Source organism: Vigna unguiculata, chromosome 3 (assembly GCF_004118075.2).
Source record: "Vigna unguiculata cultivar IT97K-499-35 chromosome 3, ASM411807v1, whole genome shotgun sequence".
Taxonomy (NCBI): Eukaryota; Viridiplantae; Streptophyta; class Magnoliopsida; order Fabales; family Fabaceae; genus Vigna; species Vigna unguiculata.
The window spans coordinates 5,477,442-5,548,479 of record NC_040281.1 but is presented as its reverse complement, the minus strand read 5'-3'; the positions used below and the strand labels follow the sequence as shown (position 1 = coordinate 5,548,479).

The window sequence follows — 71,038 nt, the reverse complement described above, 5'->3', positions numbered from 1 at the left end:
CACCAGTTGACAATATGAACACACAACACAATTTGACAATGCAGAAGTAGACCATTGTACAGCACTTACATGGAATAGAAGGATCGCTATAAGGCATTGGATGGACTCTATTTCCATGATTCATATATGGCGGAACGATTAGTGCATGTCTATCCGAAGATATCTCAGGATCCTATAAATGTAAAACACGGTAATTCATTAGTCAGTTCCCTGTGTGAAGAAATGATCCCCACAAGAAAGACAATCAGACCCGCCAAATCGAAAATTCGAAGATGAACTACCTCCTCCCCATAAGTTAGGAGCGGTATTTCAGAATTGAGAGGGGCTGAGCCATGGTCCAAGTTTGTTGCAATGCCAGATACATTATTAGAACCTCGCCCAGTGTTAGGACGACCAGAATACAAGGATTCCGACATTGGCTGTGTGCCCAAAGCATCAAAATCCCCATAATCAAACTCATTATCCAAATCATCAGCACCATCTTCATCTTCATCACCTTCAACCCTGGGACTACCTGCAGTTCATTCATTGATAGTGATGTGAGAAAAATTCAACAGCAGAAACAAGATGCCGAAGGGAACACAACACCAATCTCACCTTTGATACGTTTGTATCTGGTCTTGCACTGAGGACAAGCCTGATTTCCCTCACGCCTTTCGTACTCATAACAAGGCCGGCAAACTGGGAAAGCACACTCATTGCAAGCAACAAAGGGCTCCCCATCCACAGTGACTTCTATCTCATCCCCACAAATCTGACATATCTGTCCACTCAGCTCTCGAACAGACTTAATCTGAGCAGAAACAAACAACGAAAACAATAGTTCAGTGTCATTAGCACTCGATTTACAATCCTTTGAGAAACTAAACAACCCAATTACATTTCACATTGACAACATCCTACCCAACTAAAAGGTTGTACAAATCCAAGTCACAGTCGGGGAAAGAGACAAGTTTATTAGACAAGTTTATTCACATACACGCCATTGATCTTTTCAAAGCCAACCACATCAACATCAAATCTCTAAGTTCAAATAACCGATAAGACAATTTGCAATCGTTCCACCCTCACTAATCAACTGGTCTTCAACTAATATCAGGAGAGAAACTACACACAATCAGCACAAAAATGTTCACACATTGTAGACACACTCCAGAAGGGTCAACCCTCAAACCGCACCACGATCAATTAAATCTGAGGTTCATCTCCCAAAACTCCAATTTTCAACTCACAATTTCTTGATAAAAAGAATCCCCTCCCTCTTCGTAAACTAATAGCTTGAAACAAGAAAAGATAACCTCAGACGCGGTATTAAACTGTTCCAAGAGACCACCGACAGTGAGAGATATACGAAAGATGGACACTTTTAGAAGAGAAAATGAGATCGGGAGAGAGAGAAAAAACACACAAAAAATACAAGGACCAAAAAGTCCTAAAAACCCTATACAGTCCATATGAGATGAATGAAAACAGAGATAGATAGAGATTACCCTTCCATTCTCATCGGCATTGATGAGCACAAACTCGTTCCTGTTGTGGGAACCAGCAACGAGTCTACCTCCGGTGTGCATAACTGTCTCTTGAACTCACGAGTGTTGTCGTCCTTCTTCAAATCCACACAACCCCTCTTGCCTTCAGAAGAAAAAGATTCACTCTTGCATTGCTCAACACCCCCACATCACACGCACTTCCCCCGCACAAAACCAAAACCCAAAACCGGATCCAAAATCCCTCCTTTTCCCCCACACGTAATTCCCAATTGCGGGCAAAAATACAAAAGAAAAGAACACCAAAATACAATTCCTTTTTCTTTTAAATAGAGCGAGAGAGAGAAAGAGAACTGCGTTGGGGTTGTGCGTGCAGTGTGCACTTTGATTCCTTTAGAAGATAGCCACCGTCGGCTGGTCCTAATCTGTGCCAATGCTTTAGAGAGAGAAATTGCTGAGAAGAGGATATAGAGAGAGAGTGTATGTGTCTGTGTGTGAGTGGGAATGAAGACGCGTAAGAGAGAAGGAGATACAACACAAGAGCTAAGAGAGATGGAGGGGGACAGAGAGACAGAGAGATCGAGAGAAAAAGTAATCAAAGCTCGGATTATTAAAAAGAGGAAAAAAACACACATACACCGAAATTATAATAAAAAACAAAAAATAAATAATAAATAAATGAAGGAAAAAAAAATGAATGAGTTAGGAGTAGGAGTTAGTAAAGAGTGAGGTGGTAGGTGGGGCCAGGTTGGGGGGTGGTGGTGGCGATGGCTGTGACCCACCGGAGTTTGGTGAATAATGCTAAAGCCAACAAATTTATTTATTTATTTATTTGGGTTTATTACATTAAAGTGTAATTTACATTAAAAATGAAAAAAATTTAAAAAAGTTAAACTTTCGTCGGCGAGTTGTTTTTCTGTGTTAAAATTGGAAAACCTTGACTCTTTATTTTTTAAAAATGAATATTGATATTAATAATATTATTTAATTTTGTAATTGGGGTGAGATCAGAATTCACTGGCATTTGTTAGATTGGAATAGAAAGAGAGAGAAAAGTGTTGGCAAGGAACTGGCAAGTAGGATCATCTCACGCGGTTCTTTCTTTACAACTATACACAACAAAACAAAACACACTCTCTCTCTACACATGATGAAATTGGGTTTGTGTATATGTTTGTGGAATGAAGAGTCAAAGCATGTGGTTACTACAATTATTCACTTCAAAAATTAACAAACTGTATTTTACATTCTATATTATAACATGCACAATACATTATATTGTGTCTTTAAATTTAATTGTCGAATGTATGTTATAAGTTAAAAAAAAAAATCAAAAATTTAAACATTATTTTCCTTATGTTTGTCCTAGAAAATAGTGTTTTGTCTGTGTTGTGAATGTAAGGACCTTCCTTCTCTGAGCTGAGTCTTTTCACTTCTGATCTTCAGTTTTTTCATTCATGGTTACAACCTTTTCCTAATTATGAACTATACCTGTACAAATTAATACAGTTTCTCTTATTAATTTATTATTTACTTTGATGACGTTTATTACATTGAAAGTTTTCTGCGCATGTAAGTGTAGAATGTAAATAATTTTTTTAATTTCTTGAGTATTGTGATTTATGGTAGTAATTTTAATTCTTTTAAGTTTGATGATCTAATAAAATTAACGAAAAAAAAATATAGGAACATGTTCCATTGATTAAATTCAAATATTGAACTATTTGGGTGCAACATTTGTGAAAGAGCAATGAAGAACAAAAAGTTCAAAGTACTTCCTGAATTACATCATTGAACTAAATCTACAAGAATCACAACCTTCCAATTAAATAATAATATTATAAGTATTATGTTTTCCCCATTACCAATAAATAAAATAGAATCAATTCATCAACTATGAACCAGAAAAAAAATGTTGTTTTTTTTTTCATCCAAACACCTTCAACAAAAACCATGTTTCAAATATATAATAATCTGAACTCCTTAACCATAGGAATCATTTTAACTTTAATTATTGGTTAATTCTACATGACTACTATACTATTTCATTTTTCTTGCACAAGCTATGGATCATGCTTCATATACTCATTAATATTATTTATTTTATCAGTTTGGCAAAGTTACATTTACTATACAGTGTGATGTTTGAGATCAAAGAAACTATAAAGTATAAAATATATTACATTAAATCAAATCATAGAATGGCAGAGATTAATAAAATGAAGCATGGCAATAGTTTATTGAACCCTAACATACCATTTGGACAAGAAGAACATGTCAACCTTTTTATTCCATTCAACATGGTGCAATAGAGAAATGGGCATGTGCAGTGAGAAGAAAATTAACCTAATTGCTGTCAAAAGAAAAAAAATTAATTAAATTAAATTACTTCAACTTGACACAGAAACAATAAGCCTTTAAGTGTGATTAACACAAACCAGAAATGTAACACTTTGTAGTTGACATTTTCGTTTTACTGAAATCAAATACCAACTGCTGCACATTTTAAATTACAACAGTGAATTTATTTAATAAAAAAAAACAATGTTAAGCAAGTTATTATTTAATAAAAGCATATACTATGTGATTTCATTTGATTGTTTTTTTTTTTTTCTTAAAAAATAATTTCACACTTATTGTCAAGGCTGACTCATAAAGCAAGTAAACACTTGCTTTGGGATCTCAAATATAAGGTTAAAAATGTATTTATTCTTTACATTATTTTTCCCCTCTTACCATTTAATGTGCAATCAGCAAATGTTCTATTTATGTCTTCAATGTTATTGATTAAATATACAATATAAAAAATTCAATAAATCTTACTTGTGACTAATATGATAGTTTGTTTGTAAATAAATCATGAGTAAATAAATGTTATCATCAATCGGTAATGATTTATTAAATAAAAATAATTATGATAATTTATCAATTCATTTTACGATTTGAGAAAGACTAGTTCAAACAAGACTCATAATTAAGTAAATTGCTCCATGGAAAATGTTGGTTCAAGTCTGCATTTCATTGAAACAAAAAAGAAATGAAAGAAATAAAATTTGATAATCAAAATGAGTATTCCACAAGGTAATTATGCTATATATTGTTGGTATTTAGATTTTTTAACATAATACATACATTTGTATTATTATTATTATATAATAATTTGAGTGTATATTGTGTGTAGTAGAAGGGTTGGAGTTGTTGGGTTAGATCTATGTATTTGATTGACTTTGAGTCCATTGGCTAAACTTAATTCTTAACTTTTAGTTATAATTTTGTGTGTTTAATTCTTAACGAGTAACGTGGGTTAGCCAACCCATTCATAATTGTCCTTCACAATATTCTCTTTTCAACTTTTCTTATATGACTTCAAGTCACACATAATAATTTCCAGCTGTTCTTCTTCACCAAAAAAAATAAACCATTTATTATTGCTTTCTAAACCCTTAAAGTCTTGGTCACTGTGTTTTTTTCTTTTCTTCTTTCTATCATTGTTCTATATTATAATATTATTCTAATCATAATTAGTACATATTTTGTAGTGTGAAATATCTTAGGAAGTTAACTAGTAAGAATTTAACATCATTTTGTTTAAGATAATAATAATAATATCAGATATGTTTTTTCTTGGAATTATAAAATATGACTTAAAAAATACAAGTTAAGAAAATTAAATTAAAACATGATATAAAATTATAATTTCTTTTATAAAGATTAAACTTATTTTTTTACTATGGATAGTGTTCAAGTCGAGCAAATATTTAATATCATTATATATTTATTACATGAATTAATAGATACAGTTGTAAATTTAATTTAATTTAATATGTTGTAATAATTGTGTGTGTATTGATTTACATGTTGGGTTGTGAATTATGAGTATAAAATATTTTAAACAATTAAAAATAGTAGTGTTTTAAATTAGTTACTCAATATAATAAATATTACTTAAGTCTGTAATTACATGATCCCACTCGCTGTTCTGATTAACTTTATTATGAAAACCATATTATCCTAAACTAGTAATGTAATTAATTGTATTATGGAATAAGGTAATTTAGTAAAACGGTGATTGAACATGATTGTAATGTAAAACATGTCTTTTTTATGGAACAACTTAATTACTTTCTTTATTTTAATTAATTAAGAAAGCACAACAAATTAAATTAATAATTAGCATAACGTCACGTTAATTTCCTCTTATTTTATTTTTCTTTTCTTTTTTTAGTTTTCGGTCTTTTTATTAGAATATTTGTTACGACTTTTATGCCACATGGGTAGCTTCCGCTGTCGGTGGTGATATTTTAATAGAATAAAAAATAAAAAATAAATTAAAAAATGTCGTTTTCTTGATTCATAAAAGGTAGTCCACGTCACAAAAAACAAGTGTGATAGTGATTTTGGTATGATTACTCTCATAATAGTGCCATGGATTAGTATTATCTGCTTTTATTTTATTAAACATTAATTATCAATTCAAAACATGAGATTAGAATATGCACTGTATTTAACCACTTTATGTTTATTTTTTTCAACAAATTAACAATATTTTTTAATTAATAAATCAAGGTTTTCTTAGCCAATATTGTAAAGTCAAGTCCTAAAGTCATACCCACTTTAAAGTGAGCGTCACACTCTGCACGAAACTTACATCTATTTAATTTTCCTTTCACCTATCACAATATTATTATTAAATATATAAATAAATAAATAAAGATTTGATAAAATTTGTACAGAGACAAGCTTTGTTTAATATTTATGCATTTTAAGGTAAAACAAATTCTGTTGTCAAGTAGTTAAAATTATTTTAAATATATATATATATATATATATATGGAAGTAAAAATTGCTAGTTTATTACGTTATTAAATTATTATAATTTTTTCAGTCTTTCAATTTTTAATAATACACATGAATCACTCATTATAAATAAAATTCTGTTAGGTTGTTACATAAAAGTGACGTGGTTTATTGTTCCATTACAATGTTAAATGAGCTAGAGTGGTGACATAGACATACATGTAATATTAAGTGAAAGCGTTTTTATATAATTTAATGTGATTATACATATGTTAGGGTATTTATAGTTAGTCAACATAAAAAGTAATTGCAATTTGATATAAATTTAGTATAAATTTTATATTAAACTAAATTATTATTTTTCGATTTAGCTTGAATACTTTTTGCATAACAAAATTCACATTTTTTAATTAAAATATATATTTTAAAATATATATAATTGTGAAAAAAGTTGATTGGGTTAATTTTGCTTTCATTTAGTGTTGTTAATAAAATTTATTGAATTTTGAAAAAATAATGAATAAATCATTAATTATCCATATAATTACATAAATGAGTTTGATATTATCTATTTTTTACATTTTATAATGCATAAATATGCTTATTATCTTGATTGAATGATGGATAAATAAATTGTTTTGTGATTATGCAATTATTTTTTTCGATATAAAATGAAATGTTTTTTTAGATGAAATACCAATAATAAAGTCATCATGTGACATAAAAAAAATGTAAGATAATTAAGTGAGAATTTTATGTTTAAAAAACACTTAAATTTATATTATAACAATTTTAATCTCAAATGCACATTTATCGTACTAAAAAATATGCTTCCAATTTTTAAACTTACTCTTTTTCTTAAATCTACATTGTGTATGTTCTTTATTCAAATAATTACATTATTCTAAACATTTTATTTTGTTTTAAAAAATTTCAATTCAAGTAAGTGTTCGTTACAATATATATTTTTTACAATCTTAATTTAAAGTTGACGACTAATAAAATAATTGAAGTAAATGCTATTATGAAGCGCCAAACAGAGTATAAAATAATACTAAATTAACCCCTAAAATAGGAGAACACGTGACATTAGTTAGTGTAAATTCATGTCTTCGATAAATTAATGATTAATGTAACTTCATTACATGTTTCAATGACTAGAATAAGGGTTGCTCTTTTTAACATGTTTCATGAAGGTATTCTACAGCATTTAAAAAAAAAAGGAGCTAACCCTCTTTATTTATCTTAGCTTATCACAGTATGATTAGAGTGAATCACTTTTTTTCTATAAAAATATACATAAATTAGTTTAATCTAACATTGGTTGATAAGTGGATTGTAACGCTGTTCTTCTAAGCTATACTTTTTAATAAATAAAGAATAAAAGTATATAAATAATTTTTAATAGCTTTTTTTTTTAATTTCGCATCTATTTTAATTTTGCAGACATAATTTATGTATATTTTTAAGAGTGTAAATATGATAAAAACATTTATTTTGCTAACATAGTACACCATTCGGTATGTGATAAAGAATGCATGTGAATAGGTTTATCATAACGATAAAGGTAGGTAAATTAACATTTATTTAATGTGGTTCCAAACTTTAATTTTCTTCTCTTGAGTTTTGAATTAGAAATGTGATAGTATATCCTATTAAGGTAACGCGTTTATTATATAGGATTAATATTTTCAAAAATATAATTTATTTTAATATAATTAATAGTTTCACATCGTTTAAAAGTTCACGTTAATAATATTTTTAATTTGTTTTGTTTCCTTCATCTTAATCGTATTTTAAAGATAAAATCATGATGAAAGTCAGAGTTCTAAAAAATACAATACCTCAAATAAATGATTATTCCTAACAATATTATTTCTTATTCACTTCTCTAAAAATTTCTTTAAACTCTTACTAACTTGAGTGTTGAAATATATTTTGCAAGTAGATCTTTCTATGATCCTTATCCACCATTCAAAGACCAACCCTTAGAGATATTAACCTAACTTCCCAATATTATCATTTTGATGTGTGTCTGTTTGTGTTTATCTATGTCTATCTGTATTTGTGTTTGTTTATGTTTATGTATGCGTCAATGTTTGTGTTTGTATATGTTTGTGTGTGTTTGTGTTGTGTGTATTATGTGCTTGTATGTGTTTATGTCTACGTGTGTTTGTATGTTCATGTGCATGTATGTAATTGAATGTTTACTAAACAAAACATATGTTAGAAGGCTCGATTTTAATTTAAAGACCAATTCAAAATTCTTATTTGTATTTTTTACCATCAAAACATTTCATTAAGTGACAATCTAGTGTATTTAAATGGGCTTTAGATCATTTTGGTCTTGACATTGCATTATGGAAACATATGTTTTCACTTAAGCAACAATGTGGTCACTTAAACATTGACAAATGAGTTTGCTCGATGTTTATGCAACTTGTTAAATTATACAAGAAGTTTACTTCTTTAAGCATTAATGTGATGCTTGAGCGATAAGAGAGGATGATGGTTGCGTAGGTAACAAGTGAATGTTTGAGTGAGAGAGATGACTGAACCAATTATCTCTCTTTAGGAGTTGATGTCACTTAAGCAATGTGAAGTCGCTTAAGTGATTTATATCTAATGATTTTATGATGAATTGGTGAAATTCATGTGTGACCCACACACATATACTTATATATAACTTCATATGTGATATTTACTATATGCATGTTAATATACCTTATTTGGTATTATAGTCCTTTTTGTAGACTTGTGGTGATGACTATCTTAATTTCATTGATGAATTATATCACACATATTAAGATGTCACATTGTGAAAAATGTAAAAAGATTTATGCATCAAAGTATTACAAAGTATGTGTAACAAATCACCCTAATATAAAAAGTTGAGGATATATTCCTATATGCTTCTAATGTGTCATGTATTAGTCTTTGACAAGATTTATTTAGTATGAGTATTTCAAAATATGTCAAATTCATCATATCATTAACTTATAGTTTAAGGATTTTGTAATCTTTGATGAAAAATGATTTGCCTCAAAACTATTGTGATGTTATATAAAGCGAGAATATAATGTTATCTAAAGTGATTTCGTCCTTAAACTAAATAATAAAGTATTTTGTTTTTGCACTTTACGAAAAACATGTAAAACATTATTTTTATCAAACAATATGTGAATGTTATATTATAATTTACTATAAAACTCAGTTTATGAGATGTTAATACATTGTTTAACTAGAATGATGTTTTACAGGACCTTCATAAAATGCAAAGACTAAATATTTAATAATTTAATTTGATGACAACACAATTTCTTACAATAGCATGAGAACAAAAGTCATATTTAACACACGTATACATATATATTTTGTTGGGTTGCTAAATAATTTACCTATTATTTAAATCACTTAAAGATAAAAACTTTACAAGAATAACACTAAGAATTTTGTTATTTTCGATGGAATATTACTCACAACCTATAATCTATCGGTGAACTCCAATCTACCGATGGATGTTAACCAATTTTTACATTTGAATATATGGACAAATACTTTAGTCATAAAAAAATGAATTTGTAAAATTCGTTGAAAAGTTTCATCGGTACCTTATCATCATAATTACTGACAATTTTAGTTCATTGATAACTTATCATCACTGTCATCGATTGATACTTTCTTGATAAATTCGTTGATACTTTACGTGAAAATTTTTCGTCAAACCTATTGGAGTTTTTTGTTATATTAAGAAGAGATGAATGAGAGAAAGGATGAGAAGAAAAGATCCTATTACATATTTTACCGATAAATTTGAGATTGTTAATAATTATTGACAAATAATGACTGTCGATAATATGTACTTTTTTTATAATTAAATTTATGTGATATTATAAAAGTCAAAATATTATTAACACGTGACATTTATTTACAGTGACAATTTTAAAGATTGAATTTAAGGCTTGATAAACACAACATAAATATACATTTTTTTTTAGAAATTAAACATAAAATCCAATTTAACTAACTTTTTTTTTTATCTCATCTGCAACATAAAGCAAAGTCTCTATGTATATTGTACATTTAAAAAAATAAAAAATAAACACAAGAATAAATGAAATAAAGTGATAGTATATATATATATATATATATTTTTTTTTTAAGATCTTCCAATATTAATTTTCCATATAGTTAAAAGTCATTAATTTTTATAATAAATTACTCAAAGTGACAGTGACACAAGCCATAAAACTGTTTAAACAAAAGCACGGCACCGGAAACAACAGAGATTTTGGTTCATAAAACTTGCTCCATCGATACCTTCATCCCACTCTTAATTAACCTGCCATTCGTTTTTTGTTGCAAAATTTTAATTAATGAAACGTTAATTTGAACGTTTAGCGGGGGAAACGCAAGAAGGGCATAAAGGTCACAAAACGGTGTCGTTTTCGTTCGTAGTAGATAAAGGAGAAGAAAATCTCAAAGTTAGAAGAAGTACGGTTCCGTTTTTCAATAAAACAAGGAAAAGAAAGAGTTAACAGAAAGAAGGCGAAGAGGCATTGGTTAATAATAATTGAATTTCAATTTCATTTGTGATTCAAGCATCATACATGATGATATATTTTTTTTACTTCAATCAAACTTTTATGAAACTTTTAATCATTCGTGATGGCTTGGGGATATAATATTAAAATAGGTGAATCCTTAAAGCAAGTTAGGGAAAAAGTTATGAAACAATTCCATTTTTTCTACAACACAATTATGAATAGTTATAGTCCACCATATTTGACATAAGCTGAAAAACAAGGAATGTGTGCGGAATGGAAAAAAAGTGATTAATTAGAATTAGATTGGGATTAGGGTTTTAGTGACGGTGTAGTTTTGCAGTAACATAAGAAGAAGGCACGTTAAAAAGCATGTGAGGGAGGTGGGGACAAGACAACCTAGCAAGTTCCAATATCATAATTTAATGTGGGCCCATGAAGAACAAGAGGTTACAGCTGGCAATGTGTTGTGTTGTGTTGGGTGGAAAGTGAAGTGTGAACCACACGATGCCCTAAACACTGTTCCTTAGACACTACCACACCAAATCTATAACGCTTTACACAAAAACTGGGGCATTATGTCGGGGCCAACATATTTCACATCTTCAATCTCATCAATCACTCCACCACCGTAGTAACTTAGCATTCTACATAAATGTTTTTTTTTTAACTTCATTTTTGGTACGAACTTTGGCTTCAATGCCATGGTACGATGCTTTCTTTCCTTTAACTGCAGCCCCTGCTAGAGGTAGCTACTACTGAAATAAGAGTTAAGGCACACAAAAAAACTGGGTATTTTTTATTTATTTATTTATGAAGGAAATTGATTCATTGTTATTATGGAATGGACCAGGGATTGGATTTTAGCTATATAAATATATAAATATATAGATAATTGGTTGGAACGCTGGCTACCTATCAAAACAAAAGTGTCGGTGCCACCTTCTTCTACTTCTTCTTCTCTCTCTTTTGTTTTATAAAAATAAAATATCTTTTGCTTTTTTTTTGTTGAGTTGCTTTAAATAAAAATACAAAGGTTCTACACCACAACAAGTAAAGGCTCTTCATTATTATAATTGGACAACTCCATATACAAGTCTACCTGGTTCGTTGAAATGTAAAATTGGACACACCACCTACTTTTTAGAGTATATAAATACTCGATTTAAAATACACAAGATCTATTGGTATAACATGTCTATCAAACTCTATTTTATCTCTGTTGACCACCACCAATATAACATGCATCCAAATCAACCCTCCAATGCCTTTCAACATTTCGCATACGTCATTGCCATTTTTTTCTAAAATTTATCAGGAGCTTGTCATTTTTCACCATATAACAAATCTCCAACTATTGGTTTCGCCACTCCAATTCAAGTATTTGATATTGTTTTCTTAAGAAAATTATGCGTAGATATACTCGTACAACACAGTGTTGTTGTTGTTGGTTGTTATTTCAATTTGTATTAAAAAATAAGTAGTATATTACATTTGATTCTAAAGCATCGAATACCCATCAGAAATATCTTTGCGAGATACGGAAATTATACGCACTACATAATTCTATCACCAGCTGCATCGAAACTGTACGGTGGCTCCAGGCATCAGAATAAAACCAGCAGCATAACATAATTAGTTAAAGTTGTCAAATGTACCAAAACGACATTTGCGACTAACTCCTTTTTCTTAACTATTTACGTTCGTGAGAAAGATAAACTTTACCTAGACAAATTGATGTCTAAACCGTGTTCCTTTGACATCTCCATTCTGAAATATTATTATATTCAATATAAAATTTGGTAAATATTTATTTACAAGATGCAATCATGACCGTGATAATGACCATAACTGCCACTATTATCATTAATGTTATAATTGCAGGCCACATGAATAAGAGAATCCTTCTAGCAGGGAAAGTGTGACAGCCAGACTAAAAAAATTAATCAAAACAAGAACAGTACAAGTTTATATCTTGTTTGGCTGGACAAAATTTGGATCACGTTCAGCCAGATGCAAGAGCAACTGTTTTAGTCCTAGCGATTACTGATTTTTAAGTCCAAAGGTCTAGTATTCTAAGAAAAATTGCATTAGGGACTTCAGCTTTTTTTTTTTTTTTTTTTTTCATTTCTGTAGTAAGACTTGAATCCAAACATGGGGCACGAGTCGCAGAATTGCTTTGCTTCCAAATACGAACACAAAGCACACGTGTTGACTAATACCCACCGTGCCGCTTGATTTATACATGAATTATTAAGCCAGAAGAAAAAATAATGATAATGTTTTCGTGCTTAGATCCATTGTATAGTAAAATGATTGCGAAAGTCTAATCATGTATCATTTATATTGTCAAAAACATTGATATTACGAACAATGTTATTGACTGGAAGAAACATGACAACCGTAAGAGACAGCTAAGGTTTAACATTGAGTTTAACCAACAGAGTCTTTATAATCATTATTAAGAAATATGAAAAATGTTAAATAATCGTAAATGAAATAAGCAGTCCAAAACGTCTACATCAATAACTTGGACGAGTGTCTTTTTCCCTAATTCAAACGAAAAGCCCACAAATAAGAATAACTGGGTGCAAGTCTCATCTATCCGCTTTCACCTTATGAGCTTTGTGAGATCACTGGAAAAATAGAAGCCACCGATTGGCTTGATTCAGAAAATAGATTTGTTGCTACGTAACAGCATCGCAGGCACTTGTTCACTAACTACACCACTAAAAGCCCTAGATCAACATCCCCGGCCATAACGGATAGAATACAAACTCATTTTCACAACATAACGGATATAATACAAATCGTTTTACTTTTATGGACACAAGTGAATTATACGGATACCCTGTCCCCTTTCAAGGCAAAAAAGTCAAAAACTTTGTGCGATATGACCGTGTATCAGAGAAGCTGCAATCAACAGACTCACCTTGCTTTTACCATCTTCAACATCAAAAGCACATGTAAGACACATCTGCTGATATATATATATATATATATATATATATATATATATATATATATATATATATATATATATATATATATATATATAAATTAAAATTGTACATGCAGTCTTCATTGTGCTAATTGGCCTTGGTATGGACCACGTGGACACAACAGGTAAGCTTCGTGATTGCGTTTAGTTATTATGTTTTCCATACTCGAATGGTGCCATCCACTGAAGAAGTTACCATGCAGTTTTCCTTTGGGTGATAACTAACACTCGTTACCTGACAGGAAATACATATGCATATATCATTCTCACATCCTTAAATAAGTAGTTAAATGGAAAAAAAAAATTATACACAAGGCTTTACACCTCTACAAGTAAAACGACAATTATATTATGAAACCCAAAAAATGCTATCTGCCCCAGCAGTAACAAGCAGATATTTTTGAAACAAAAATGAATCTCATACCACAGCATAAGGCAATGATGGCATTATCATCAGACTTGAAACTGACGATGATAATAAAATATAGCATAAGGAGCATTATTCAAAGCAATAATAAAGTTCCTGTAAATATTATCAGCGGCAAACCTATGTATTATTAAGAAAAACTGCTAGAGAAGTTCTGAGATAGAGAAACTTTGTTTAAGAACAAATTTACTATACTATTTGAACTACTATCAAGTGTTTATTATAAAATTTATCATACATACGGGCTTTCGCCAAAGAAAAAGAAGTGAGGAATCAATTAAATCATACTTAAGTAGCGTGATAAGTCATATATGGTTTACACGAAAACTCATTTATTAAACAACATTTCTTTAAAAGGGTCTCAAGCCAACAGTTTTCCTTCGTTGAGGCTTAAGGAGAAATTGAAAATTTGAAGCATCCATAATCATGAATCCTTTCAAATTAGGAATGAAGGGTCTAGAATGTTCTTTTAGTATCATACTTTCACAGTTTTCTTCCAGAAATAGTAAACTAGTGAGAAGAAATTACCACTGAGGTATGGGCCCTGAATCTTGAAACTACAGATGCATCTACGAGATCCCAGAAATAAATGTAGCCATCCTCAGACCCACCAGTTACATGAGCATCGGTATTGGTAAGGCAGCAATCCAATTTGTACGACTGAGAGTAGGTCAATAGAAATTATAAAAATTTCGAAGAAATGAACGGTAAAACCATTAGAAATACACTTTGAGAGTGAACAATTACAGCAACCAATTAATAACAACAACAAAAAAATGCAGATATGTGGACCTGGTATCAACCTGTATTGTTAAAACATGCCATGCACAACATTAATAGGAAATGATAAAATCAGATTTAGGCATCTGCAGACTAACCTTATTAGTGTGTCCTTTATATTCTTGTAACAATTCACCAGTGGACCTGTCACAAAAAAAATACTATGAAGCTTGCAAGAATAGAGACCAATAGTGACTTTTCCCAAAATGTCACAAACATACCTGTCCAAAAGACGCAAAGTAGAGTCTAAACAACCTGCTAGAATGCAATTACCATCATTTGACATTGATACACAGTTGACGGGTTGCCCCAAGTTATCGGAAATTTCTCTGGTGAGTAGAAAAGAGAACATCAGTAGAATTTCGTAGTGCAAATAAAATTTACGGCAGCAACAAAAGTGTCCAACAGCAGTGTATTGCGTATCCCATATACTTTATTTAAATAAAAGAATAAATAATGGTCTAGAAGTTATGCTGCAAGAAACCTGCCAATTCGAATGTCAAATGTCCGAACAGTTCCATCAACACTTCCCCCAATAATTTCAGTTTTTGTTAAACAAATAGACATGACACTATCTGCAAATGTGTCAATAATCTGCATATCAATGGCAACTCTATAAATAAGCCAGTAGAAAGAAATAGAGCAAAATGCATATAAATTAATAAGTCGACGAAATCCACCTGAATCGGCTCGGTGCTGTGAGATCTGCAGTCCCAAGCACGCAACAACTGATCATAGCCTGCTGAGACCACAACAGATGAATACTCATTGAATTTGACGCCATTTACCTGCAGATGAAAATATGAATCAAAAAATAAGGTTGAGTCAACATATATCCAGACTATTTTAACTCTCAGTGATCTTAATTTTTTTATTTTCATATTAAATTTTATGACTATGAAAATTAAAAATGGATGGAGTTTTACGAGAAATAAACATTAATTACAGTGGTTATTTTGTTCAAGTGTTGGCATAGGTCTGAACCGGTGCATACATTTATACCATGTGTAGATAAACTTTTGCATGGACACTGAACAGAAGAAAAAAAAAAGGAAAATTGAAATAAATCACTCCCGAAAGTCGAAAGTAACTCAAAGTTGAACAACTTGTGGAGAACCTAACAAAACAAAGCTTCTAAAAATAAAATTATGGATAACTAATTCTAACTTATGCTAAAGGTTTATTTCACTCTCCAATAATACATATGAAGAAACTTATCCATCAGAACCTAGTGTTATGTGCTAGAGTAAAAGACAGAGGCAACATTCAGACAAGTAATAGCAAAGGAAAAAGATACAACGAACTAAAGATAAATTGGTTCATGAATACCACCCTCCTTGGCTCCTATTCAAAGAGAAAACAACTGAAACTGAAAAAACAAATGGAAAAATAAACATGTCATTACAGAAGGAACGGAATGATACATACCTCACCATCATGGCCACGAAATTTCCTAATAACACGACCAGTTGCAACATCCCAATAAAATATTTGTCGATCTCCACCACAGGAACATAACTTGGAATTGTCCCTACAGTAACAACATGCAAATAATGTATTGTGAACTGGCGTTGAATGCAGTCACATTTCATGCAATTCAAAGTTCAAATTACGAAACCCTACAAATTCAGTGAGAAATCAAATGACATTCTGAATATACAGATATGATAACTGAAGAAATGCAATTGAGATAGAGAGAGAGAGAGAGGGTACGGTGTGACGTGGACATCGCGGACTTCACGGCCGTGGGATTTATAGGTCTTGATATGGATTCCACGGTGAGGATTCCAGAGGCGTATGGTACGGTCTTTGCCGCAACTCAGACAATAATTGCCGTCACCGTTGAACCTCGCGGCCAACACGGCACCCTCGTGACCTTTCAGCACGTTAACCTCTTTCCGCGGAAGATCTTCAACGCTCATCTCTTCTTCTTCACTTCTCGGGAGTGAAACCCCTTCTTCACCACCACCACCCTGCGTTACTTTACTCTCACTGTTCTCTGAACCTCTGCCCAATCTGAAAGCCCGTCTCTGGTTAGAGAAGGTTACAACTGGGCCAGCTTTTAAACGGACTAGGCCCAATATAGGCTTTCACCTCCTGTTACCCCTACAATTTCTTCACGCACCCGCTCAAATGTTCAAAATAACAATTTTATGAAACTGCCTTCTGGAATATATGTTCTGAAAATCTTTTAAAACAAGTTTTTTGAAAATTTTTAAATAAGATTTTCGGAAATTGATATTTTATTCTGGACTACCATTCAGAAGGTCTTTTTTTTTTTCATGAAAAAAAATGTAAATTAATAATACTTTATTTGTTTTTTTAGAATTTGTAACAGCCAATAAAAGTGAATTTATGGGACTGTTTAAAACGAAGACAGAAAATGTAGTTTGTTTTCTTTCCATATTCCACTGCATTCAGGGTGCAGTGCAGTTACAATCGTAGAAAGACCCTTTGTTTTCTTGAATTAACCATTGGAGTGACTTAGGTTCTATAAATAAAGAAAATAGTTTGAGAAGAAGGGAAGTGAAAGTGACGGAAGGCTTAGGTAAAATGGCTCTGAAATATGGAATGCTCTTGTTGATGGTCCTTGCATGCTTTTGTGCACATGGAACAGCAACGAGGGACAAGAACATGGTGAAGTGCTGGAGCAACCTTGTTGAGCTAAAATCATGTTCCAATGAGATCATGCATTTCTTCATCAATGGTGAAGCTGATATTGGACCTAACTGTTGCTGTGCCATTACTGTCATAACCCACAATTGCTGGCCCTCGATGCTCACTTCGTTGGGCTACACTTACCAGCAAGCTCTTGATATGCTTGCGTACTGTGAAGATGTTGCTCCAACTCCAGCTTTGTCACCTTCGCAACCAATCTATTAAATAACTATGTCAATCTTCACTGCAACCCTTTTCTGTATCTATCAATAAATTCACCTTCTTCCTCCAATTTCACACTTAATAGTTATGTCAGCTTATATTCCATGGTTATTATTGGGATACATAAACAACGTCTTCTTCTATGATTTTTGTTATGTTTATCATGGTTTTTATTAAAAAAAATTCTCGTTGCTTTACTGGGTAGTTTATATAATGGTGGATGTTTCATTATGTAAGAAAGAAAGGGGAAAGAAAATGAGAGAAAAGTGAAGTAACAGTAGAAGTGTGCAAGGAAGAAAATTTTATCCGCTTAGTGTACCTTGAATAGGCATCTAAATATCGGCAAAATATAACTCTCTCAAACACACATATTTTAACTAAATGTAAAAAATATATCTAAATCCATACTCATTTCTTTCTATCTATCAATTCCATTCCATGTTAAAAAAATTCATAGTAAAGATAAATATTTCTTCAGTGACATTCCTGCATATGATTGTCTCAAATCAATTCACTTCGAATAGTCAACTCTTTCAATGACACCACACTCAATTTTTAGAATATTAAGTGATTTAGAAAATGTACAAGAATTATATAAGTCATTTTACGCATGATTTATATACTCGTGTATCAATCGAGAGGGTTTATATATATATATATATATATATATATATATATATATATATATATATATATATATATATATTTTGTTTGAAAAAAAAAAAAAAACTCTAACATCACCAAATGACATCAATATAATTTCAATCTAATATCACACTATAGTCATTCATACATATCTAACCTAGAATTCAAGAACCAAATACATCATTATCATTAGAGACCTAAATTCGAAAACAATCTTAATTCATGCAAGCAAAACAAAAATAAAAACCATAAAATTAAGAAGAAAAGAAAAATTTATTATAATAAAACAGTTATTAAATAACTAGAATATATTTAGAATAATTATTTTTTATTCAAACGTATGATTATTTGTTGATGTTGTTTTAGTAAACTAATATTATTTCTCATTCTAAGAGTTTCCTCAACTAATGTCAAGATGTTATTAGTTGACCGGAAAATTTTTCAGTCAACACTAGCTTAGATTTTTTTTTTTTCTATTTTAATTCCAATTGAGAGAATTTTTCAGCTAATATTGATCATGAAAAAAAAAATGCTCATCTAAGGGCATAAAAAAACTATCTCATCCTAAATATTAATGAACTTTGTCAAAAAAACATCAATAAGGATTAACTAAAAAATTATTTATATTGAAATATTTAAATTATTTGCAATGACATAATACTTAAATATATTTGAAGAGTTTCCGACAATTGAAATATTTTATTCCAACTAAAAGATTAAATATTAGTAAATTTGCATTGTTAAAGAATGGTATGTAGCTTGTAACTATTATGCTGATGAAATATGTAAATAATTTGTATTGTGTTTTTGAAAAATAAATGCAGCTAATTTTAGTATTTGAATAATTTAGTTCTATACTTTTAAATTTAAAGATACAAGATAAAATATGTACACCAGATATTGAATCACTTTGTATATTGTTACTAATTTTGTAAAAAGGAAAATATTGGTCACGAAACTGTGAGGCTAATATTATGAAATTATTATACATCGAATGGCCAATTTTGATTCTTTATTTTTCACAAAAGTGAAACTCTTAGTCTGCCATTGATGAAGATAACAAAGGAACATAATATAAATTGGAAACCCAAACAAAGTAATTTTATTGAAGAGAGGATGTTCTGGTACAAGGCCAATCTTAACTTTTCTTAAGATACCAAAGCCAATGTTAATTATTCTTAAGATACCGAAACAAATCTTCAGTGCCACACATTTAGGGTGACACACTTGCACATGTTCTTCTACAAACTTGAGAAAGAGTTGGCCACATCAATCACAAAGCGATATTTCACATCACCTTTGCCAAGCCTTTCCATGGCAGTGTTGATTTGGTCCATCTTAATCAGCTCAATATCTGCAGTTATGTTGTGCTTTCCGCAGAAATCAAGCATTTCCTGTGTTTCCTTGATCCCTCCAAAGTTGCTCCCCCCTACAAGCTTCCTTCCTACATGCACATGTTACGTAACAAAACATTTCTTGCATTAGTCAAATCCATGTACTATTCTTTACTACGAAGGTGACCCTGCTCAAATTTTGGAAAATGTTGAATCTACAGTGAAATAGAAAACTCCCTCGTCCATTCAGCTTCTTGAGAAAGCTTTATAACTTGTGCCCAAATCAGGTTCTTTTCTCCTGGGGCAATTACTTGCAAATAACATACAGAAACTACATAATACCAGTTTGGAGACTATTGATGGCTCACCTAAAGCTAATTGGAAGATAGGCACTTCAAGAGGCTTGTTAGGCAACCCTACAGTAACTAGCTTCCCATTCAGCTTCAGCAGACCAAGCAGTGGTGTCAGGGAATGAACAGCAGAAATTGTGTCTATGATATAGTCCATGGTTCCAATAGCAGCCTGCTTAGAGTCCCGGCAAGTTAACAAACACATCATGAGAAATTGCATGACCAGTCAATCCATTGTTCTACTAATGAATATTATCATGGAGCAGCAGACTAAAAGGTTCGTTTATATACTCTAAAGTGCTTGAATAGTGGATATCTAGTTCACTTGTTGTTGAGACACACTTCATGGTTAATATTGACAATAGCTGCAATGTCACTCAGAATATTTGTTGGACTCACATACTATATTTTCTATCCATAGGGTAATGATAGTCTCAAATCACTCAATTCCACACTTTTTTCACCTTTCTATTTGATAATAGCTTTTGAATATGGCAATTATTATAACCTAATTTTTAAACAAAACAAAAAAACTATCATTACAAATGAGAAAAATATATCAAAGAATTAAGCATAAATTAGTAGCTACCCGAGACGCCCAACAGTAGCATAAGAATATTGCTAAATTACTACGGAACTGTATTATGATTATGAAGATCCAGTAAATCCATCATAACCAGAACCCAGATGAAAAGTCTTCCTTTGAATGCTTTTTCAGTCCTGTATCTCAGTTACCTTCATTTTTGCAGGGTCTGAGGAAACAACGAAAGAATCAGCCCCAAGTTTGTCAACTGCCTCAGCTTCCTTGTGCGGAGATCCACTAATGACAGTAACTTTCAGCCCAAACGCCTTACCAATTTTGATTGCAACATGGCCTAACCCACCTAGCCCTGCCACTCCCAAATGTTTGCCAGGCTCTGTCATCCCATAATATATCATAGGGCTATACACAGTTATCCCCGCACACAGCAGTGGAGCACCAGCATCAAGGGGTAAGTTTTCAGGAAATCGGAGAACATAACGCTGGTTAACGACCACAATGTTAGAATAACCACCTTGGGTTCGTGTCCCATCATAATAAGGAGAGTTATAGGTAAAGACAGGGCGGGGACAGTAATTCTCTAAATCCTGTTGGCAGCATTCACATTCCTTGCAAGACTCCACTATCACACCAACTCCCACTTTATCACCAGCTTTAAAATATTTCACATTACTTCCAACTTTTGTCACAACACCAACAATTTCATGCCTGAAAATAAAAAAATACTAAAAAGTCAATGGAAGGTGATCTCAGACGTTCTGATTTTACCTATCGCTATCTGCAAGGTTGGCAATTGCACAAACACGTGCAAGCCTTAAATACTACATCCAACTCAGAAAGAAAAACCTAGAAAGGAATAAAGACAATTAATTTACTTAGATATATATGACAAAAGAACATTACATCATTAAAACCAAAAACTGCAGTAGGGTCAGTTTGATTCTCTTCTCACATTCTGATTTTAAAAACTGTTTTCTAAAGCAATTTCACAGAGCTCAGCAACCAATTTCTCATTCAAAATAAATTTGTTTTTAAAATTATTTACAAACGTCATAACCAAATAAACAATTAGAAGATATATTTCATCTTCTTCACTCTCCATCTTACATAACCTTCTTTCAATATCACAGGCTGTTCAAAAACCTTATTTAATCTTAATCCCATTTCAAAAACGTTAAAGATTTTGTAATTAGAAATAGAAATCAAACACACCCTTAAATTTTAGCAATCATTCATGTTATGTTAGGATTTAAGCATAATAGCTCTATAATTGGGAGAACTTCTAGATTCAAGTATAATATAAAATAATTCTAACCATTGCTGCTGGCATAGTTTCCTCACATGGTCAAGTTACTCTGTACACTGATCACACCAAAATTATGTAACACATGCCAGATGTAAAATGAGATGAATATAATATACAGTCCATAAAGCAAAACGCGCGTTTTGGATTAGGCGCTTATTTTACTAAAGGTTCAGTTTTTCCTATTATTAAGTCAACCAACAACAATTGAGATCGAAATTGGAAGCCCCAACTGTGCTCGATTGAAGAATGGACAAAAGCGTGGTTTTTCTTTTAAGTGTCCCATCGCATTCAAACTCAATTATGAGAGATGACATATTATATAGTTTATATTACGATAATCAATCAAATCTATGTTTGGGGATAAATAATTACACTGAGGAAAGGGGATTATTTAATTAAAAAGGGAAACGATTGCAGATGAAAGAAGGGTACCCTGGAACGACAGGGTAAGTGGTGAAACCCCAGTCGTTTTTGACAGTGTGAAGATCAGAATGGCAAACCCCACAAAACAGAATCTGGACGGTGACGTCGTCAACGCCGTTTTCCCTGCAATAATAAGGTCAAATGAGGATGGGATTGATCTGAACCAGCATTGATCTCCCTGAGAAATGGAGAAAAACGTTAAACAAAAAGTGAAAAAAAAAAAAAAAACCTTCTGGAAAAATGAAATGGCGAAAGGGTCCCAGAAGTGTCTGTAGCAGCCCAACCAAAAGCTTTGTGAGGAAGTTCAGTTTGTGGAGATTTTGCAGATTCTGCCATTTGTTCTTTTTTTGTTTTCTTCTCTTCTCAATCAAGCTCTTCTCGACCCTCTTCTTTACTTCTTTATTCTTGGACCCTCTTCGCAGTGATATGACACAGTGCAGTAACACAGTCTCTGTATATATATATATACAGGAAAACAAATTCATTCTTGAAAAAAGAAAATCTACTATTCAATTTATCGTGATATATTATTATCGAATTATTTTATTATATTTTTGTAATAGCAATTAATAATCTGATCAAAATAATAACTTCAACGTTTTTTCTAGTGTTAACAAGTTTTTTTATGGGCAAGTTGACGTACAAATACTTAAAGAGGATTAATTTTAACTTTTATACTAATATTTTTTTTAAAATTTATCAAAATTTCTAATTAGTTCAAAGATGCAAAAAATGATACGAATTAAAGTTTAAAAAATTGTTTTAATTTTATTTTTTAACCTAATATTTTTAAAAATAATATGTATTTATTGTTTAGACAATTCTTTTACACTAGGGTAAAAAATCATCATCTTTAAAAATACTTCACAAAAACAATATTAATTCGTTTGTTTTAAGAGATGAAAACGTGAGTGGAAAAATTTAAAAATAAAATTTGCTAATATTTGTGACGATGTAATAGATAAAAAAATAATATTTTAATGAATAAAATTATTAAATTAATATTTATTTTATAATTATAATTAATATAAAATTAATTGTAATTATTATAATAAAAGTAAGTATTAGTGTAATTATTATTATTTATAGTCCAAAAAGTTTAATAATAATAATAATTAATATTAATTTTTTCGATACTTTTAATTTCACAATTAATACTATTATTATTAAAATTTAAAACAAAAGGAATGAACATCTAGGTAAAAGTCTATGTACATAGCCATCATTCTTCTTTTTATCTCTTCATTTATACAAGGATTAAATTTTTTTTCTCCTTAAATTTATATGTGTAAATCACCTTAATCCCTACTAGCAAACGGTTTTGTCCATTCTCATTCGTCCTGTTCGATATTATGAAACGGTAAATATTTAATGATATTTTGATAATTTTGTAAAATGAGGTGACATTTTTATAAATGATTCTAGAATATTAAAAATGATAAAATGGAAAATCACTTAAAATATTATACCTAAAGTTAAAAAAAAAAATTATCAAAATTTAGTAGTCAAAAATCATTTTTTTATATTTAAAACATAAAAATTGAACAATTATAATATTATAAAGGACGAAAATGAAAGATAAAAGAGATTCTTTTATACCAAAATTAGATTAAGTCATTAATAAATAAATAAACAATAATAATAATAATAATTTCAAATGAAACATTATAAAAAGAGCACATAACACATTATAAAAAGAGGCACATAAGATGGTTTTCAAAACGGTAAAGACACCAAAGTTGGGAATTAGAGAAAGAGACTTGAGATCTTGTGTGTCCAATAAATATATATATATATATATATATATATATATATATATATATATATATATATATATATATATATATATGCAATTTTTTTTTAATTTAGTATAAGTTGTTATTTAACTGTTCATTCATGCTATAATTAGATCTTGTGTATCAAATTTAATAAAAACGAATGTAGGCTAATATAGCATTGTAGCAATATTTTTAGTTTAATGATCAAAGCTTTTATAAGTAAGTTTGTCCTATTGAATTAAAGACAAGACGTGTGAAATTACGATTCAATTAATAGACTATATTTTCCAAATAAGGAAACCATTGACTATTCTTTTATGATAAATGTGGAGTATGGTTTAATTTAGTTTTGACAATGCACCATTGCATTTTTTCACTTTAAGATAATTTGATTATCACTTTCAGTTACAAAATTATGTTGCCTCGTGATAAATTAGTGATTATAGTAGGAGAGTTAATTGTGTTTTGTCTTGATTTTTTTTTTCATTTATAATTAAGTATTGTTATCAGAATTTGGATTCTTTGCTGATATTTGTGTTTTGTGTCTCTACTATATCTTCATAATATACTGATTATCATTAATTTTGACATTTTACATTTTAAAACATATTAAAAAGATATTTAAAACATAAAGTATTTTTAATGTTCAGCAGAAGACAACATAAAAAAAAACAATAAAGAATCTTCACTCGTTATTATCAATCTTTTGTGTTGAGTTTATTCGCACGGATGTGTCTTAATATATAAGTATATAATATAATTTGTTTTAAATTGTTATAAATCAAAAAGTTGATAAGTCTTTTTATTTATATTTTGATCGATTATGATAATTTAAGTTGATGATAAATAAATAGATTAAATTGATGGTAGTATGGAATAGTGAGAATTGACCAAAGAAATAGTGGATTCATGGTTTTGACTAAGGATGGCAAAAATACATGTGTCCGTAGATATCCGCAAATAAAATTCGTGACGGATAGTTACTACTCGCGGATATTTATTACCCGCGGGTAGTGGGTATTTTAATACCCACTTATAAACGGGTCGGGTACGAGTATCATATTATCCGTACCCACAGGTACCCGTTATTTGCAAAAAATTAAAATTAAAATTTAATTTATATTTTATTAAGTTAAATTTAATTAAAATTAGAAGTAATAGTATATTTTATTATGTCAAATTTAATTATAATTATAATTATAATTTATTTTAATTTATATTTTATTTTTATAATTTTATATTAAAAAAATTATAAAATACATATTTTTTAAATATTTACGGGTATCGGGTATCCACGAGTACCCACGGAATTTAAAAATATTCGCGGATATTTTTTAAGCGGATACCCGGCGGGTAAACAGGTGGGTAACGGGCGGATTTTTTTTTTGCGGGTCGGGTTGCGGGTAGGCACTATCCGTATCCGACCCGACCCGTTATCATCCCTAATTTTGACCGGTTGTATATGTTGATTTGGTTAGGAATTTAAAATGTTGATGTAATGTAAATAGAATGCAATGTTAATTCTTAAAGATGTAAACGTAAATAAGATAATTCTTATCAAACTTTATGCAATGTTAATTTCAAAACTTTTAGGTCCCATTGTTTAAAAATGTTTAGTTTGTTGCATATTGAATAAGAGTTCTCCATTTGAATTCGTTTCGAAAGTAAAGCATATTAATTGATTTTATCTTGTGAGAAATAAATTGATTTTATCTTGTTGGACGTTGATTTGAGTTGAAAAGGGTGTAATTAAGAGTTTTAAGTTATACATGGCCTTAAATTTTTACCACTATAGAAGTAGTTTAATCATTGTTGGAATAGTGGTATGATAGAAATATTTATTTATTGAAGATAACGCTTGTTTGAAAAAATACTATTTATTGAAGAATACATAAATCGCATTTGAAAACATAAGTGTTGTCTATAAAAGCATTTATAGATAGCACTTTCTATAAAAAGTGTTGTTGTTTATAAGGTGTCATTAGATAGTGCTTTTTTACAAACGTTCTCTATTAATAGATATCGCTCCAATAGATAGCGCCTGAAAAGTGCTATCTATTATAAAAAAAAGCGTTGTTTATTGACAATTTTGGCGTAGTAAAAATTATGTATTACGTTAACGTCTTCAAAGAGAATTTTGAACACGAATTTCACAAGTTAATTTTTTCAAAAGTAAAATAATATTGACTTGAGAATCTAATATGATTAATGTTTTGTTGAACATTTTGTACGTATTTAATCATTTTGATTATCTAAAATGTATATGTTACAATGAAAATAGTAAATGTTCGGAATTATTTTTGTCTTTATTGCACAAGTGTATCATATGAATTTTTTGTCAAGCAAAATTATTGTTAGTAAAGTGAAATAAAGAGTGAGAGTTGAGTTATTTTCGACTCTAGTTTTGATTAAACGAGATAATAGTTACATGAGAAAAATTAAAATTGGTCTTAGGTTAATTTTTGCTCTAATAATGAATTATCAAACAACAATAAAGCAAAAAACCATCATGTTCTCAGTTTTATTTTCACTTAAACGGACAAAAGGAAAACTTCTTTGGTTTAAATATATTTTATTTAATTACATGAGTATGAGCATTGTAAAAATGGTTTAAATATTATTTATTAATCATCAACAATAATTACAAAAAAATTAAAAAGACCATCAAAAAAAATTATTTAAAAAATGAAATGTTGAATATAAAGTTAAAATAATAATCTATCAAATGAACCTCACGGCTATCTTCTCATTCCATTTTTTTTTTCATTAAAAATATTTTTCTATAAATCATCACAAATTACCTAAACCAAATAAGTTTAGCATGGAATAAATACAGAGATATTAAATGATATAAATGAATGGTGAGAAATGATAGATGTCAACGAACTATCCAGAATCATAAAGAGTTCAATAAATTGTGACCCATAAACATTGAATGCATTGAAATATCCAACAGAATTTGAAAAGAAAGATGCAAATGTAGTTGAAACTATAAGTGTCGGCTTGAACAATAATAGCCTTCACCGATCACCTCTCGATATTGAGTAACGATATTTTAATTTGATAATTAGTTTTTACAAGATGATGTATTATTTTTTAAGTAATTTTTAAATATTAAAAATGAAAAAAAAAAATTACTAAAAAAATAACGTTTAAAATTATAACAAAAAATTGTTAAAATTTAATAGTCAAAAAATTACTTTCAATCGATATTATCCCGTCCCATTCCTTCCGCCACTGTTTGGCAGACAAGTTCAGGTGTAGTTCAGGTGTGACATTAATTCCATCAACCTAACAATGTTTTGCGAAAATAGTTAACGATTAATACAAATTCGGCTAAAGGATTTGAGTGACTTAAAAAAGAAATTTAGGAATAAAGTTTTTTATTTAAAATTTATTTTCATGTAGAACTATTATTAAATTGTTATTTTTTATATAAAATTATTTATTAAATTGTTAAAATTAATTAATTTTAATAGATAATTTATTTATGTTTTTATATATTTTTAATCATTATCATTAGTTTGAAAATCTAACTTATTTTCACTATTTTTCATCTTTTATTGTTGTTTTTACCTGTATTTATATTGTCATTAGCTTGTTTATTCAAGGACCACTTGCTTATATTTATTAATTCATTTTTTATTTATTTATACAAATTTATTCGTAGCACTTTTTTGTGGTGTAATTAAAGTCTAAACTTTTTTTTTTCTGGAATCTTTTAATAGGCTCATTCAAATTCTTTAGATATCTATATATTTTATATGAAATAAAAGTTTATAATATACAAAATAGTGCTAAAAATAATAAGAATATAAAAAATGAGTTAAAATAATAAAATTTGATTCTGGTTGTCAATAAAATAAACTCAATCATAAACTTGGAGTATCTTTAAGTCTCAACTCTCTTTTGCTAAGTCTCAACTTTTTCATAAACATGCAGAGTTTATTTTGAGATTAATTATTAATGAAAAATTAAAAAAATATTGTTCTTCTCAGTTAAATCCATAAACCATAATCTCTAACAAAACCAGACAAAATAAATACATTTCTAATCTTAATACAAATTCATTAGATAGGATAAAAAACAACATTAACACAAATAGAAAGAAAAACACAACAACCACGAATGAGAATAAAAATATTGGTACACATGGATACCATGAGATTCAAAGAATGAAATATGTCAAACCCTCAAAAGAATAACTCTAAAATAGAAGAAAACAAGGAGAGACAATAAGTGGAATCAATGTATAAGAAGCCATAGAGAGATAAAAGAAAAAAATAAAATCATAATTGAAGTCTGTGAGAAATAAAGGAAGAAAATATAATAAAACTTGAGGTCACATAAAAATAAAAGAAGAAAATAAAATCAAAATTGAAATCACCTATAGATAAAAGAAAAAAAATATATAATAAAAATTGAAGTCGCATGTAGATAAAGTTACAAAATATAATAAAAAATAATTATAAGAGAATGATTAGCATACATTAATAATCATTTAATTAAATTTTATTCTCAAATATAAATTTATAATTAATTAATAGAGATATATTAGTATAAAAAAAATTGAAGCATTTTTTTAAACACAATTTTATAATTAATTTAATATTGAAATATTAGTACTAACAAAAAAATGAGGTCTTTATTTTTTGGAGGTCTAAAATGAATGTTTCACCTGCTTTACCTTTGAATTGGCTTTGGTTAATAGTATTTTTGTTCATAACGATTTAATGCTTTTATTTAATTATTATTTTGGTCCTATATTTTGAACTTTTATATGTTTTTGTTTAATAAAGTCTAATTATATGTTAAATTCATTCTATGCGGTTAATTCTATTAAATTAGAATTAACACCATTTAAAAGGGTGACCATAATTACTCTAATAAAATGTTTAATTATTTTTTACCTTTGTGAGTTCTAGTAATTTATTTGCTGAGTGAGCTATTCTAATTGCTGAGTGAGTGCAGCTTCAATCACTATACGTTGAGCGAATGCACTAGAATCTAGTAGTAAATTTTTATGCTCAATTTTTGTGTGTTATGGCAAATTTGAATTGTTGCTTGGGAAATTATTGGTATATGAGATTGAATGGGATTGGATATATGAGGATGAGTTGAGATTTGTTGATGCTAATTCAAGGAGGATTAGTATTGATTTATAATAGTGTATGCATTAGTATATGGATTGAGTTGAGAGTTATCTTGACGCTCATCAAATTTTCAAGTAGAGAAGGATGAAGTATGTGGTGAGAGGAGCAGGAGGTCCTAGTATAGGGGTTTTACCTTGGTCCAAGGCGTTTAACGAACAAATTGTGGTAGGGTGAAACTCATTGGCAATGGCTCTACAGAATAGTAGAAGCTACTACAAGTGCACAACTTGCTAGGATCTAATATCAATGCATGTATCCAGATAATTGAGTCTTGTTTGAGTCACTATATATGTGGTATGTTTGTCTTTACCAACGTTTTGTAGGATTGATTAAGTATATGAAGTCAATTTTATTTCTATCAGTGCATGTGATGAGAGGAGCACAAGGTCCTAATCTAAGGGCTTTACCTTGGCCAAAGGCGTTTAACAGATAAACCTTGTGTGGTAGGGTGAAATCCATTGACAATGACTTTACAGAGCAGTAGAGGCCTACTACAAGTGCACAACTTGCCATGATCTAATATTAATGCATAAAACCATATCATTGAGTCTTGTTTGAGTCATTATATGAGGTATGTCTGTCTTTACCAATGATTTGTATGATTGATTAAGTATGTGATGTAAATTTTATTTCTATCATATGAAGAACTATTTTTGCACATCAACTTACCTTTCTTATGTGTTTCAGTCTTGTATTGTTTGTCTTTCTTTTGGAACGATCACATGTGGGAGTGATGAGATAAAATTTAGTTGAGAATTTTAATCCATTGGGCTTGAGCTGCAAAAGCCAAAACATTTTTAGCACATTTGAGCTTGAACCACACAAGCCTAAACAACTTTTTGTTCATTAGGCTTGAGCCATAAAAGCCACAACATCTTTTAGTTCTTTGGGCTTAAGCCCTAAAAGCCCAACATCACACAATCAAGTTTTAAAAGAGTTATCCAACTGTGTGACTTATTGGCAAGTGCACCAAGTCAATTGTAGAATAGCCGAATGAAGGTTATCATATCCACATCGATTTAGCAAGTGTATTGATAGCTTAGTTTTTAGATTTTTGGATTTATTTTAATAAAGAATACATGTAAATATAGATAGTAGTAACTACATAGATTGAGTGGATTAGGAACTATGATTTGATTTGATTTCATTGTCTTCTACTACATCACTACCATCTTGTTTACTACTTAATATGTAAATCATTCAATGTTCTGGGAGTACTCTTTCTATGTAGAATTAGACTCATTCTTGCATCCTAGAATCTAAGGACTAAACCTAGTGCGATTCCTTCAATCCTAGTTGAATGAATCCTTACTTTAATGTGCAAGACTCTTTCATCCAGCACATCCTCTAGTATCCAATGAAGCATCTAGTACATATTTGGTGATTTGATTGGACTCCGGTTTAAGACCATTTTTTCAACTCAATCCGAACCACTTAAATAGATGATTTGTCAATTCATCGTTAAACATAAATCAAACTAATAACCATTGAATGAAAACATAGATAAATACTCAAAAGGTAAAAATATATAGAATCAGAATTAAATACATCAAAAATGAATACGAAAATTCAACTACTCATATAATATTATAATACACTCGAGCAACATCTAGACACATATTTTACATTAAAAATATCTCTATTGTGCCTTAAAGATCTTTTTATACCCTACTGCTACATTTTTAATTCTTCACTCAATACTATATTTTAATTAATTTTATCTTTTTAATTAATTATGAGAGTTTTTAAATATATGTTATTATAAGATTGGCAACTTTACCTGCATTTCTTAGAATATAACTACAGTAAGTTGAAGGTGTGATTTTTCTTGATTTTTGCAATTTTATGTATCGCTTTTTGAAAAATTTTGATATTTTTTTATTCTTTTTTTTCTGTCATTACATCCAAACGCAACATTAAAAAATTAAATTTAAGAAATAGTCCTTTACATATAAATATAAATTTGTTTTATTATTATTATTATTATTATTAATTTTTACATCACAATGACATCTCTCCCCCGTATCCTTTCGTTTTCCATCTCTTCACCACACCATAGTGACCTCTTATTCCACCATGCATACACCATCAAATCAAAGGAATAATCTCTGTCATCCCATGCATACACATACATATATAGGAGGGGACCATTTGAGTGAATTCCTCCTTTCTCGTCTTTTTAAAGAAGTACAGATTATAAAAACAAACAAGAATAATTTGTGCCTTTCCATCCTTAATAACAATATTTGAAACAAACACAAACTAAATTAAACATTTAATTCCTCTTCTTTTCTATTCACATCAATCAGGTCTTCTATATTTTTTTCCACTTTTTATTTTTATGAAAAATTGCTTTCCTTTTCATCATCCCACCCTATTCAAAGAACAATACATTAATGAAAAACTTGTCATAACGATTGACTATCAATAATAAAACAAAAAAAAATGTATTTAATAAAATTAAATATAATTATATTTTTATTTTACGAAATTCGAAGTGATTATGATTTCTGAAAATAAAACTATTAAATTTACGGGAATGAAATCTTCATTCCATAATATCTTTAACCATCTCATATTTGAGGATTTAACACATTATCAAATACTAAATACGAGGAACTCTTGTAATAAAATATAAATTCTTCAACGGATTATAAAAAATTAATATTATCTCATTTTTTAAATTTAGTCCCTCGTTACAAACAAGCACGCATCAAAATAATAATTAATTTTTCTTAAAATAAAAAAAGATTTGTTGTGGAATATACTTTAATTTAATTTTCTTTGTTTTGTTGAGTTTCCCCTGTTAATAAACGAGAGAGAATAGATGCATTAGTTTTGTCTGTTTCTGTGGTGGATCTGTGTAATTACATAAGAGGAATTGGTGAGGTTGATTTTGGTTTTTGATTGGAAGATGGATCCTAAGGATTTTCGATCCATATTGGAGAGCGCGGGCATCGACATTTGGATGTTGATGGATGTCGCCATCGCAGTGGCATCTGCTGACCACAGTGATGAATTGAAGCGTCGAAGAGACGGAATCGTGGAGCGCCTCTACGCGACGAGTTTGTTGTCATCATCGCGGTGTCCAAACTGTGACATCGACGACGTTAGAGAAATCGAGATGCAGAGCAATCCCTCCGCGGAGGAGGAAAAGGATACTTGCGAAGTCTTGTTGGACGATGAACAAAAGAAGATTCTAGAGATTAAAGAGCAACTTGAAGATCCTCACCAGGTCTTTGTACTTTCATTTCTCGATTTACCAGTTTTTTCTTAGCTTAATCGTGTCTCTGATTGAGAATCTTTATTTCTTTCGTAGTCCAAAGATTCGTTGTTGGAGCTGTTGCAGAATCTAGCAGACATGGATATTACATTCCGAGCCTTACAAGTAACTCATTTTATCACATTCAGTTTGTTAATTGTTTTTGTTCTTTTATAGTTTAATTTCATGTAAAGTTCATTCTGTAGGAGACTGACATTGGGAGGCATGTGAATCGGTTGCGGAAGCATTCGTCTAATGACGTTAAGAAATTGGTGAAGTTACTCGTCAGGTTTTGAATCTATCTACTTTATATTTGTTTTTTAAAATGTGAACTACAAGTGTTATTTGATATTTGTGTGCACTGCAACATTTTAATGGATGAATTTTGCTGAACATTTGTTTTGTTACTTTATGCGTTTGTGCAGGAAATGGAAGGAGATTATAGATGAATGGGTGAAGTTGAAGACGCCAGGAGAAGCGAGTACTACTGTCATGGGTAAAACTAGTCTTTATTTGGGAAAATTCATTAGTTTTTGAAATGAAAATGTGTAATGAAGGACTGTGTCTTTTATTAAGCTGAAAATGTCGAAATTCGTTTATTTATACATCTTATTGGCATGTCAGCTGACGAGGACTCGCCACAAGATAAAATGCCACAAAATGGACATCGTCAGGTTATAGAAATCCTTTTGACCATTCAGTGTTTTTCCATGAAAAAAAAGGTTTTTCTGTTTTTACAATTGTCTTTCTAACATTCTATTCCTTCCATAGATTCCCGATTTTGCAGACTCGCCAAATCCACACAGTGAGTACAGTATTAGATTTCGAGCTTCATTTGTATCTCGTTTGGATATGTTTGATATAGTAATACGTTTTTTACTCACACAGATGAGAGTTTTGGGTCAGAGCACAACAACATTGAACCACAACAACGAAAACCAAAAGCAATTCCTCACAAAGAATCTCCCCTAAAACCATCGGCATCAGTTACTACTCCTACTCTTGCACCTCAAAACGTATAGATATGAATTTATAACCTTTCTGGAGTATCTGATCTGATCCTAAATGTGGCTACTAAATGTTGGAGGTTGTTGCTCCAAAATGACGCAACAAGTTTAAAACCAGACTATAATAATAAAAGCTCCATTATGCAGTGCCTGTACAAGATCATAGTGAGTAGTCCTGACTTGTTGAATGATTGCAGAGACAAAAAGAGAGCAATGTTGAGTTGGATAAACTTGCTTCAGCGAGAAAGCGACTCCAAGAGAACTACAAAGAGGTTGCAAATGGTGAAAACTTTACTTCATTTAATTTTCATTTTCGTATTATCTACGTATTGTTTCTTCCGCCAGTTAGTTTCAAAGCCCACTAAAAAGTTATATACTTACTACCATCATGTCTGTGTGTCTAGCCAAAAAGAATAGAACGATCCAGGTGATGGATCTCCATGAGTTGCCAAAACCCAAGAATGCCTACTTCGGAAAAAGCAAAGGTGGCACCAGTCAGGGAAGACACTGGTGACTACGTGCCCAGTTGCGTGTGAAAAGGCTTTTTGTGGGTGAGTGATGTGGCATTGTCCGAAAATTGATCCCAGCACAAAAAGATAATAATCATTGATCAGCTATATCTTCATTTAATATACATCTATTAAATATATATATTTTTTATTTCTATTTGTCTTATTATATTATGTATATCTAATAAATCTATTTCTTATCCTCTATCACTAGGCGTATATATATCCTATAAGAAAGGAGTGTTGATAAATACTTTGACGTGCATAAAATATTTTTCATATAAACATTGTTTTTTTTTTACTTGTTTAACATTAACACTGGAAAAAAATATTCATAATCTTATAATATTTGTTGTCCCAAACAATTATTATATGTAATGCTGGTCCGGTGAGGAGCACCTGATGCTTTTAGCTTCTGATTTTTTTATTTTTTACTTTTTTGAGATTTAAACCATTAGGCTCTTGTGTTGGAGCTTGAAACGGTATGTAACTGTTTGCTTCGGTGTTTTTTATTTTTCCTATCTTAATTCAGCGTCCAACAATTCTAGCCAGCCGAATTCAAGAGTTACATTTTCTACCAACATTATCGTAGCTATAATTTACAACATTAATGGTTGACTATTGGATTTAATGGGTTATATAGTTTTAATTAGATTTAATTTGAATATGTAAATCTAGTGGTTGTTTTTCATGATATAGAGTAAAAGGGAAAAGGGAAAATTTTGAATAATTAAATTTTTTTATATAGTGAAAATTAGACTTCAAATATTCTTATGACTCCTGGTCTGTGGAACTGGGAAAGACAGTTATGCTGTACATGCATAACATGTTGATTAAGAGAAAATCTATGAAGATGACATTTATGTTCATTGATAGATACATTTAAATAAGGTTGCATGATTTTGTAAGATAATTTTGATAGATACATTCAAGTCCAATTGTATTCTTTCAAAATTGTACTGTTTTAAACTTATTTTTTAGATATTTTTTCTTAATATGTGTTGAAATAAAAATATTTTTTAGACTCATTAATTACAATTTTAACTTTGTGATGGTATTTTTTTATATTTTAATCTAAAATTTAAAAGAACACAATTAAAAAATGAGTTAGAAAATATAATTTCAAGGAAATAAAGTATAGTTTACAGTGTAAATTAAAAGAGAAATGAAATATTGAGTTGGGATTTAAGAAAAAACGATGTAAAATAGTCTTGCATATTTTTTAAAGGTTAAAATACTATATTGGTCATTATTTTTGTACCAAAATCTCAATTTGGTTATCATATTTTTATTAATTTCAATTAGGTTCACATTTTTATAAATCAGTAACAATTATATCATTTCGTTAGTATAGAAACTAACACCATTAAGTAACAATTATGGTTTACAATTTTTTTTAATGTAATTAATTTATGAAGTTATAAGATTTAAAATAAGTTCATGGATTTTCAGAAAGATATTAAAAACTACAATTAACAACTAAACGCATGTTAAAATTTTGATTAAGAAAAAATAAAATCAATACATTTTTTAAATATTTAAATAGCCAATTAATTTTAATTTCGTATAATTTTTAGTCGTCCTTTCACTTTCGAGTTTGAATAATAAGTTTAAAAATATGGTTTTTATTATCTATAAATACAAAAATAAAATATTGGTTCAACATAGAATTCATAATGATAACATCATAAAAAAAGGCTACCAAGTTGCATATGAATGCTTACATGACCTATAATAAAGAGATAAATATTATATGTGATTAGGAAAAGAAAAAAAAATAACAAACAATAAGAATATAAGAAAAGAGATAATTAAGAAAAGTCTCAATATGAAATGGTTGGAAGAGATTTCTGCATCTTACTGAAAAGAAACATCTTACAAGAAATACAACTAGAAAACATCAAAATCCTTTTTCAAAATAATTCAATCAAATTTGTACTTTTGGATATCAACAACTTTTATGATACCTTCACACACCACTGGAAACTTTTATTTCCATTTCACAATTGTTTTTATTCACCAATTATATATATATATATATATATATATATTGATTAAATTGTTTAATTTAATATTTTCTTATCATTCATTGTTATTAAATGGATGCAAAGAACAATAGAGGCTATCAAAATAGGTTTTTTTTTTATTTGGTCGGAAAGATTAAGTTTTGGTCTTTTGGACCACAATGGGTACCATCTCTATTTTTTTTTTGTTCAAAAACAAATAATGGTGACTGTGTGTTCAAAAAGATTTTACATTAAGATAAAATTATCCACAGCCCACTTTCCATGTTACACGTGTAATTTGCATATTCAACACGTGTGCCTTTTTGGTTTCCTACACTCATTTTCTCACAGACCACATAAAATATACATAATTCACAAATAATCAAGTCTGTTTATACATATTAACATTTATTCAAATATTATTTCTTTAATAGTATTACTAGGATAGTGTTTCCGTTGAAGTCTTTTAGATGAAAATGAATTTTAAATGTAAAAACGTTCATATAAACTTTTAATATACAGTAAAATAAAACAAATATTCGTACACGTATATTCTTTTTATTTATATTTACAATGACAATCTAAAATAATTTCGATTCTAAATATAATATATTCCTATATATAAAGTATAAACATGCAACTATATATTAATTTCAACATTTTACTAAATCAAATTTAATAAAACAACGTCAAAATTTTATAGATATATTAGTTATTAAATCATTTTTCACTGTCATAACAGAATAGAATTTCACAACATTATATTTAGAAGATATCCAATAAAATAAACTTCTAAAGAAGAGGTTACTCTTTTCTTCACTTTGAAAAAGTAAAACTTCAATAAAAGTATTTTTGTTAAAAGTAAGGTATAAATTGAAGAAATGAAACTTAATATATTAAAAGAAATATTAAATGCAAAAATATGAAAGTTAAATGTAGAAAAATAAATCAAGTGTTGAAAATGAATGAAAGAAAATTATGAACAAGCAAGTAAAAGACGCAAATTAAACGTATTATGAGTTGTTAAATTGCATAAATATTTGTGTTTTTATTTATGTATATGGCGTGAAGTAGCCCAAGTGTTTTATTATATTTATAAATATTTATTTTTGCCGATAAAAAAACTACATCGAGTATTATTCTATCCACTTGTTACGTTTTTCTGAATGATGATGAGTATCGCTCCATAACACCCAATTACTCCCTCTTTCAATTTTCTTATACCCTTTTTCATTCATAAATATTTAATGTGCATTATTCCCTATCAAACAACCATGGATATAATTAATATTCTTTTTGTTGATAACTTTCATCAACTAAACTATTATTAACTCAAATAATGAATATCATTTACCGTAGATCAAAGAAGGAATGACTCTTACTAACAATTCTAAGATTAATTTTTTTTCCCCTTGATATAACCTCTAAGATTTATTGCACTCAACTTACTAATAAGAGAATTAATTATTGGAAGTGAGTGGATAAAATAGATAATTAAGAAAAAAACAATGAAGAATGAATTATTTAATTTTCTATTTACATTTTTTTAATAAATTTTTATTTATTCTCCATTTATTTTAAAACTCTTTTATTTCCATTCTACAAAAAAAGATGATTCTTTTACAAAAAGATAAAAATTAATTAATTATTTTTTGTTACAATATATATTTATATACTAACATTTTTTTTATACATAAAGAAAGAATTTGATTTATTATTTTTATTTTGACATCAACCTACTTGAAGAATAACTTGAATTAGATGAGTGTCACTTGAAGATGAAGAGAAATTCTTCTTAATAAATTCAACATAGAGTCATCAATTGCCTCCAGAAATCCCTTTCACAATCCAAAGTAAGAAATTCCTTTTGCAAGTTTTCTCACAAGTTCAACTTTGTATATATTTCAAAGGTGAATTACAAGAGGTGGTGATGGCTATTTAGAATCTCAAAAGTGAAAACAACAAATATATATTGTAAACAAACCACACACAAAAAAAAAAAAAAAAACATCTCAATAATTGGATGAATAAAGAGGTTAAACATATTTAGAGACGACAATATAAGGCTAACCATGTGGACTAACCTGTTAGTCTACAAGAAAAAAGGTGCAGGTGGACTGAGTATTTTAGTCTATTGAGCCACTTAGACTTTTTAAAAGTTAATCATTTGACAAGTGTATCAAGTCGTACAAGTAGTAATCAATAAAACTCGATATCTTTTTCCAAAAAACTTATGCAATACTAAGCAACTATACAACTAGTAACTAATATAGACTAAAGAATGTCCATAATTTTGTGTTATGTGCAAGAAATTAAGATGAATAAACAATTGAAAACACTTTGGAAGTTTATTATAGGATGGAAAGATTAAAAATGAAATTGATTGATATTGTTGGAATTACATTTCACTGACCTCACTCTCATGTACTTAATCACTCAATTCCTCTCCATTATAATGTCAAAGTCAACCCACAAATTTATTCAAATTGTAGTAGAATGAGCATGAATTTTCTTATTAAATCAATTCTTTGAATCCCTAAATACCCGCAAATCGATCATTATGCGATTCAACCAAACTAACCCTCCTAATAACATTTTATAAGATTTTTATTCAACCATTTAATTTGTATTTTATTATGAATCACAATGTCCGTATTTACAAAAAGTTGGTGTCAAAATAATTCTCTCCAAATATACGTATAGTCTCGGTTAATCATGAAAAGTCAAGAAATGGGTTCCGTATTGGGCATCATCAAACTATAGCATGAGGATGATTAATTGTGTTCCACCAGATATATACAAAAGAAAAGGAAAATTATATTATTAATTACATCTTTTTGCCTTTTATTCATGTAATTTAGTATGGATAATTAATTTTTTAAAATAAAAAGATAATAATACATTAATAAATAATCTAAATAAGCTAGTTATGGGGAGAGAGAATCATATACCATCTATGAAAGTAAACAAATGGAATTGATAATATCATTGTCAAGAAAAATTGAATCTTTGACTCATGCATGTATATATACACTCTGAGTTAATCATGGAAAGTTGAGAAATCGGGTTCCGTAGGCTTGAACATCTTGGGCATCTTCAAACTATCAGAATCAGGAAGATTAATTTTGACCTTCTTAATCTTTCCTTTTCTGGTGTTCGCAGCGAACTTAGAAGCCAAAACGGTAGCCCCAAGATTCTGAAAACCCACACTGGGACCACTCGAACTCTCACCCGCACCACCTCCATCACCACCATCACCATCAACACCCTCCTCCTCCTCTACTATCTCCACCACATTCGAGTAGTACAGGCTCTCCTTCCCCAGCAGCTCCATTGCCAGCTTCCTCTTGCGGTGTCGCCGCCACGCAGCCTGGATGAAGTGTGCCCCCCATGCCCTCCAATGGTGGGAATAGTACCGGAAGGCGTGCTGCAGCTTCTTGCTGTGGAGCCGCTTGAACTGGTTCGCCACGAACTTCAGGTCCTCAGCGCGGAGCGCAAAAGCCTCCACTTCGGTGATGGACTTCACGGTGCGCGTGGAGGAGGGGAGGTTGAGGTTGGAGGAGGGCATGAGGGCCCACGTCAGCAACTCCTCGCCGCAGAAGTCCCCCGGTCGGAGGGTGATGGAGTTGTAGAACCCTACTCTGCCACCGTCGGTGGTGGAACTCTCCACCTGCCCTCTGATGATGAAGAGCATCTCCCTCACTGGATCGCCTTCTCGCACGATGTATGAGTCTTTCGTGTTCAGCGACGACACCAACCTCTCGCATATTGCATCCAGAAGCTGGTCATCCATTTGTCCGAAAAATGGAACCTGAATCAATTCGACACCACCACGACATGTTTCACCAAAAAATCCATTTGAAACAAAAATGTTTTATTCATAAACACACACACACACACACGTTGTTTTGTTTTGTAGTGATAAGAAGATGCTTACTTACCCGACGAACAATGTCGAGACAGAGATGCCTCTGAATCTGGCGGCGAAGATCCAAAGGCAAAGCACACAAAATGGCTTCTTCGTCTACTCCTCTGGTGGCCAACCATTTATATTGAACAAACCTTCGAACACGTTGCTGCAGTTCTGGTGGAAGCTGCCGGTGATTCATCCACTCTTCTGTATCTTTTTGTCTAAGTCTCCACTCTTCAATTCTTGCAGTTGTAGATTGCAGATAATTCTTTTTTTTCAAAAAAGTGAAAAATCAACCCAAAGTGAAAATAATGAAATATATTGAGTTTCGATAGGGTTTGTAATATTTTTACTTGCATGTTACCAATGAGATGCGCGAACAAGATTAGACCTGCAATGCATATGAAACTTGAAAACAATGTTTCACCACTGTAAGTGCTAGTCTGAAGGTTTTGTCCGTATGAACTGCACACACAACGAACTAGAGAACCGTAATGAAGTCTTCAATCTCAAACCAAAATTATATTGAACATCAAATACGGAAAGAGTAAGTGAACTTAATGGAAGATGAATGCACCTTAGATTCTTCAAACCCCACCAGAGGCAGTAAAAGTATTTTTGGATGAATCTTGAGGAGGAAACGTGATCGGTGAAAGCATCAGCAAAAAGTCCAAACTGAAACTCGTTTTTGTTATTGAGGACGTCGCAATTACTGAGAACTCTGGTGCGTTTGAACCAAGCTTGCCTTTCCCGGTGGTCGAGGGTAGCACAGTCCAGAAACGAAGGAGTACAAGATGGGGAGTGTGTTCTGTTCATCTCATGTTTGCATGTTATTATCCAACACTCGTACTGCCTCTGAATTGAAGCTACATACCACGTAGCTCCCAAAACCTGCATTCACCACAACATTTCAAAGTAATAACATTTATCTATTTGTTACTCCTGCATTTCTCAACGAAATTCGACAACGAGAAATGTAGCAGAGTGGGTATGAATAGTTACATGGCTGGCGAGCATGTAGGAACCAAGATTGTACAAGGCTCCTGCCAAGGCAGTTTTGGCGATAAGTCCACTGGTCTTCAAGATTCTCCGTTGCAAAGGAAAAATCTGAAACAACCTAGGAATGAACTGAAGGAGCACAATTAAGGACAAGGTGTGGTTTACATGAGCAACCGTGGAATCTTTCACCGCCGGAATCACGAACCAGACCACTATCTGGAATTGCGTACAAGAAACAAATTATATCAAATACCATAAAATGACATATAAGTGAAAAGAAAAGAAATACCTGAGGAAGAGGAAGGGTTGCGAGGAGATCGACGATGAAATCATGTTTGAGGTAGCGTGAGGCGATGTCACGAGGATCTGTGACGAGTTCCTTGCGGCCATAAACGCGAGAGGTGGGAGCGATGTAGGCGGTGCGGAACTTGAGGACCATGTGGAAGAGGAAGAAGAGGTCGGCGATGGTGCGGGAGAAGGTGACGAAGACTCCGAGGACGAGGTCGGTCTGCATGCAGGCCTTGTCTCCGGTGATGGGGAAATAGAAGTAGAGAGGATCGAGGAAGAGCGCGGCGATGCAGACGTAGAGGAAGGTGCGGTTCCATTGGGCCACAAACTTGGATTGAGGGTTTAGGATTTGGTACCACCATGGCACTTTCTTCTGCAGAGAGAAAGATTTGGGGAAATTGCTGAAGTGCGATGAAACTGCGAGTCGATAGAAATCGGTGTTCATTGTTGCTCTTTCCTCTCTTCTTTCGTTACCATGCAGATCATCAACCAAGGAACATAGACAGAGAGAAGGGGATTCCAAAAAAATGGGTTGTTATATAAGGAAAGAACCGCGATGAATATAGCAACGTAATGTGCATGCTTGGTCCCTGTTTTATGTTTTTTTTTATTTTTTTTTTAAATTACGTCATAATAATACATTTATCTAAATTTCAAAATGAAAAATATTTTCATATAAGAAATAAAAAACATTATTTTTGTTGATTAGATAAATCATTAATAAATATCTCAAAATAAAGAATATATAAATGATATATGATTGTATAAAATTATTAACTATATTGTTAAAAACAGTTTAAAATTAAAAAAATACGTAAAATTATATCTTTACAAAACAATTTTTATATAATATATTAAAATCCGTACCTTTTGAACTAAATTTCATTAATTAATATTTTGAAATCGTGAACACAGCTTTACCTATTTAAGTAATATTTTCAAATATACACACGGTTCTCTTTTAAATGACAGGAAGTCACAAACAAATCCCCATGTTTATTTTATTTTATTTTTATATTTATTTTAAAAATATATTGATATATTATTCTATTTTTTTATTAATTTAGTTTATTTTCTTTTATATTTAAAAATCATAATTTCCCCTCTTCTGAAATTTTTGTTCCCCTTTATTTGATTTCTCTCTTCTTTACCTCAATTTCTCTCTCACATCTTTTTTCTATCTTATTTTTGATTCTCAATCTTTCATCATTTTCAAAATCAAATTGCATCAAAGTGAAATTGAAGAGTTAAAAAATATTTTAGACCAAAATAATTTCTTTTTAGTATGTTAAATTTTTATCTTTTTTTTTTTCAAAACAATATGTTTTTCTCTTGTACGTGACTTTTCTATGACATATCTCTTATCTTTTAGAGATCATAAAACCATGATCTAATTGTTGATCGAACTCTTATTTATATAAATAAAGCTAATTTAAGCTTTGATATGTAAGGGAAAAACAACATTAGAAATTTACTTCAAGATAAGGAAAGTTACATGTTAATTTTCTTAAAATATTGAGTCTTGGTTTTGAGATTTAAGTTGGGGTATTCATAATTTTATCTTTTCTTAAATATGTGAGAGGTGACAAATTTATATTAGAAATATGATGGAGGGTGAATTTTTATAAACAAGTATGATAATCTATATTGAAAGGGATATTGCAACAAGTTTTACTTCTGATTCAATTATTGAAGATTTTAAGTTATTGAAAAAGCGTAGAGCATCACTTTAACTAAAGGTAGTTTTTGCTTTTTCTAATATATTATTATTTATGATAAACTTTACGTTTCATTTTCATATATATTATTGTCATATTTGTTTTTATTCTACTATTATGTGTGCTTTTTTTGAGTAGAGTAAAAGATGAGAAGAAATGATTTTTTTTAATTAAAAATAATAATTCATATATAAAAAATATAATTTGGCCCTTCTACAATTTTTGTCAAAGTTCCACCACTAATACCTATATCAGTGATTTTGTTAAAAAATATCACTAATTTGATACCAAAACCTTCATTTTTAGAAGTTTCATGTACACCTTTCACATAATTATATAAAAATATATCAAACTTTAAAAGATGATATTCATTTATAATGAAGTTGTATTATTTTTTCAGCAGTTCAAGAATCACTCACCTCGAATGATATTATCCAGACACTCAGATAGGAATGATCAAGATATCTCTTGGAACAATGGAGTTAGGAGTTACAACATTTTCTAAAAACTTTGTAGAATATGATAAAACTTTTAGTTGTGTTAATTATAATAGTTTAGAAAAATTTAATGATTTTAGTTAAAACTGTAAATCCACAACTTTGCAGGTATATTTTTTTAACTGTTCTGGACCTTTTATGTTTTCAAGTATGGGAAAATTGTAAATACAGACAAATTAAGAAAAATAGCAATTTTTGATGTCTATATTTGCATTGACAAACATCAGAAAGTTATTGTTTTTAACTCCATTTGATGCCATTTGAACATTGGGACCTCCAAGAACGGATGTTGAAAAACGTCAAGATTTTCTACAATTGACATTAAGGGATTGGATTTTAATTTCGACGTCAATTTAAATGTTATCTGATACGACATTGGAGTTGGAGCATACGTCAAAAGTCCAAAATAACTTTAAAACTTTTTTTTTTTGTTTTAGTAAAATTATTTTAACAAAAGTAGTACAAACTTTACATAATTTTTTTTGTTGTAGTTGTAATCGTTACAAGTTTCGTTCAGTGGCGGATCTTGATCAAGAATTTTGGAGGGACCAGAATAAAATAATTTTTTGATCATTTAATTGGACCATTAGTATAATACTTTAAAAAATGACTCTTCTATAAAACAATTGGATCGTTAAATTGAATTATTAGTATAATGCTTTAAATACTTTAAAAGTTATAAAAAAATATAATTTAACTTGTTTTCATCTTCACGTGTAGCTTCCCTTTTACTACTTATACAAAATAAATTAATTATTTTATTCTTCATTGATATGCTTTTTTTTTTAAATATATTAAAAAATAATTTATCATAATCTAATAAAATATTGAGAGACATAAGTATTAGAAGAAAAATATATTATAATCAAGTCACAATTAAAAATCGATTATAAAAAAACATATAATACATGATTTTTTTTCTTCTATAATCATAAAAAGTAATTATACAAAAGGCTTATGAGATAAAAAATAATTTTAATAACTATTAAAGTAATATTTCATTATCAAGTAAGACAAGAGAGAGTTACATTTTTTTTCTTCGAGAAATGAAGGAAACATATGAGAAATGAGAACAAACATAATGAGTATGTGTCTAACTTCATTTTTCTTAAAAAAAAAACATATGATAGTGAGAGATGAGTACAATTTTGTCAAATTTTTAAAAGGCAATGACAGAAGAAAATAAAAAATATTTTAATAAATGTTTGGTTTAATTACTCTTTTGGTTATTGTTTCCAAAAATGTAAGTTAATCTTCCAATTCTTTTAATTTCAATTTAATGACAATTTGATATTTTTAGACGAAAACAGATACTAAAAGACTAATTAAACCTAAATATTTTTTTTATTTTTTATTATTTTGGATTTTATGTTTTATTATTTATTAACATTAAATATTGTATTTTATAAAAGAAATAAAGAGACACAATTTAATTATCATCAATTTTTAAAATATACTATTTATAATTTTAAAATTTTCAAAATTTTTAAAAATTAAAAAAATGGATATATAATTTTGAAAAAAAATCAAAAATATTTGGGGGCTAGGCCCTCCTCTCCTATCATGCTCCGCCTCTGGTTTCGTTGTAATGGAAATGACATAATAATAACAAATTTTCTTTCATTCTTGTTTTAAGAGGTCTCTTGTTATAAACATTTAAGAAATATTAAGGTTGGTGAGCTATATATTGAGACATTATAAAGTTCACTATTTCTAAAAGGAAATTCTATATTAACAAAATTCATTCTACTCTACCTAATAAAATCTAATATTTTTTTATTTAATTCTTTTTCAACTATTTATATTTTAAAACAAAGATATAATTACTGGTATTATATATATGTAGATGTAATGTAGAAATGAAAATGTTCATGGATCATTACCATTACTAGAAAGTAGATCATTAATATTCTATTCAACTGTATCTTTAAATATAGACCCAAATATATTTTCAATAACTTTTCTTTTTTCTTTTTACTTTAATATATAAAGTATATGTAATAGATCAAATTTTTGGTTACGTTAATTTTCTATATGACTATAGATTAATATTGACTGAAAGATATATTTCTTATATAGTATTTGGAGTGTGTTACACAAATTCTCGTAGCCACGTGAATAAAGTGTTGCAAAGGTATAAAGAGAAAGCATATACCATAAATCATAATTTGGAAGCAATCCAACCTAAAAACCTACTTACTATATGAAGTGCAAAAACTTTACCTTAAACAATAGGTTAGTGGACTTAGTTTGTCGTGTGAAGTGCTTAATTGAGTTGAAAGAATTTTTAATAATGACCATATTTATTCTAGTTATTGTGATTCCCATCTAGTTTAAGTCCTATAATGAAATGAAATGAAATGTCTGTTTCGTAGAAAAGGGTTCTGAACTCAACTATGTTCCCATCTAACAACTATCATTGCTCATGTGCTCAATGTGCTTATTATATGTGGCTTTGTTCTTTTTATTAGAACTTGAACGAATGGCTTATAATTAACAACTTGTTTGGTGAGTACTAAATTGGCTTTAACCTCTGAGTTTCTAAAGTTTTGTTTCAAAGGTTTTCCACGATTGTAAGCGGGCGTGATATGTATAAAGGAACATATCAGGAATCCTAATAGCTTTGTTTTATTGTTGTAATCATTTATTTCCCATGAAAGAGACATACCATGAAACAAGTTTTGTTTCTTTTTGATTGAGGGAGGAAAAACTCCGTCTTTTTCTTCATTTCAAATAAACCTATCTTCTCCACAAAACTGCTTAAAATTTAAGGGTAATAACCTTATTAATAACTTTTAATCTTACGTAAACAAGTTGTAATTCAAGTTGAAAAACAATATTACAAGTACCTTAATTTTTAACACCAACTTCTACTAGTTGGAGTTGATTTTAGACTTAGATTCCAAAAATAGAATTTGTTGTATTTTTGAATCCCTTGGATGGAAAAAATCGATTAAAAAAATTCAAAGGATTTCACTCAAAGTTAGAGATAGTGAACTAAGTTTTCATCACATATTAAACTTATTATAATTTTAATTAGTTTTTTTTTTCTCTTCATTTACAATACTTTTACATTAACGGGGATGGTAACAAGTTATAATAGTAGAAGTAATATTTATCCTTGTTATTTGTTGGAGATCTCACATCGACCAGAGATAAAGTGCCTTTATATTATATAAATGAATGCAAACATCATCTTATAAGTAGGTTTTGTAGGGTAAAGTTAGACTTAAAGTTCACATCTAACATGATACCAAAGTCATGAATTTGAGATTATCCTAGTAAAATTTGTTATTTGTTAGGTTTATTGTGTCACTCGCAATCGAGAGATTTGTTGCTTGTTGGACCTATTCCGCCACCCATGGTAGGATTGCTATCGGATCATTCATTAATGTCTAATCTCACCCTTGAGATGTATATATCTTGACATGAGGAGAGTGTGCTGAAAATCTAACCAACTAGAGATAAGACATACTTATAATATATAAATATGTGCAAATATTATTTTATAAGCCAGTTTTGTGAGGTTGAATTATACTTAAATTTTACTGGTTAACATTATTATTACGTATTTGTGCGAGAAAAAAATAAACCTATATATAGATTTTTGTCTATATCTGTTATACACTTTTTTTTTATCTCTATTTTTATCATATTACATATATAATCTATATAACCTATCATTTTTTTTTGGGTTTAATATGTTTTTGGTCCCTCAAGTTTCAGCGAAATTTGGAATTAGTCCCTCATCAAAACTTTTGACCAATTTAGTCCTTCATCTTTCAAAATGCGTGAATTTAGTCCTTTTAACCAAATTTTGTTAAGTTTATCTGACGTTTCGAGCGCATTTCATGATAGTATTTAAGTTAACATTAAAGCAAAAATGTGTCAAACAGTATAAATAATTTAAATACTATCATGAAATGCGCTTGAAATGTCAGATAAACTTAACAAAATTTGGTTAAAAGAACTAAATTCACGCATTTTGGAAGATGAAGGACTAAATTGGTCAAAAGTTTTGATGAGGGACTAAACCCAAATTTCGCTCAAACTTGAGGGACCAAAAACATATTTAACCCTTTTTTTTTTCTTTCTCTAAATATATATTAAGTGGTACCGGTAGTGTAGCGAATGAATCATTATTGATGGTAGGCACCATTGATTGAAAAAGTAGCCAATCTGGGTATGGTTAGAATCTGTGCATAGATTGATATATAGATTTAAGTAATTTTGGGAATAGGCTTGGACATAAGAGAAATGGTCCTGTTGCAACTTTTTGTAGGTTTAAAATTGTGTCATGGTAGGTTTTGTGAGAGATGAATTGATTTTATATATCTGCATGGAAAGCAACTAGGCACTTATGACGTATCACCATCTGTTTGCTTTTGTTATACCGTCCAAAAGCTACTTCACAAACGTGTCAAAAACACCCAATAGCAACCTCGTTTACACTCGTGGTTCAATTTGCAACAACTAAAGTAGCTACATATCCTCTGTCTTTTTCTCCCTTTTTCTACGACCCAGCACTGTCTTTGTTTGTGGGGCTTTTCATAAAATATTGGACCTAAAATAAATAAAGCTTTTGTTTTAATCAATATTTTTATGATTCGACATCTAATTTAATCATTATGTCCGGTGGTTAAGTTGTGTGAAATCACTTTATGGTTTTCTTACTATGTTATCAGAATCACCTGATATGTCGCAAATGTTTGTTAGAGAATCTAATTTAACATCTATAATCATATTTTTCATTTCATTATATTTAAACACCAATTTCACACTGCATTAATCTTTATCTACATTATTTTGTACATCTTCGTAGTCTTGTATATTTATGGTTCAAGAAGCATACTATAACAAGAATAGTTTTACAGGAAGTAGTTTACTCACCCAATTACGAAGTAATACTAACAAAACACACTTTGTAAGTTAGTGCAAGGCCTAGGTCAATATATGACTGATTTTACATACAAGTATGTGAAAAACATATGATTTTAGATTCACTTTCACTGTAATTGACTGATTGTAAACAGTAAAATTTTCAGCCATGTTCCTTCTGAATTTATCATTAAAGAAGTGATTGACGACCACTAACAATTATGTATCATTATGCAGATGTCTATAAAGGGAGACTCTATCTGTTGTAAAGTTAAAGTTGCACACTAGTTAACATGATTCATCATTGCGATCAGGAATATAAACGAGATATCAGAGAATTAAAAAAAAAAATAATTGATTTAATCAATGCAGATATATTTCATAGTGGAAACAGATGAATTCTGATGTTATTTAAACAAGAGTAATATACTAATACCTATATAAACACCACTGAATGCATCACTACATTTAGCATCGTAAATGTTCATGTATATTCATAATGGAATTAGTGAACACTCAGAATATTAGATAACATCTGAAAAAAAAAATATTGATTAAATGTTTAAAAACAGTGAATATTCCACCTATCATAGCTTATTTTATCAGCCTCCTATATGATGACACAGCATGCAATGGAATCCAAATTGTGGCAAACCTTCTCTGTGTTGCATTGCAACACACAGTAGCCATTGCTGGGACTGCACTTTTACCAATTTCACCATTGTGAATATCAACTCTGTATTTATATAATTATTTTTTCGTGTGTACGTATCTCAAAAACATTCTCTTAAAACATAAAACTGGATGACGAAACATTTTGCTGTATCATATATAGCAGTGATATTTTTCATAACGTCTCTGTTGATGAGTAAGAAGTGTAAATTACCCTTTAAGAAAGTTGAGAAAAAAAGTGTAGATTATCATCATTTGATTTGGGTAAGAAATTGAAAAAGAAAAAAAGAGCGTGAGTCCAAACTTAAGTTCACTCTTGTCAATCCAATCCAGCCAAGAAAATTCAAAGAAAGTGACCACAGTACAGCTTTTGTTTTCCGTTCGTGCCCTTCTGAGAGACAACAAGAAAATTGACGCTGAAGAATTACATGAGTTAAAAATCATCTCTTAACACTTTTAGTACTACAGAAAAAAAGTAATGAATCAGAGTTACTATAGTTGGAAAGAGAAGTGGCACGTGAATGGAAAAAAACAAAGAAATGTGAGAGTAATTAAATTGTGTTGATACTAGAAGGTGTAGCAGTACGCAGTGCAGTAGGAAATTAAATGCATGAAAGTTTGGCAGTGTAATAGTAGAAAGAAAGGGTGGTCCCCAGACATATAAAGAGAGTTATGATATTCACCACACAAGTCCCATAATAGAAAGACAAAAGCCAATGGGAGCGTGTGTGCTCCTCACTACTTTGAGCAATATCTTAATTGCCCATAAAAAGGTGGAACTCTTGCACAAACATCTGTGTCATTCAACTCTGAAGCATATCTTCATTCTCATCACTTCCATTTTGACCCTAAATTAGGTCACAGATCGTAACAAAAAACACCATGAAAGGAAACAAGCCTTATCTAGTTGTGATCCTCATACAAGCCATCTATGCTGCCATGTTTCTGCTCTCAAAAGCAGCATTTGACCATGGCATGAACAATTTCATCTTTGTCTTCTATAGACAGACCGCAGCCACCATATTCCTCATCCCTTTCGCTTTCTTCTTTCAATGGTATGCACAACACAACACACCTTATTGCATCAACATATATATATCTCTCTAACTACGTACCCAACTTCGATCTCTTTTTCTCAATTTACTGATGCGATTTTTTGTTATTCAAACCAGGAAAACTGCACCCCCTTTGTCGTTCCTGGCCTTCTGCAAGATCTTTTTTCTTTCTTTTCTGGGGTATGTCCAAGTATTCAATATTTCAATTGAATAATTGATGCTATTATTATGATTAGATCCTATCCAAGTTGAAGAGTACTGATACATATATAAAGCTAGCTAGGTTTAAACTTTACGTTATATATCGAATTGAAATATGATTCACGTGAGATTTTCTTTTTTGAATTGATCAAAAGTGTCGGTGATTATAAATTTCAGGATCACTGCCAGCTTGGACATATATGGTATTGCCCTTGTTTACACTTCTGCTACTTTGGCTGCTTCTATCACAAACTGTCTCCCAGTCATCACCTTTTTCTTAGCGTTGCTGTTCAGGTACAATATTACTCAAGGAGTGACTTGTTTTCGGTGATTATGGTATTGCTTCGGATTAACTATGGCTCAAAACAATAAGTATTGTTTTGTGTTTGATCTACCTCATCATATATCACCATTTACTTTGTATTTCATTCAATTCAAGTCTCTCAGAAAACCGAAATTTATCAAAATGGGTGAGTTTTTTGCTGTCAAAATCCTAAAAGACCTGACAATATTCGATCACTGGTGGAGATTAAGATTCACGGGTTCTTTATGAACAACATACCTGAAGCACATAAAAGCACCTCTTATTTATTTTTTCTCTTGTTCAGATAGTTAAAGCATAACTTTAAAAGATGTAGTTGTAGTATGCAGGTGAGTATTTAACCGTCTAGAAAAGTATATACCTTGTAATAACCAAAAACTGACGATAAGAAAATTATAATAACCCTTAGCCAAAAGGAAGTATAATCGGAAGATTGATGATGGTAGATGATAGATGAACCCCTCTTTATATCAAACACAACAACAGTCATTTTTTCTTTTTAAATCTTTGTTCTTATCACATATCACACTTCTTATTTTACATTTTCCCTTCTTTGTTGTTAGGTGTTGAATTGAGTTTGATATTTTCTAAACTTGTCCTAATGCTGGAATAGAATTCCATTGAATTTGAATCATGTTTTTTAAATGTGTCAGAAAAACAGTTTAGAAAATGCCAAACATAGGGAGAACACATGTACTCTCTCTGATTAAAAATATCAGGGTTGTCTACTAAAAAGAAAGAAGCCTGAGGAGATTTTTTCCCTAGCAAAAAATGCATTATCATGTGGTCACTTTTCATGAAAATTAAAGGGAAGGAACAGGTGGGGGTTAGCAGTTATGCACGGATAAAAAATATGCTTTCTTTATGGTATATCTTCATGTCGGAAGACCAAAATTTCAAGGACAGACGACCCTTCAAACTGTACTTCATTTTTCATTGAATGCATATATAGGTCCTTTTCCATTTCTGAAATAGGAAGTTTTGCTGGTCTTATTCCAATGAGAAAACTTTTGTTGTGCTTGGTAGGTCATATATATCAAAGGAAAAACACAATGGATTCACAAAAAGTTAACTGAAACAAGAAAATCTACTCTCTTTTTTTTAACTGAAACACTTTTATTTATTTCTTATTTCATTTTCATCAACATACTACTGTGACCTGTTCTGACAAGGTCTTAGGCGTTTCCAACTGGGAAAGTGAACTGCACTTATTTTCATGGTTTAGCTTTTGGAATGTATTGCATGAAAGTGGGTAACTTTCAGAGATTGGACCAGTTAGTAGCAGCAACAAACAAGGTCCATTTGTGATCAGGTTTTGTAGCCACAGTATCCTTCAATGCATAGCTGTCCAATATATGTGTCTTTTTGTTTTCAAGGGAAACGACACTTTCACAAAAGAAAAAGTGTATGTTATAAATGAGCACGTGCGTTTATACCCATATGTCTATATGATAAAGTGTCTGAGAGTGAACCACTTTGTTAGGTGTTTGAGCTTTGACCAAACATCTCTGACAGATAAGAGTTTGGTTTGTTTCAGGATAGAAGTTTTGAAGGTAAAGAGTGCCCCTGGTGTTGCTAAGTTGGTTGGAGTAGTGGCATGCTTAACTGGAGCAGCAACCCTTGCTTTCTATAAAGGTCCTCATTTGGAACTTTTAAGCCATTATAACCTTTTAGGGTACCATAAAAACCAACAACACCTGGGTCATGTTGCATCTCGTTCATGGATAAAGGGTTGCTTCCTCATGCTCCTCTCCAGCACCTTTTGGGGAGTGTGGCTTGTGCTACAGGTAAATTTAAATTTTCTTCCCTCATATTCAATATTCTTCTTTTCATAATTATTCATATCATTCTTCAATGTTCTTGTTGGTAATTGACCAGACTTTTGTCATAAAAGACTACCCTTCAAAGCTGCTCCTCACAACTCTTCAGTGTTTCTTAAGTTCGATTCAGTCTTTGGGCATTGCCTTGGCAGTAGAAAGAAACATTGAGCAATGGAAATTAGGGTGGAATGTCAGACTCCTTGCTGTTGTTTACTGCGTAATCCTCTAAATCTTACCAGAATTAAATTCATGACATGTTTTTTGTATGCAATAATATTATCAGCTAGCAAATTTAGTACTAATTTTTGAATTAATTTATTGTGGTAGGGAATTATGGTGACTGGTGTAACATATTACTTACAAGCATGGGTTATAGAGAAGAAAGGACCAGTGTTTCTGGCCATGGCAACACCACTGTCTCTCATAATGACCATCTTCTCCTCCACATTTATCTTGGGCGAAATAATAACTTTGGGAAGGTTATTCATCAATCATCGTCCTTCTGAACTATTTTCAGTAGTTCTAAAATTTTCAATCTTCTTCTTTAATTGCACTTTGTTAAGTAGCTATTAATTAATTAATTGTATGGTTGGTTTTGATGTTTGAGAAGCCTTTTAGGAAGCATCGCTTTGGTTATTGGACTTTACTGTGTGCTGTGGGGAAAGAGCAGAGAGCAAATGCCAAAAGTTTCCTCGGATATGGAGGAGGCACCATCGAGTTAGAGTGATTCACAAATCACAAACTTCTATGACACGTGATATATACTATACTTGCAGCACCACCAACACTTTCTTCAGTAATCTTTTTCCGATACTTTTTTTATGAGAATCATAGAAGCAGTATTAGAGAAAAAAACAATGTGAGAGAGTGTTATCATATACACTTGAATAGTATATTGTTCGGTAGTGTTAATCTGTCAGAAAAAAAAAATGTATGGTTGTAAAGGCATATGTTAACTGTGTATAGTTTGAATTAGTGCCCAAATTCTGTTAATATTTATTACGTTTTAATTATAAAGCAGCTTGTGTTACTTGTTTCCAAAGAACTTGTATGAGACAATTTTGGTGATTGTTTCCTACATAGAAGATTCATGAGAAGATTCTTATATTTGACTTTATCTAGATCTAATATATGTTTAACTATAAATAGACTTAATAATTCATATATAATTTTAGAACACCAACGAATTTGGATTTTTTCTGGATTTTTTCATTATTTTTTTATTGTACTTTGAAAACACATTGACACTTATTTTAAAATTTTAAAATATATTAAAGATATTTAAAATACTAATATAGTATATCTTTGATTTTCAATAAAAAAAACATCACAAAACTAAATAGAGAATCACCTATTCACAATTTATTGAGATATCTGAACGTTATACTAAGACAAGGTCTTTTGTTTTATAGAAATTCTTTAAATTAATGTTTTGTTTATGCCAATTGCTAAATTTGAGATAATTATATAAGCAATATACTACCATAAGGTACCTTCTTAGAAACTCTCTAATCTCATTAAAATACAACAAATAATACAGTGTTTTCAAGTATTTGGCAGAATAACGATAAAAAGCCATGACAAGAGATGAAATACATTCAATTAAATTGTCATTTTTACGAGAGAGATAGTTTGTTAAAGCATTATTATGTTAATACATGTTAACATGAAATACCAACTTGTTTTGACTTACCCATCAAAGCTCTTTCTCACAATGTTTTTTTTCAAAATTATAGGCTAAGTTGAGTATGGAGATATTAGTGATCAATTATTTGTTTCTTTTGCAATTATATTTTGTTGCATATTTATTTATCTGTCTATCTATATCTTTTTAAATATATAATAAAAGAAACTTTTATCTTCCGTTTTGGTGGAGTGTCATGAATAAATAATATGATATATACAAGTGATTTAAGATAGATATAGTGTGTTTCTTAACTTTTTGTCTCGTATAATAGTGTTGATATGTAACAAAATTTATACGTATTAGAAATAGAATGGTCCGTCCTAGTTGGAGAAAAAACTTTGGTAATTTTAGTACTATAACCTAGGTATGCCTTTTTCTTTTTTCATGCATCTCAAATTTTGTAGTTTTCGAAAATGACTAAGAATAGAAAAGGGTTTTATAATTGATATTCGTATATTTTATTATTAAAAATTATAAAGTATAAAAAGAATTTCATTTAAACGAGATTCATTTTATAAAATCATTCATCTCTCTAAATTTCTTTTATTTAAACCTCCTATACCTTATCTTTAAAATTCTAAACCTCTCATCAAAAGCAACAAATATGTTAGATCATATTTTCTTATAGAGTAAGTTCTCTTTTTGTTCTTTTCTTGAGTCTATTCTAGTTTTTGTCGTATGTGACCTTTGAGACGATTGCATGTGGCTTTAAATAATTCTAATTGATTCTCTACTATTTTATGTGATCATAAGAGTTTGTTTAGATTATTAATTCGAGCTTTTTTGTGTAGTTAGAACTAAACCTAAGAGCTTTGATATGAGTGGACTCACTTAGCTAGGGCTCTTCATTTGAGCTAAGGAAAACTAGTTTATTTATAATGATTATATTGCTTTAAGTTGATGTATTGAATATGACGAAGGAATTGAATTGAGATTTTAATTGTTAGAACTGTTACTTTTGGAATTATATTGGTATTGTTGCTTATGGAGTTTATTTGATTTGACTAGAACTGTCAATTTTGTTCTGTCTAAGGGTTATTTTGAACAAAATAAAGTATTTTAAACTAAGAAAGAGTAAAAATTTCATAGATGGTCAAGTTAGACAATTTATCCGAGTCAAATTAGAAGTTGAAACTTTGATACAATGTCGAACGATACCACACAACCATTGGGTGTCACTCCTAAAAACCAAATCAGTGAGCTCTAGTGGTCCAGGGCACCGAGTGCAACTCTGGTATCGCTAAACACTCATAATTGAGTGAGTTCGAGGAATCCAGGATGTCAAATGTCACTTTGAAATCATTAGACACTCACTTGACCCTGAGTCCCTAATAATTGATTATGTTGACAAACAGTTATGTTATAAGCATATATCATAATCAATTATAAATATCATATATCATAATCAATTATAAACGAATGCATGTTTTTAACATAACCAATTTTATCTTTATTATAATTAATTATGAATCTATTTATTTTTTTATGAATATTTTCATTTTTATTCATTATAATAAAATAAATAATTAATATAATATATTAAAAGTAAAAAAAAATTTATTTTTTTCAGTCACACCTTTTATCAAAGATATTCACTTTTACCATATTCAAATATCTTCATCTATACAAAGTCTAAGAAAGTAAAAGCTAAAGGTAGGAAATTATGACGTATGTTATATTTGTTAGTAACATATTCTTAGTTCTGTGTGTTGATTTTGTGTGATTGAAAATGCACTTTGATTTACACTTTTATAATTAACAATTGACCATGACAATTTAACCTCCAATTCAATTGACTATGGTGCAAGCTTAGTGCATCTGGCTTTACCTATATGCATACAATCACTAACACATAAAACAAAGTCTTTAAAACTGTTTTTTCATAATATATATTCAAAAAGTAGTATCTTTTTCCCAAAATCATACATACATGATACGAATATATTTTTATTATTATTTTTAATGATCACGCAAAGGCCACGATTAAGAAAAAGCTAATAGACTTGTCAATTAATAATTTCAATCCCATAATATATTCTATCTCTTTTTTCAATCATTGCTTGTTGCACTTCATACATTACCTCCCCCTCCTCCTTCAAGTCTCATTTTTTTCCTCTCAATATTCTCAAATTATCTTTTTTCCGTTAACTATGTATATCTTTCAACACATCATAATTAAAATCATTTATTATAATTACGAAATTAGTTTATAGATTGATTTAAATATATACTTATCATTGATTTTAATTATATAAAAACAAACATTTATCATATATAGTGTATAAAGTAATAAACTAAACCCTTAGATTTATAAACCAAAACTAACTAGTTTGTTCAGCTTTATGTAACATTTGTACAGTACTTGTAGTATTGCACAAAGTTCCACGGGATTCCCACTTGCAGAACACAACAAAATACAATTTACATTCTTGAAATTGACCTACCGATACAGATAAGAAATGATAGAATGGATTGACAAGAACAAAAATTGGTTCTTCAAACTATATATGAAAAAAAAAAAATAAAGAACACAATGAAAATGTAGTTGGAAAATCTCACACAATGATTCGATTGGGATGAAACAAAGAACAACCTGAAACTCTGCAATGTTTCTAGTAGTTCATGATTCTCATTCAGATTTCAGGTTTCAGCGATTCAGTGCCAGCATCAGCAACCTTAGTTACCTTCTCCACAGACTTGGCATCGTTTGGAACAACTTCAATTACTTTCTCCTCAGGAAGAGCTACCTCCGTGTTTATGCTCTCTTTAAACAGAGTCTCGGGTTTTTCAGCTTCTGAAGCATTCTTCTTTGATTCCCCACTTGGCTTTTCTGTTTCTGATGGTTCAATAGGTGGCTCCTCTTTGTGTTTGATGGGTTCATTGCTTCGTGGTTCCTCTGAAGATGTCTCTTTAGTCTCTATATGTTTTTCCTTCACTAGCTCGCTGCTTTGATTCTTTTCCTCCGAAGCTTTCTCGGCTTTTGGTTCTGGTTCCTCTGTTTCCTTAGCAGCTTCATTGTTAAGAATTTCCCCTGAAGGTTTCTTAACTTCTGAGTCTGGTTTGACTGTTTCCTTAGCAGGTTCAGTTTTATGAGTTTCCTTTGAAGGTTTCTCAGCTTCTGATTCCTTGGCTGGTTCACTTACACTAGTTACCTTTGAAGGTTTCTCAGCTTCTGATTCTAGTTTCACTGTTTCCTTGGCTGGTTCACTAAAACTAGTTAACTCTGAAGGTTTCTTGGCTTCTGGTTCTAGTTTCACTGTTTCCTTGGCTGGTTCACTAACACTGGTTACCTCTGAAGGTTTCTTGGCTTCTGGTTCTTGTTTCACTGTTTCCTTGGCTGGTTCACTTACACCAGTTACATGTGAAGGTTTGTCAGCTTCTGATCCAGGTTTCACTGTTTCCTTGGCAGGTTCACTAACACTAGTTACCTCTGAAGGTTTCTCCGCTTCTGATTCTAGTTTCACTGTTTCCTTGGCTGGTTCGCTTATACCAGGTATCTGTGAAGGTTTCTCAGTTTCTGATCCAAGTTTCACTGTTTCCTTGGCTGGTTCACTAACACTAATTACCTCTGAAGGTTTCTCCGCTTCTGATTCTAGTTTCACTGTTTCCTTGGCTGGTTCGCTTATACCAGGTATCTGTGAAGGTTTCTCAGTTTCTGATCCTAGTTTCACTGTTTCCTTGGCTGGTTCACTAACACTAGTTATCTCTAGAGGTTTCTCAGATTCTGATTTTAGTCTCACTGTTTCCTTGGCTGGTTCACTAACACTAGTTACCTCTAAAGGTTTCTCAGATTCTGAGTTTAGAGTCACTGTTTCCTTGATTGGTTCACTAACACTAGTTACCTCTAAAGGTTTCTCAGATTCTGAGTTTGGTGTCACTGTTTCCTTGGCTGGTTCACTTATACCAGTTACCTGTGAAGGTTTGTCAGCTTCTGGTTCTTGTTTCACTGTTTCCTTGGCTGCTTCACTTACTACGCTAGTTACCTCTGAAGGTTTCTCAGCTTCTGACTCTAGTTTCACTGTCTCCTTAGCTGCTTCATTGATAAGAATTCCTTCTGAAGGCTTCTCAGTTTCTGATGTTTCTATCTTCACACTCTTTAATTCTTGTTTTGGCGATTCCTTGCTTTTACTTTCCTCGGACAGCTTCTCCTCTGGTTTTGGAGATTCTGGTTTAATTGTTGGCTGATTGCTTTTAGTTTCCTCAGCAGGTTTTTCGCCGTCTAACACTTCTTTCACAGTCTCCTCCACTGTGGTTTTCTCATTTTCTGTGGAAACCTCAGAATCTTTATTCTGCAAAACACACAAAGTTATAAACCAGAAAAGATAAGAAAGAGCTAAGGAATGACATTGTTGGATAATAGTCTCTTTGGAATGGTTGGATATCGATCAAGTGGGAACTGATGAAGAAATTTTTTATATTCCTTGTTTTCTTCCGCCGTTTTCACAAGTTAGGCACTTGCTCGATTAGGATATCACAAAACAAAAAATTAATTGATGATGTTAAATTCGAAACTTGCTGTAATAAATCCAAAAGTTCTTACTGGTTTTTCTCTAAGGTTGGAGATAATTTCTTTTAGTAATGCAATTCTAATAAAATTGGTTCAGATAATTATGCTTGAATTCAGGGAGTTGTGTTGGGTAACTGAAAATGATAATGTGGATGAGTTGAAGGGTATACGAAGATACGCCTCCAAACTTTACCTTTATTTATTGAAACAGTGTGTACTCAAAATTTAAACAATGCATTAATTAAATTTACTAACAATAATACATAAACAAAGCATGGTTCGGGACATAAATAATTGGATATGCAGTATTTCATTCATGGTACCAACACTTCAACCAAGTTTCACAATGAAGTGGTCAATTTTAACCAACATAAAATAAAAAATACTCAACAAATTAAAGAGAGAAAAATGTCATATTTTAGATTCTCTAAGTTTGTGACAATGAGTGTAACGCTTCTATTTATATTTTGTGTGTGTGAAAAAAATGGGTGCAGACACTTTTCAGAGTTTAGTGTCATACTTTGTTTGGTTCTAGATTCAGTGAATTACAGTTTCAAAACACACATAAGTAAAAATTATTATAAAGCTTTATTTTTTTAAGAATACTTCATTGTCCACACTTTACTTTTCATCCTGTTTTCTTTCACTTCCTAAACATCCTTAAAAATAAAACTTACTTTCATTCCAACTTTTTTCTTTTCCAAAAAAAGTAAAACAATAGTATTGGCCATTGGGCCTTTGATTAAATAAATACCCCTGATGCGTTTGGGAAATTCAAGACACCAAATTTAGGGCGCAAAACATGCTAAAAATTGGCTTAGGGAAACCCATACTCTAATTATATTACCAAATACTACATGGTACAAAACAAAACCAGTTAACATTTATGGTTTACACCAAGCATTATTTGTACGACATCCACACCGCCAATCATGCACAGATATACATGGACATCACAACATATCTAGGTCCATTTGTTTGTCCAGGCTCCACTTCTGTAATAGTCAAACTTTTGACTTCTATTATTTTGTTCTTCCCAAAAAAGCAAGACAGATAAACTCATCACAACATTTCAAAATAAAAAAAGAAAGCTCTGTACTTTCTTACTTATTTCGTTCTCAATCATAAAACTTCACTTTATTTATTGTTTCCAAAATTATAAAAATTAGTCATAAAAATATCTTTTTTTTGTGTTATACTTTATAAAATCGAATCGGACAGCATTAAGAAATATAAAATATAGTTTCTGAATCCTAATTTTTAACCTTGCAAACATAACCCTCATAATGTGTGCTACGAGACTCTGTCCCAGTCTTTTGTTTCCAATCATTAATGTTTTGTGGAGAACGGACACACCGATTAATTACTATAATGAAAGCATGAGAACGATGATAGCGGTAAACGTGATCAATTGGATCCAAACCATGGTGGATCGCACGTTTCATTGTCATGTATTCTGCGTCTGACTTCTACATTCGAAATTTAGTATGATTATTTTCAAAAATTTATTTTTAATGCGTAATTAAGACGCGTTCTTAAATTAATGCTAATCTTTACAGTCCCATCAAAACACGAATTGATTAATTTAAAAGTCAGCATCATGATTTTTTTTCACAGAAATATTAAACCCTTTAATTTTAACCGGAAAAGATTGGTAAACGAATGAGAGGAGGAGTAGGTGATGGAAAAGAAAAGAAAGGATAATAAATATAGTTAGGAAAATATTGTTAAATGTTTGTTGATGCGCATGATTGGGGTAGCTACCCTAAAAATTTTGCCATTAAACCGAGACAACGGTGATTCTGTTGGGTAAAGGTGCAGAGTGGACCAAGAATTAGTACGGTAAAGTAGCAGTGAATAAGTTAAAAGGTGTGTGTGAGTAAGTGAGCATTTCCTTTTCTTCGGATGAAACGGAATCACACGACAAAATCTGTTTACCCAGAAAAGGAGGAAACAACCAAAACAATTAATTCTACCACTATTCTCCATTCCGTCAATTTTTTGAAAAACAAATCAGTGCAAATATTTCATGCAACATTTTGGGGAAATTTGACGCATAAAATAATCGGAAATGGTTGGTTTGTGCGTACCTCCTTGAACAACAAACTGAGAGAGCGTCGTTTGTTTGCTTGGTCATCGTCGACGACGTCGGTGACATTATTAAGGTTGTCTTCGGTTGGAGGTTTGGTTTGGAGGGTGTCAGGTTCGGGTTCGGGTTTGGCTTTGGCATGGTTGTCTTCCAAGGAAACCTTTGGCTTGGTCGCACATCCTCCCATTGGTGTGGTTTGTGAGAGTTATTTGTTTTGTTCGTAGGTTTGGAAAGAAAGAGTGGGAAAAAGAAGAGGAGAGAAAGGTGCGGGGAAATGAATGGCAGTGAGAGAGAAAGAAAAGAGAAAGAGAAAGAGAAAGAGAAGAGAAGAGCATGCGGTGGCTGAAAAAGTTTTAGCAATTTAAAACCATAGTTTGTAGTAGTTTCTCTCTGTTCCTCTCCTCTGTTATGTTCTCTTCTGTCCCCACAGACCAACCACGCACCCAGTAACAAAAATCCCCCAAAATATAATAATTATAATAACCAAGGCCTCTTTTCTTTTTCTTTTTTTCTTTTTTACTTAAGTCTATATTAGCATACATTTCTTAAAATATTAACTCGAAATAAAAGATAAATAAGTTCACAATTTAATTATTTTTACATTGAAATTAAAAAACATCATTGATATCAGTGATGAGAATGAGAGAAGAGAAATTCTATTAAAAACAGCTACTTAAAAGCGTATCAGATAAAGAATATATTATTTAAATAGTTTTTAGTTTTTAACTATAAATGTCAGATCATCGTTAAATTATTAATGTTTCGAGACTTTAATCAATCAACAGTATTTTGAATCTCTTAGTGACAAACTACCATTTTAGTGAATTTCACTGAAGTTGTTAAATATTAAGAAATTCTAACAGAGAGAAGTGCGACAAAAGAATACATTAAATACTAAATCATTAATTTATCAATTTAAGTTTTTATATTAATATTTAAAAATTGTAAAGAAAATGATTTCAAGGTACAGGGAATGATTCAAACCGTGCTATGTTTTTATTAAATACAAAAAATAAAAAGTAACAAAAATTAAATAATTAACTATACCTACCTAATAACATTAAGAAGTTAGTTGAATGTATTGTCAGTACTCTATAGGTTTCACTTTACATTAATTGATTCATTACTAAAAAACTAATTTTAAGATAGGTTTTGACAAGTTTCTATACCATAAATTTTATAAAAAATAAAATAAAAATAATTTGGTATATAAACTAATGTATACAAAAAAAATTAATATATATTTTTAACTTAATTAAGTTCTTGAAAGACGTAGAGCAATATTTTGTAGAGAGTGAAAGTGATTCCAGCTAGATGGGAGTTGGAACGACAGGTACGAAGTGAAGACTTTGTTAGATGTTTTCTATGTATTTCTGTTTTCATTAGTTGGTGTCACGTATTGGTATTGCTTCCCACTCCACAACCTCAAACCTTAAACCTCAAATTAATGAACATAATACTAAAAATGTTCATATGTATTCAGTGCTTAATTATTATAATGATATTGGTGACATATCAGTGTTAAATCTTACTTCAATTACATCACACAGCCCATGCTTCAAACACTTCTTATTACTTCACTTCACTATCATTGCAAATATGATTAGTTTCTGATGAGACATCTTCAACATCTTCTCCACTAACATTCTCCATTTTTCTTCACAGACAATTCCACAAACATCTTCAATACATTATTCTTTTTAATTCATACCATTTTCAAATTATAGAGATTCCTTTCTTTACAGGGGAATCAATCAAACATTTTAATTCTTCCACAATTTTTTTCTTCATATAGAGAGAGAAAAAGAGAATACATAGAGAAAGAACGAGGTATTGATTACATTATAATGTATTAATGTTAAAATAATTAAATTCATAATATATGATGGTAATAATATTGATATGTGAAAGGAAATTATTTCAGTGCTAAATTATATAAAAACAATTGCTTTTGCTACAGAAAAAGAAAGAACTTTAATAATTGAAGATTAACAATAAGTATTTGGTTGTATTACCTTATGTTATTTCTGTCATTAGACTTGTTTTCGTCTTTTTCTTATTTAGTTGGAGTTATGATAAAATCTTTTCAAAATGTCTCTTCTAATTTGGATTTTTTCTTATTCATTAGAAGAAGTTGGGTTGTCAAATCATTTGACTTAATGTTTCGTGCATGTAGGAAGGAATTACATGCTTTTTATTTCATCGTTTTTCTATTTAAACAGAATCTTAATCAAGTTTATAAGGAAACTCAGTTTACAGTTTCTTTATAAATTAAACTTTAATTCTAAATATAGTAGTGGTGATAAAAATCCTTAATCAGTATAATCCAATAATAATTATCTTTTAATCAACCCCAATTAACAAAATTGATAAATACTAAAAATAAACAAACTAATATCTCGTACAAAAGCAACATGAATATGATTTATATGTCTTTTTGTCTGACCTAATTTTTGTGTTGAATTGTAGTTGCTTGACCCATTCAAGCCGTCTTTGATACAGTTGAGTCTTCTTTCTTATAACTAAAAAAATTAGACGGCATAAAAAAATCATATTTGATTTACGAGGAATAAAGTATAGTGGTATTTTCTTATAATTGGTTAAGTTTAATTTAAGTTTTGATTCCATTTAATTCAGTTGAGTTGAGTTTTAGATTCCTTCAACGAGTAATTTAAAAAAATGTTTTATTAAAAGGTTTAATATAAATATTTTTAATACTTCTTAGTAATTACAACTTATAAGAAAATGACATTATTTATAATCCATGTTTAAACCATACTCATAATAAAATAAAAATTTATTTTTATGATAGTAGATAAATAATATTTTTATTATATTTTTGCAATAAAACCGGATTGAGATAGCTCTAATATGATTCATTGAGTTTGAAATTCACAAACGTGTTACCTAATCAATTTTAATTCATCTAAAAAAAGCCAACTAAGTTGGATTGAACTGATTATAAAAAAATAATGAGTGTGTCGATAAGTTTAATTTCTACATAATTTAAATATATATATATATATATATATATATATATATATATATATATATATATATATATATATATATATAAAGCAAAACTAATAAAATCACGTGACTATAATAAGTTAGTCATTTGATAACAAATATAATAATTTATGCTCTTTAAAATCCCAACAACACTTTATAAAAAGGATATTTAAATATTTTGTCCAAAAGCAGAACACAATTATTTCCATAATAAAGAATATAATGTCATCATAGCAATTCTAATTCGTTTTTGTTCATAGAAAAAATAATTTATCTTTCCGTATGGAGAAAATTTTAACAAATATTTTTTGGTTACTGAGTCTCTAAACTATACAAATCATATATAAATGCTTACAAAGGTAAAGTAAGCTATCACTAAAGCATTACTAGATACTTGGACTCTAAGAAAAATGTTTATTTTTCTGCTATCTGCACCCCTCTTTAACTTTTCACACTCCTTTTCTTTTTGTTTTTTCTTTTCAACTTGTTTTCCCTTTTATCCTTATCTTCTTAAAGATTCAATTATTACTTCTTCAAAAGTGGTAAATTTTTTAATTTGTTTTCTATATTTTGCAAAGTTCAAGATCAGATCACTTTATCTTTTAATCAAAAAGGCTTCTTGTTCTTGAGAGAAGGATCTCTTTGCCTTCAAGAGAGTACTCTGATCAGTAGTATAACATTTTAATGAAAATATGCATCGAAAAGCTAAAACTGGTGAATAAAATTGTACAAGCAGAAACAAGTGATGATGACTAGTGAGAGAATTAATAAAACAGTGTTACAAGAAAATTAGTTGCTTCCCTTAAGCAACATAACATTCTTATTTCTACCGTAATAAGTAATTTGTATAAGAATTTTGAGCAACAAAATTGTGAAATGAAGAACATATATGCAAGGATACAAAAATGGCTCGCATAGTATTAATTTTGAACATCAAAGAGGAAGAGCAATAGTTAGGAGTTTTCACTGTCATCAAATTTTTCCAGTACAAAGATATTGCTTTTGTCGTCCCTTCCTATTCTCATCGAATCATCAACATATCTATGCCATGGCAGACTTCAGAAACAACAACGAATTTCATCAATTAATAGCAAGAAACCATAGCTATTTGATTTTAGAAAACTGAAAGATCAAATATGTGTGAGTGAAGACTTTTATAGGATACTATACGAAAAAATAGAAAAAGAAAAAGAAAATCTTGAAAGCATTAGGATACGTGATTTCCAGCCATCCCTCTGGGTTGAAGATGCTGAGCAGAAGATCATAATTTTTCCGGAACACATTCATCAACTGCCATGCAAGGAGGAAAAATAATTTAGCTACGCAAAAGAATATTTTCGTTTAAATATTTAAATATTGTTTTCATTCCAAAAAAGGTAAAATAGTAAGATACCTGATCAGGAGTGATAGTTGAATTTTCGAAACTAATGTCAACCCTCTGTGAATTTGAAGCAGTAACTAATTAGGAAGTTATTTGGTAATGTTTTACAGAGAAAAAAATGACCAAAAATAAGTATTGGAGTTTTAACTGTTGTGGAAGCAATCTTGTAAGAGGCTTCAATACTGAGTTGTCCAGACAGCAAACTCAATCCCCTTGCACTGAACTTGATCATGTTAACTGCTTTGCTCTCCATTTTCAAATCACATTACCAATGTTCAAACTCAGTACATTAGAAAGTAAAATTGAAATAGTGGATTAATTGAAAAGTCATATGATACATTAATTCAGAACTTCATTGTCTTTTTACCTTGGATATGTCAATGGTCTGGAAAAATTCATCCAGTGAGATAAAGTCTCTGAGGCCTAACTTTGTCCTCTTTGATCCCAAAATTGAGATTGTACTGTAAACAAGCCTCCAACACCCAGCTACCTGCCCATGATAAAAACATTAGAAAATGTTTCATGACACTCATACCAGTAGACACCTGAAGAGGGAAAAAGATTAAGGAAAAGTGTGTGTGATGTGATGAGAAAAGAAAAGAAAAATAGAGAGAAACTAGTTGTGTCAAATGGGGTGTTTGAAAAATACTATGTTAGCTTGTAAATGTCGATGAGAAAGGATTGGTGTTACCATGTGAAGTTCTTGAGTTGGGTATGGAGTAGGATTCAGAGATTCTAGCTGCTGCACCAGACTTTCAATTTCAGATTTCTTGGCAGATGGCATTCCGAAAATTCCCCTATTGATTCCTTGAAACACGTTTGTTTGCAACCCGCTTCAGTCATATTACTCATTTTGGAGTCTGAAATTTACAATAAGAGAGGGAGATGAAAATAATGCAAGTGTGTACCTTCCACCGCCTGGTAAAGCTCTCTTTTCTTCTGAGCAAGTGTTTCAAGCTCAACTAAGCCTGACCCAGAATTGTGTTCTGCAACTCTAATGATTGTAACGGGTCTAAACCATAATGGTCTCTCACCAAATCTTGAGGTGTTTATTCTTGAATGATTTCTGGGTGGGGCAAAATTTCGAAGCTTCATGGCATTCATGGTTCTACAAATGAGAGGACTCGCATGGGAATCTGTCATTGGAGGGTGGAGTAGGTTAGTGACCATTGAATCTTCATGTGGACAGAGTGGTTGCTCTATCTCTTTTGGTGATAAGAAGTAACAAGGCAGAAATTTTCGGCAGAAGGGAAACTATGACACGTTTGCATTTCTTTTGTATAAAGACTGTGCTGTGGATAGGTCTATCGAGACATGTGGCTTAGAAGTTCCCATTCCAAGGACACCAGATCCAGTTGATAGATACCTTATTATACGGTGGTTTTCTACGCAACCCATGTCCCAATAGCAAAAAATTCAGCCGGGAAAGTGGTTTTCAACCATTATTTTGCAGATTGACAAAAAAAATAAGACCATTATTCTGTGAAGTTTCTGTAAAAAAATACTGAACATTTATGAATTGGCCTTGGCCTTTCACGCTGCATACAACATTCATCTTCTTTTAGGAATTGATTGAGTTGGCATGCCTACTTAGTTACAAAGAAAGTGCATATGTGCAAAGACGTCTCTGAAGCGTGTGAGTATACCTGCTAGTGAGATAAGCAGGCACAAATACGAAACTTTGGAAAACTGCAACAAAATTTCCAATACTTACCTGGCAACAATTCGTTAAACCTCGAGTTAAAACTCATGTGGCAAGTACTTCGATTGAACTAAATTTTGGAAGTGGACAAGTTTCATAGAAAGAATGCGGTAAGAAATAAAATCTTACAAGAAACAAAAACGATTGTCTCCAGACACCAAAAAATTATCCTTGATTCATCCTCGTTAAAATAACAAAAAAGGTTAGAAGTCATGATCACTGGTGGCACGAAAGGTGGGCGTTTTAAGACTACAATTGATTTCAAAGTTTCTACTTGAAGGGGTCGCTCGACAAAGTGTAGTTGATGAAAAAGTTTCTACCCAAAGAGGATCACGTTACTTAATAACTAGGGGAAAGAAAGAAATTTTGTAAATTTGACTTTAGTACTACAGTTACAAATTTGAGTGTCGATAAAAGTACATAGAACTAGAATCCATAAACAGTGTCAAAAGTCAGCAACACACTGGATTTCTTATTTGTAACTATTATTGTAACCGAAACATATGGTCTAGGCAGCAGCATTTGATTGGTTGGCTTCTTGCTGTTGTTTCCACTGCTCTGGGGTAACAGTTTTCTTTATCGAGAGAGCATGAATCTCTTTCAGTTCCTCCTCTAAGGCAGCATTCACCATTCGATGCCTCTCCAGTAGCCTTTTCCCTTCAAATTGTTCTGATACGATCTCCACAACAAAACTTGCACCGCACCTAATAGTCACAACACGGAAATTACAACACTGTAAGATAAAAAAAAAAAAAAAAAAAAAAAAAAAAAAAAGGAGGAAGCAAGCAGTGCTATAAGTAGAGGACACGAGGTCAATAAGTGGAAAGAAACTTACCCTCCAGATGTATCAACCACTTCCTGAAACACAAATAGAATAAAATTAGAATGGAAATATCGAAGAAAAGTGAGTGTCAAACTCAGTACACCCTGAAACAGGCATATTTCATCTTTGGTTTTTTGTTTTCTTTTTCGATCGGCAAAATATATTTATAGTAGAACACTAGGGTGCTCCAACCCTTTGGTGCATAAAATTTGTTCTGTTGTACGTAACTACCATGAACATAGACAAATTATATCATTATTAAAAGAAGCTAGAATTAACAGACAATCCCTAAACCCTTATAAATAACCCCTTGAAGTTTAACAATTTTTCACATTAATGCACAACAAATTCCATATTACAGACCCCATGTGACAGGCAAGGGGGAAGCTCTTCATTAACGTACTGAAAGAAGTTTTTGTAATAAAGCAAACCACAATGTTGGAAAAAGTAAATTTTTTATAACAATAAGATCGGACATGTGCGAAAGATTCAAGATCCAACACTAAATGAAAGTACACTGCATAAGTCATTCCCACTGTCAAGTATCAAAGGAAATTCCAAAATTGTTATATGGATTTCTGATAGCCATAGATAAAACAGGTAGCCTGTAGAACAAGAAATTTTTAGATTGCATAAAATTTCAATGCATTATCTAAACATCCAAGATCCAACAGATAAATAGAAGCACCATGAACTATCTATTCCTACGCAATTAAAAAAATATATATATCAAAGGTAATAAATTTAGTAGGAGAAGAAAGTTTATATGTCAGTGACTCTTTGATATCTAGAAAAGGTTGCAGTCAGATAAGGGACTGACTACCCTGCATGAACCAGCCTAGTTGGCGAGGGAGATAGTTTGCACAAGATCATTCCGCCTTTGTGCAACAAAAAATTGGAATATGGATATACTTAGGACAAAAAATTACTAATGTTCATTAAAAGGAGCAAAGAACAAGAACAAAGCAGTATAACCCTATGGAAAAGAAATCACAGAGCCAAAGATATATATTCTGGCGGTACATGTTAGAGATTTGGATATGCTGCATGCCACTTTGCCAAGTACGTGGGCATATACTTGTTAGTTGCGGTATGCTTTTGTACTTGCCTTGTGATGCAAGTGTTTCCTTCCCTCCCACACCCATCAAAGAGAAATATTCAAAGATACAAAGAAATTGAAGAACTATTAGACACACAGACATAACCATCCACAATCATCATCATTTGCAGAGTGCAATTGGAGGTCTTCGGGGCATTCCCATTCCCACTCCCTCCCAATACTGCTGCAAACCCATTCTCCAGTTGGGCTGCTACATCTCTCCACTTCCCATTCAATCTTCATCAAATCCAAATTCCACCCACTACCCATCTTGACTACTGTCATTTTCTTGACTCTGCAAGAATGGAACTAACACAATTCGCTGGTTAACCATGAATTGCATTGCTACTCACAAACCAATTCATTGGTTCCCTAAATAGACCAATCCATTCGGTATTTACTGCCATATAGAAAGTAAGAACCTTACAAGCTAACAAAACCTTTAGACATTAACTTATAAAAAAACTTATTTTGATTCCTATTTTATTTTCTTTTTTTCTAGAAATGCTTTATAGAGAAGTTGATCCAAACAAGTCTTATTCTAGGTTCTCTACCAATGCTACGAAAGAAACAATTTTCATATAGAGCGAAACCATTCCTGGGATTTGGGTAAAAACAAGAAAGGAGAGCTCAATTGAATGCAGAAATTAAAGAACGTGACTTTGGACAACTCTGGATAAAGATTAATTAAAAGCTAGTAAAGAAATTAGTAAAAGGGGGTGATCAGCAAACTAGAAAGTTATTATGTGGCATAGCATGCAAAAAGGGTGAAATGCTTCTGAATTTGATATCTTAAAAGAAGAAACAGAGAGAGTGGGTTTGAGTGAGCGAAGTGCAGAGTAAGAAGAGGAAAGAGAAGGAAAGGCTTACAAGATGAGAAGGGTTGAGTTTGGCCTTCAAGGTTGCTTCAACGTTTTCCTTCGTCACGCCCATCTTTCTTCTTTTCTTTGTTGCCCTTCAAATTATTTTCTCTGTTCTTTCGCTTTCTCCTTCAAATAATCAATATATATGTATATATTCGCCTTCTCATTTTGGGTTCGCAGCACGCTCATAAAATGAAAGCAGTGACTAAAGTAATAATTTTTTTAAAATGTTCCTAAAAGGTAATAATTTTGTGTTTTAGCCTTTTAGGTTTCTACTTAAAGGCAACAATTTCATTTTGTTGACTAGATATAAGAAATTAATTTTTTCCTTGATATTTTTTTTTTCGCATTTCATTGCTATTGACATTTTTCAGTGTATTTAAGTGATGAGTTTCGACTCATTATTTCAACTTTATAATAAAGTAGGTCATTTCTTCTTTCAATTGCAATAAATTAAAGTTCACAACCTAGCCAATCCTTTGTGTACGTTGTTAGCCAAATCATCTTCCATGCTTTGTATAAGTTGTTGGATATTTTAAATATCATTATACATTATACTTATACTAATTCTTTTTAACATTATTGTATTATAAATGATAAGTTCATAAAAGGGTAGTACATTATAACTGCATAACAATTTTCTTTTTCATTGCAATATTTTAATATTAAATTAATATTATGTAATACAATTTATACTAATTTTTTATATAGTTTTCATAAATGATAATATAATAAAGTTTAACATATCTAATATTAAATATTATTAATATGTTAGAAATATACTTAATTTAAACCAATTTACAATTTTTTTATAATATCTATATTTATGTCTTTTTTAAATTAAAATCAAATTTAATTTTTTAATAAACATTATAGTTTTATTAATTTCAGCGGTGGTTTTCACTTTGAGTGGGTTATCACTGTTATGTGCTCATTTGGACGTTTTTGAAGTGCCTTAAAGAGACATAATGCTATATTACCATATTGTATGGGGTGCTTTAGATGACATCAAAAAGGTATAATTCACAATCGATGATGGAACACTACACATCTAATTTGGTTCAGTGACTCGTAAGCAAATTGAAACCACTAATAAAAACAAGATTAAGTGCACTTTAGAAAACAAATTTAAAAGATAAATTCACTTGATATTTTTGTAATTGTGGTCAAAATTCCAAATAAAGTATCACGGGAATGTTTGAGACATCCGCAATATAGTATATACTCACACATCTCTTACAAGATAAAGTTGAATAAGTTGTCATGCTAAATCTATCCTCCATTG

At 30.6% G+C, this 71,038-nt stretch overlaps 9 protein-coding genes across 10 annotated transcripts in view; 2 read left to right on the top strand and 7 right to left on the bottom strand.

Moving 5' to 3' along the window:
- LOC114178323 (cellulose synthase A catalytic subunit 6 [UDP-forming]-like) overlaps positions 1–1,571 on the bottom strand; it is a 6,042-nt gene extending 4,471 nt beyond the window's left edge. Inside the window, exons 1-4 of the mRNA XM_028064159.1 lie at positions 1,491–1,571; positions 598–793; positions 282–514; positions 70–172 (exon numbers count right to left, since the gene is read on the bottom strand). Coding sequence (XP_027919960.1) covers positions 70–172; positions 282–514; positions 598–793; positions 1,491–1,571 — 613 coding nt within the window. The remainder of the gene's footprint in view (positions 1–69; positions 173–281; positions 515–597; positions 794–1,490) is intronic.
- Positions 1,572–13,301: 11,730 nt separating this feature from the next.
- LOC114176154 (WD repeat domain-containing protein 83) lies at positions 13,302–17,057 on the bottom strand. The gene is made up of 8 exons (XM_028061094.1): positions 16,750–17,057; positions 16,465–16,567; positions 15,717–15,824; positions 15,521–15,630; positions 15,258–15,365; positions 15,135–15,180; positions 14,785–14,916; positions 13,302–14,064 (listed from the first exon to the last, which is right to left on the bottom strand). The coding sequence occupies exons 1-8, from the start codon at positions 16,956–16,958 to the stop codon at positions 13,981–13,983; spliced, it is 900 nt and encodes a 299-aa protein (XP_027916895.1). The 5' UTR covers positions 16,959–17,057; the 3' UTR covers positions 13,302–13,980.
- A 2,579-nt stretch (positions 17,058–19,636) lies between these two features.
- Positions 19,637–22,957, bottom strand: LOC114179917 (probable mannitol dehydrogenase). Its single transcript, XM_028066421.1, has 5 exons — positions 22,745–22,957; positions 22,525–22,638; positions 20,981–21,494; positions 20,264–20,417; positions 19,637–20,005 (listed from the first exon to the last, which is right to left on the bottom strand). The coding sequence occupies exons 1-5, from the start codon at positions 22,849–22,851 to the stop codon at positions 19,803–19,805; spliced, it is 1,092 nt and encodes a 363-aa protein (XP_027922222.1). The 5' UTR covers positions 22,852–22,957; the 3' UTR covers positions 19,637–19,802.
- A 9,290-nt stretch (positions 22,958–32,247) lies between these two features.
- Positions 32,248–34,523, top strand: LOC114177426 (probable mediator of RNA polymerase II transcription subunit 26c). Of its 2 annotated transcripts, none has more exons than XM_028062760.1 (9): positions 32,248–32,681; positions 32,766–32,834; positions 32,915–32,997; positions 33,134–33,204; positions 33,333–33,382; positions 33,480–33,513; positions 33,597–33,694; positions 33,913–33,987; positions 34,120–34,251. In XM_028062760.1, the coding sequence occupies exons 1-9, from the start codon at positions 32,361–32,363 to the stop codon at positions 34,144–34,146; spliced, it is 828 nt and encodes a 275-aa protein (XP_027918561.1). In that variant the 5' UTR covers positions 32,248–32,360; the 3' UTR covers positions 34,147–34,251. The 2 variants fall into 2 exon arrangements, with proteins under 2 accessions (XP_027918561.1, XP_027918560.1); XM_028062759.1 differs by having other exon boundaries at positions 32,250–32,681; positions 33,913–33,997; positions 34,120–34,523.
- Positions 34,524–39,270: 4,747 nt separating this feature from the next.
- Positions 39,271–41,872, bottom strand: LOC114178506 (probable cyclic nucleotide-gated ion channel 16). The gene is made up of 6 exons (XM_028064446.1): positions 41,429–41,872; positions 41,143–41,355; positions 40,718–41,031; positions 40,494–40,605; positions 40,172–40,408; positions 39,271–40,041 (listed from the first exon to the last, which is right to left on the bottom strand). Exons 1-6 carry the CDS (start codon positions 41,870–41,872, stop codon positions 39,271–39,273), a joined length of 2,091 nt encoding a protein of 696 aa, XP_027920247.1.
- An 8,089-nt stretch (positions 41,873–49,961) lies between these two features.
- Positions 49,962–53,620, top strand: LOC114179280 (WAT1-related protein At5g64700-like). Its single transcript, XM_028065550.1, has 7 exons — positions 49,962–50,247; positions 50,365–50,427; positions 50,626–50,742; positions 52,308–52,557; positions 52,649–52,807; positions 52,918–53,069; positions 53,201–53,620. The coding sequence occupies exons 1-7, from the start codon at positions 50,075–50,077 to the stop codon at positions 53,310–53,312; spliced, it is 1,026 nt and encodes a 341-aa protein (XP_027921351.1). The 5' UTR covers positions 49,962–50,074; the 3' UTR covers positions 53,313–53,620.
- A 2,964-nt stretch (positions 53,621–56,584) lies between these two features.
- On the bottom strand, positions 56,585–61,239 carry LOC114178126 (microtubule-associated protein futsch-like). The gene is made up of 2 exons (XM_028063853.1): positions 60,875–61,239; positions 56,585–58,566 (listed from the first exon to the last, which is right to left on the bottom strand). The coding sequence occupies exons 1-2, from the start codon at positions 61,058–61,060 to the stop codon at positions 56,911–56,913; spliced, it is 1,842 nt and encodes a 613-aa protein (XP_027919654.1). The 5' UTR covers positions 61,061–61,239; the 3' UTR covers positions 56,585–56,910.
- Positions 61,240–64,663: 3,424 nt separating this feature from the next.
- LOC114177408 (probable plastid-lipid-associated protein 7, chloroplastic) lies at positions 64,664–66,540 on the bottom strand. The gene is made up of 7 exons (XM_028062734.1): positions 66,175–66,540; positions 65,958–66,073; positions 65,634–65,756; positions 65,415–65,513; positions 65,279–65,323; positions 65,102–65,175; positions 64,664–64,926 (listed from the first exon to the last, which is right to left on the bottom strand). Exons 1-7 carry the CDS (start codon positions 66,434–66,436, stop codon positions 64,839–64,841), a joined length of 807 nt encoding a protein of 268 aa, XP_027918535.1. The 5' UTR covers positions 66,437–66,540; the 3' UTR covers positions 64,664–64,838.
- Positions 66,541–67,112: 572 nt separating this feature from the next.
- LOC114178353 (protein BOLA2) lies at positions 67,113–69,943 on the bottom strand. Its single transcript, XM_028064195.1, has 3 exons — positions 69,761–69,943; positions 67,804–67,826; positions 67,113–67,672 (listed from the first exon to the last, which is right to left on the bottom strand). Exons 1-3 carry the CDS (start codon positions 69,821–69,823, stop codon positions 67,477–67,479), a joined length of 282 nt encoding a protein of 93 aa, XP_027919996.1. The 5' UTR covers positions 69,824–69,943; the 3' UTR covers positions 67,113–67,476.
- Between the last annotated feature and the right edge of the window lie 1,095 nt (positions 69,944–71,038).

Coding starts and splice junctions, on each gene's coding strand:
- LOC114178126 (XM_028063853.1), bottom strand. CDS start 61,060: ATGGGAGGATGTGCGACCAAGCCAAAGGTTTCCTTGGAAGACAACCAT. Junction 58,567..60,874: donor TCAGTTTGTTGTTCAAGGAG/GTACGCACAAAC, acceptor TGTGTTTTGCAG/AATAAAGATTCTGAGGTTTC.
- LOC114179917 (XM_028066421.1), bottom strand. CDS start 22,851: ATGGCAGAATCTGCAAAATCTCCACAAACTGAACTTCCTCACAAAGCT. Junction 22,639..22,744: donor CCATTTCATTTTTCCAGAAG/GTTTTTTTTTTT, acceptor TTATTATTGCAG/GGAAAACGGCGTTGACGACG. Junction 20,006..20,263: donor TATCTTCCAATTAGCTTTAG/GTGAGCCATCAA, acceptor ATGTGCATGTAG/GAAGGAAGCTTGTAGGGGGG.
- LOC114178506 (XM_028064446.1), bottom strand. CDS start 41,872: ATGAACACCGATTTCTATCGACTCGCAGTTTCATCGCACTTCAGCAAT. Junction 40,409..40,493: donor ATCTCATTGGTAACATGCAA/GTAAAAATATTA, acceptor TTGAAAAAAAAG/AATTATCTGCAATCTACAAC. Junction 40,042..40,171: donor GTCTCGACATTGTTCGTCGG/GTAAGTAAGCAT, acceptor GAATTGATTCAG/GTTCCATTTTTCGGACAAAT.
- LOC114177408 (XM_028062734.1), bottom strand. CDS start 66,436: ATGGTCACTAACCTACTCCACCCTCCAATGACAGATTCCCATGCGAGT. Junction 66,074..66,174: donor GCTTTACCAGGCGGTGGAAG/GTACACACTTGC, acceptor ACGTGTTTCAAG/GAATCAATAGGGGAATTTTC. Junction 65,176..65,278: donor CAACTATCACTCCTGATCAG/GTATCTTACTAT, acceptor CTTGCATGGCAG/TTGATGAATGTGTTCCGGAA.
- LOC114178353 (XM_028064195.1), bottom strand. CDS start 69,823: ATGGGCGTGACGAAGGAAAACGTTGAAGCAACCTTGAAGGCCAAACTC. Junction 67,827..69,760: donor AACTCAACCCTTCTCATCTT/GTAAGCCTTTCC, acceptor TTTGTGTTTCAG/GAAGTGGTTGATACATCTGG. Junction 67,673..67,803: donor GTGGTTGATACATCTGGAGG/GTAAGTTTCTTT, acceptor TGTGACTATTAG/GTGCGGTGCAAGTTTTGTTG.
- LOC114177426 (XM_028062759.1), top strand. CDS start 32,361: ATGGATCCTAAGGATTTTCGATCCATATTGGAGAGCGCGGGCATCGAC. Junction 33,695..33,912: donor CCCTAAAACCATCGGCATCA/GTTACTACTCCT, acceptor GAATGATTGCAG/AGACAAAAAGAGAGCAATGT. Junction 33,998..34,119: donor CTACAAAGAGGTTGCAAATG/GTGAAAACTTTA, acceptor CTGTGTGTCTAG/CCAAAAAGAATAGAACGATC.
- LOC114176154 (XM_028061094.1), bottom strand. CDS start 16,958: ATGAGCGTTGAAGATCTTCCGCGGAAAGAGGTTAACGTGCTGAAAGGT. Junction 16,568..16,749: donor CGCGATGTCCACGTCACACC/GTACCCTCTCTC, acceptor TTGTTACTGTAG/GGACAATTCCAAGTTATGTT. Junction 15,825..16,464: donor TTCGTGGCCATGATGGTGAG/GTATGTATCATT, acceptor TTTCATCTGCAG/GTAAATGGCGTCAAATTCAA.
- LOC114179280 (XM_028065550.1), top strand. CDS start 50,075: ATGAAAGGAAACAAGCCTTATCTAGTTGTGATCCTCATACAAGCCATC. Junction 50,428..50,625: donor TTTTTTCTTTCTTTTCTGGG/GTATGTCCAAGT, acceptor TATAAATTTCAG/GATCACTGCCAGCTTGGACA. Junction 52,808..52,917: donor TCCTTGCTGTTGTTTACTGC/GTAATCCTCTAA, acceptor TTATTGTGGTAG/GGAATTATGGTGACTGGTGT.